At 35.6% G+C, this 72,089-nt stretch overlaps 2 protein-coding genes across 3 annotated transcripts; one reads left to right on the top strand and one right to left on the bottom strand.

Moving 5' to 3' along the window:
• The first annotated feature begins 27,324 nt into the window (after positions 1 to 27,324).
• Positions 27,325 to 36,215, top strand: LOC141642688 (wings apart-like protein 2). Its single transcript, XM_074451557.1, has 13 exons — positions 27,325 to 28,100; positions 29,725 to 29,824; positions 30,100 to 30,439; positions 31,032 to 31,144; positions 31,879 to 32,004; positions 32,107 to 32,197; positions 32,328 to 32,435; positions 32,686 to 33,368; positions 33,843 to 34,111; positions 34,960 to 35,101; positions 35,404 to 35,513; positions 35,619 to 35,700; positions 35,789 to 36,215. The coding sequence occupies exons 1-13, from the start codon at positions 27,547 to 27,549 to the stop codon at positions 35,870 to 35,872; spliced, it is 2,802 nt and encodes a 933-aa protein (XP_074307658.1). The 5' UTR covers positions 27,325 to 27,546; the 3' UTR covers positions 35,873 to 36,215.
• Positions 36,216 to 37,095: 880 nt separating this feature from the next.
• LOC141642689 (protein MOR1-like) lies at positions 37,096 to 63,941 on the bottom strand. 2 transcript variants are annotated; one of them, XM_074451559.1, is made up of 55 exons: positions 63,447 to 63,941; positions 63,187 to 63,292; positions 62,972 to 63,095; positions 60,673 to 60,752; positions 60,354 to 60,531; positions 60,181 to 60,245; positions 59,609 to 59,691; positions 57,759 to 57,844; positions 57,442 to 57,555; positions 57,221 to 57,340; positions 56,723 to 56,825; positions 54,121 to 54,257; positions 53,642 to 53,707; positions 52,567 to 52,684; positions 52,455 to 52,489; positions 51,555 to 51,626; positions 51,361 to 51,456; positions 51,178 to 51,283; positions 50,842 to 50,954; positions 50,209 to 50,296; positions 49,976 to 50,076; positions 49,352 to 49,459; positions 49,157 to 49,262; positions 49,005 to 49,084; positions 48,780 to 48,923; positions 48,580 to 48,655; positions 47,268 to 47,392; positions 47,054 to 47,164; positions 46,806 to 46,955; positions 46,301 to 46,375; positions 46,116 to 46,197; positions 45,908 to 46,035; positions 45,725 to 45,826; positions 45,570 to 45,644; positions 45,398 to 45,493; positions 45,223 to 45,324; positions 45,042 to 45,143; positions 44,547 to 44,729; positions 44,357 to 44,468; positions 43,524 to 43,600; positions 43,372 to 43,451; positions 41,307 to 41,369; positions 41,094 to 41,220; positions 40,671 to 40,793; positions 40,503 to 40,580; positions 40,230 to 40,388; positions 39,979 to 40,137; positions 39,531 to 39,628; positions 39,236 to 39,392; positions 39,024 to 39,140; positions 38,816 to 38,911; positions 38,610 to 38,681; positions 38,106 to 38,391; positions 37,715 to 37,777; positions 37,096 to 37,633 (listed from the first exon to the last, which is right to left on the bottom strand). In XM_074451559.1, exons 1-55 carry the CDS (start codon positions 63,607 to 63,609, stop codon positions 37,515 to 37,517), a joined length of 5,985 nt encoding a protein of 1,994 aa, XP_074307660.1. In that variant the 5' UTR covers positions 63,610 to 63,941; the 3' UTR covers positions 37,096 to 37,514. The 2 variants fall into 2 exon arrangements, with proteins under 2 accessions (XP_074307660.1, XP_074307659.1); XM_074451558.1 differs by having other exon boundaries at positions 37,096 to 37,777; positions 63,447 to 63,939.
• Between the last annotated feature and the right edge of the window lie 8,148 nt (positions 63,942 to 72,089).

Genomic DNA, 72,089 nt, shown 5'->3' with positions numbered 1-72,089 from the left:
AAGACTAATAAGCATAAATTAAACTAATAAGACTAGTAAGAAAAGTAGAAATAATTAATAAAGAAGAACAAAGGAAAAGAGGAATTAAAATTACCAAATGAATCCGAGTCTGAGCAATAGAGAAAAAGGGAGAAATTCTAGATCTAAAAGTTTGAGAAAGTTTCTACGTAGTAATGTTTCTAACTGTCTGCTTGCATAAAAAATAAGTGTAAAAGTGTAACCTAATTAAAAGATTACAAGAGCTTTTATACCAAGCCCAAATAAAAGAAATAAGCTAAACATAAGAAGTCTATCCGTATAGAGTTGGTCATTCGACATAGATAGGATTGTCGATCGACAGACTAGTAAATACTCCAAAAACAAAGCTCATGTGTCTAACGACATATGTGCTATTGTCGATCGACATAGGTAGAGTGTCGATCGACACCATGTATAGAAGTCGATCGACAAGGCAATGGGTGTCGATAGACTTAGCTGAAAGCTCTCCAACGCAATCTCCCTGTGTCGATTGACTATGTCTATCGACATATAGACCTCTGTCTATCGACAACTGACACTCTGTCTATAGACAGCGTGTATAAATCTTTAGTATTTGCTCTCCTAAGCTCGTCTAGACTTTTATTCTGTTCCTTTACCAAACGGATTTGGCTCCCAAATGCATAAATGAGTCTCAAAACCTGCAAGAGACATGAAACACACCCAAGTAGAAAATACGGGAGGAAATAGAATGAAATAATAAAATAAGCTCATAGAAATACGTGCCAAACATGTGAATAAACGCATACAAAAGGCATGCATCAAACCTCCCCAAACCAAACCCTTGCTTGTCCCCAAGCAAGAAATAGACATAAGACAAGTAATTGGAACTAATGGAGCGGCATATAACTCAGAGCTTGCTATACAAAAGACTGGTTAAACCAATTTAATGCAAGAGACCACCCATGCTAAGGAATGAATTCCAAAGCTATAAAGCACAAAAATCCAAATGCAAACGAGTTAAACTAATGACCGAAAACTACCAAACCGTCGACCTCGCAAGACCATCTATGTCGGACTCTCACGGGTCACTCATCTCTCATTCAAGAACATGGTGAAAACAATTTTTTTAAGAGAGAAGGAAAATAGCCACTCACCTAACTACGACCTACAAAAGCATGCATGCAATCTAACATGATAGATATCTATAGCTACCGTACACATACACTCCAACCAAACGAGGTCCAAAACACATGCCGAGGACTTACATATGAATGTGAGGTGAGGTAATTGGGTAAGAATGGGCAAAATGATTTGGATATGTGGAGGTAAAAGCCATGCTAGCACCAAACACAATCAAAAGTAAGGATATTCCACTTCTAATCCAACATCAAAAATTAAGCATAATGCCAAGTGTGGCATAAACTCACGCACAATATCAACAATACTCCTCAAATAATGAATATAATCAACATATGAGTAAAAAGAATGTCACTCCTTTTTTTTTTCTTTTTCAACTTCATTTCTTTTCCTTTTTTTCATTTTCATTTTTTCTTTCTTTGTCATATTTTTTTCACAAATTTTTTTTTTTTTTGGTTCTCTTTCTTCACCTTTCTTCCAACACAAAAGCATTCTTCAGAAAAGGACCACAACAAGGCTTCAAAAACTTACCAACAAGACTAGCTTGACAAGGGTAGGCCATATAGGAATGTAGTTGAATAAGTTGGTCAAAACAAGGCAAATTTGGCTAATGTGAGGCTAATAGGGGTGAAACATAAAGGAAGGGTCGCCTCTCCACACGTGTCACCGCCACAAACCCGAGTGTATGTAGGCAATAAGAGACAAATTTCATGCTTATGCAAATTGATGTTACATGCCATGTAAGGAGTACTACTCACATCTTAAATGAAACTGATCATGAATGTCACCGATTTATTAAGCTCTAAACCTTAGAATTTGTAAGTAGTTTGCCAACATATAAGTCAAGTCTATTTGTTTGGTAGAAATTATCAAAAACTCGTAGATTATGCAAATGAATTTCTCAAAATAGGGTGTCAAAAATACAAGGCTTAAACGAGTTAACAAGAGTATAAAAGCAATGTCATCATCGTTATGTAGCCACTCCGACTCAACCTAAGACTTTACCTAAATGCAAACATATTTTTGTATTTTTCTGAAATTTTTCAATTTTTTTGGTTTTTTGAAATAAATGCATGTGTAAATGAAAGAAATATGCATATGGATGCAACACAGACATATGTATACCCTCCCCAAACCAAATCATAGAATGCCCTCATTGTATTCAGCAAACAACAGCAGCATCAAACATATAGGGGAAAGGGATATACGAACAAGATGAATGCAAATGAAATAAAGCAGATGAAAGCAAACTTAAAGATTTATACAATACGGACCTCCCCAAACCAGCCAACAACAAGGGGAGGTCGTACAACCCGGGTTGCCTCCCGGTCAGCGCTGGTTTCAGATAGGTCCCGCACGACCTTGCTTAGCTTACCAAATAATTACCCACAAATGTGCATAATCAAAACAACTCAGAGCTCTCAAAAGTCGGTCGAAAATCTGCTCATGTGCTACAAAAAAGCATAAGTAGCACCAACATATAATAGGAGCATATAAAAACAAAGTTAAAAACTGTCTCAACTTGTTGAACTTTCTTTGACAGCTCTCGTAATAATCCACCAAATTATTCCACTCATTAGCTAAGGGTGGAACATCAAAGCTCAAATCATAGGTCAAAAAAGACAAACAATCAACTCCCACGTCGACAACCAACATATTAGTATTTTTCATCACTAATTCATATGGGTCGGGAGGTCTACCTCTACTACTGTCAAAGGAAGGCGTAGAATTAGGGAGCACAGAAGCATATAAAATTGAAGACACACAAGTAGAAATAACCTGCTAGACAGGTTTTCTATGTGAAATGGGGGAGTCAAGTGCAAAGTAGGAGAAGGTGGGTAATCATCCCAAATGCAAGGGGTGGTAAAGTCAATTGCGTCAACGGGGTCTCCCATGATAAGCTCATCTATTATATCATCATATGTGTCCCATTTGACCTCGAGACCTTCCAATAGCACATCCTCATTCTCCTTAACACAGGACTCATCACAAAAGGGGTTCTTTAGGGAGTCCGTTAAGTCTTCCTCTTGTGGCTCACTATCTGTAAAATTATCATAGAGGGGTTCTAGATTACCCCCAAAGAAGGGTTTATCAACTGAGCATATGGTCTCCTTCTCTATGTTCCCGTTAATATCTTTTTCATTCTTTAAAACAGTTTCTATGGTCTCTCCCACGCCCTCATGCATCCATGTCTGACTGAATTGAGAAAGTGGGTTTAATGCTCTCAGTGGCAAACCAGTCAAAGAATTCCAAAACCACATTGACAGGTTTCCCACTGAAGTCTCCCTTACCTATTGAATTGAGGTATGCTCATGTAGGGCCATTTATACCCTGGATAATAGACAAACAAATCTGAAAGGCAGACAAATTTTCATGATTTATTGTATCGAGCCAAAGAAATAACCTGTCTATATATGCACCAAAAGACTCATTCTCATCCTGCGAAGACCTGATGGTAAGTAGCATGAAAACGGTCTCAAGGAACTAAAGTTCCCTGAGACAAAAGACAAAATAAAATTAAACAAATAGAAAAAATGTGTCGCCTCCCCGGCAACGGCGCCAAAATTTGATACGGTTGTCGCAACCTATCAAAAATAACCAACTAGGTCTCTAACTAATATAGTCAGGGAAGCCGGGATCGTATCCACAGGGAGGCTAATTGTGATCTAATTGCTAATTCAAGTCTGTCTAATTAATCAAATGGGGTTTGTTTGATTTGTGTTCTAAACTAAAACAATAAAATTAAAGGTTTAAAGAGAGAAATTAAGTCGGGAAAAATATAAGAGAAAGGAGCTAGGACATCGGTTCACCATGGATTATTACGGGTCATAGGTAGGGTCAAAGGTCAGTCTCAATTAACGGTCTACAGGGCAGTGAAAAGGTCCTCTCGGTCCGTTATTCGCCCTATAATGCTTCTAGCGGGCTCTCGCAACTTACTAGGGCACTCTAATGTGTGTCACAGGTCTAACCCTTTCCAGGCTTTCGATCTTAGGTCGGGCCTTACCAGTATAATTAATCAATTATGTCGACTTAACTAATTAAAAGCAATTGAAAATGACAATTAACAACATAGACCAATTATATCGACCAATCTGATAACCAAACTAAGACCGTCTCAATCCATGGCTCCCCTAAATCCTAGCAAAAAGAGGTTTAGCTACTCATAATGGAATTTGCAATAACAATTTAATAAGACGATAAAGGGGAAGAATTCATTATGAAATTAATTGAAAGACTAATAAGCATAAATTAAACTAATAAGACTAGTAAGAAAAGTAGAAATAATTAATAAAGAAGAACAAAGGAAAGAGGAATTAAAATTACCAAATGAATCCGAGTCTGAGCAATAGAGAAAAAGGGAGAAATTCTAGATCTAAAAGTTTGAGAAAGTTTCTACGTAGTAATGTTTCTAACTGTCTGCTTGCATAAAAAATAAGTGTAAAAGTGTAACCTAATTAAAAGATTACAAGAGCTTTTATACCAAGCCCAAATAAAAGAAATAAGCTAAACATAAGAAGTCTATCCGTATAGAGTTGGTCGATCGACATAGATAGGATTGTCGTTCGACAGACTAGTAAATACTCCAAAAACAAAGCTCCTGTGTCTAACGACAATGTCTAACGACATATGTGCTATTGTCGATCGACATAGGTAGAGTATCGATCGACACCATGTATAGAAGTCGATCGACAAGGCAATGGGTGTCGATAGACTTAGCTGAAAGCTCTCCAACGCAACCTCCCTATGTCGATTGACTATGTCTATCGACATATAGACCTCTGTCTATCAACAACTGACACTCTGTCTATAGACAGCGTGTATAAATCTTTAGTATTTGCTCTCCTAAGCTCGTCTAGAATTTTATTCTGTTCCTTTACCAAACAGATTTGGCTCCCAAATGCATAAATGAGTCTCAAAACCTGCAAGAGACGTGAAACACACCCAAGTAGCAAATACGGGAGGAAATAGAATAAAATAATAAAATAAGCTCATAGAAATGCGTGTCAAATATGTGAATAAACGCATACAAAAGGCACGCATCAACTACACTAGTAATATGTTAGATTTATTACATTTGTGAACAATTTTGTCTAAAACTATTTTAGAGAGTTTAGAGAGAAGGCGAGAGGAAGTGAAAAAGAGATGAATGAATTTTACAAAATAAGAAAACCAATTTCCTTATTTTGTTAAGGGTGTGCCGGTTTGGGAAGCCACACAAGACCAATGCATAGCCTTCACCTTTTTTTTTTCTTCTTCTCTTACCAAAATGTATAGGGTGTAGTCTACACAAGGTTAGGTCATCATCATGTCTTTTAAACAATTTAAAAACATCTTATAATAACCATAACCCACCCATTATTTCGGTCCATCAATAATGTGTACACCTATTTTATTTTTGTCAATTGTCATTTTGTAATATTGTGTGACATATGACAATTCACATGTTATTAGTCTCACTAATTTACATTTTACAAATTAAATGTTATTCACAAAATGGACAAATCAAATTTAACTAATTAAAAGTTAATTCACAATTACATATCATATAATGGATCATGTTAATATAATCTACAACACTTTGTAATTAAGATTAACCATTCTCTCTTAATTGTTTCATAAACATTAATCAATTTTAGTAATATAACATATTAATTACTAAATTGAATCTTATTTATTCAAATTACATAAGATATAAAATTCTCTCTTATACATCAATTTGTTCAATTTAAGGATTTAATCAATCTGTATCGTCATACAATCGATTAACTTCACAATTGAGGGCATCGTCCTTTAGGTGTGACCTTAAGGGATCAACTGACCACCACCGTCAAACGATAGTAATGTCAAACTCTAGTTAGCCAATCATTACCGATTAATGTTGATCAGTTGACTATTTATATTAAATCATCCCTTACATATTCTTATTATGAGATTTGATTATGTGATCGCACTATTGTTGAGGACACATACTCCAACAATCTCCCACTTGTCCGAGACATGTGTGCGTCACCAATTCTCTTGTCCTATTACATCATCTCCCACTCAATGCAAGGTGTCTTGTAGGTCGTACTTGCATGTGATCATATCAAGAGTGGTTTCCTTGATCTGGAGAGTTATTATCTGACTGGAATTATCTGTCGTTGATACTTTCCAAGCATGGCCACGCATTTTCAGTTTACTACTCCTCGAGTGGCCCTGAGATTTTAGATAACCCTGACAAGGGGGTGGGCAACTTCTATCGCATTATTCCCTTCGTACACCCACAGTTCATCATGACCCAAAAGTTGCACACTCACCCTTTTTGATAGAATGGCTTGGGGCAAAATCAAAGTCAATCAGAAACTGTGTTGACTTGGGCGAACAGTCTCTAGTAAAAAAATCGACTCAAAAGAATACTATAGTAGCTTTTGCCACGACCAGGCTATATAAAATTTCCAGAACTTTATAAGCGGTCACTACCCGACAGAGTGTCTCATACAGTCTGCCTATGTGATCTATTAGTCATCTCTTATGACTCTATTGCACTTGAACTTGCCATAAATCGCATCACACTCTAGTCACTTGGAGACGTCACCTCATATAAGCAACTAGGGGCCAATACTATGTTAATCCAGTTCACTTTAATAGGGTTCGATATTGTCTCAACAACCTATTTGGATATAACAAGGTAATAAAAGAGTTTGTAATTAAACTCTAACGACGAATGTAATATCACATATGTAAAATTGATACAATATCAATTACTACATAATGTATAATCCATATTTAATTTTGTATATGGTTGTAAATTTCAACTGAATTGAAATGACATGACTTATCTTGTCACGTTAAGCCCTTGAGAAGGCTTTGGTTAGTAAGTCTCAGCAGCACTTTGCACTTAACTAACTTTACAATATACTTCTTCCCTTTATTATGTATAATCTTTATTATAAAACTTTTGAGTATGTGTATAGATCTAATCTAGACATAGACTCTCTTGCCTTAGAATAGCTCCCACTGTCCTCACAGTGAATGGGATAGGATCTTAGGTTATTGGAACGAACTACCATCGTTCCTCCAATTCACAAAACCGAATCCTAATATCATCCCTTCCTTCTTCCATATTTCATTATTGCAAGTGTACTCAATTTTCGTTGTGTATATCTTATTGTTCAACTGCCTAGGATGTTTCTAGCAGATATCCTCCTTAAATAATATAGCCAAGATGGTTCTCTAACCATCCTTATGTGTTTAGAATATGGTTTTTGTGTAACTCCTTGCACATAAATCCATCTCATTTCTAAATGCTTATCTTCATATCCTTAGTACTTTATGAGTACTAACTAATGAACTATGTGGCTATATAGAGACTTCTCTCAAAGATTCTATTTGTAACATCTCGTCATACTCCAAGTATACGAGGTTTTAAGAATGGTAATACATCTTAGCGTAATGAATTAATCCCGCAGCGGGAGCAAGTGGATTAAATTTTTATATGTTCAACACCTTTGAACTTGTCTAGACTCTTATCAACATAAGAATATTCATTTAACGCTAATATCCTCTTAGAACTTATCTTTATTGGTCTGGATACCTTAGAGATGTATTATTCTTCTCCTAATTATTTCATCACTCACAGTGATCAATATGTCATTCACATATAAGACTAGTAATAACACCGCACTCCCACTAAATTTCATGTATAAACAAAACTAGTCGACAACTCGAGAAACGTTTATTACATGACTGAACCATACCATTCAACTCCTTGACATTTACTTAAGATTTCTTCTTAAGTTCGTATCCTACCTTAGGATAGTTGCGATTTACAAAACTCATGCAAGATGTTTTTAAAATCCAACTACATCAAATCATATCCGAATACAATGAAGCGTTGTTGTTGCGTGCAAATTAAAGCCCTTTGCCACCAATCAACCAAGCTTAATAGACATTTTCATGTTTATGCTCATTTCGGAATTTTGCGGAGTTGAAACTAGATAAAGCATTTTAATAAGTTACAGGCTTGTTACCTTCAAAGAAATAACATGACTCCTGTCCACTTTAGATTTCGAAGAAATAATTACTGATTTTGACCAAGAAGGAACATCTTCCTACGTCTTATTCTCAATTTGTGGCTCTTGAACATTTTCTCCCACTCTGTCTTTAAGAAATACTCCTCATTTCTTTAATAGACAGCATTACGAGCCACAAACCCTTTGTTCTCGTGATCATGTAGGAAGAGAGAGCACATATTTACTATCAAAACAAGCTACAATTTAGGTACCATGCCTAACCATATCTCATATGAAAAGTAGATGATTGCTTTAATCATGTTTTATTTAGTGGAAAATTTAAATGCCAGACAAATTTTATAACAGAAACTACCTCCAACTATAATGTAAATATTCAATCATATCGTAATGAAAGTGAACTTGTGATACCATATCACACTCCTTCTGGTGCAGATAAAAGTCATCACTTTATAGTTTCCCATTTTAGCAAAGTACTAATACTTTGGTTTTTATACTTCATAAGAAGAATTCATTGAATTTATTCAAAGAATTTCTCTTCTTACCTTATTAAGTGGATATCAAGTATCTACCTAGTTCGTTGGTAAAAGAGATGAAGAAGTAATAACCTTTTCTGATTGAAATTGTATTCGACCATACACTTCAAAGTGTAGATTGGGTGAATATCTTGCTCTATTCATAATCCTTTTTCAGAAAAAGTCATGAATTAACTTGCTTTGAATACATGATTCGCATACACCAAAAGATTCCCAATCAAATGGTTTGGGAGACTAGTCAAAACTAGTTTCTTAATTTGATTTTCAATCGAAAATTGAGAAAGGATTGGGGTCACCAACTTGAGTCTTGTATATATGACATTTTATTTCTAGTTTGAATATAATTACCTTGATTTGTATGGTCCCACCATAAACTTAATCGTGGTATGTTAGGGCACAACGCTTGTTTTAATTTTATAATAGAGAAATCCTTTTGCAGTTTTCTACAAAAACCTGAATTATATTCTTATTTAGAGTTAGTGTACATCATAACAATTATTGAGGTACATTTCTAAATATGAAACTAAAATAAGTACGCTACAACATTCATATGTTCATGGATGAAATGGCAACTACCCTATTTCCTTTCATGCAAATTTCTGAACTTATTCTTGCTAGTCGTCATACGATTATTCAATATTAGGATTCTAAGGATTTACAAAACCCTCGGATTGTGTTATGAACACATGCTCATCTAAATACCCATTTAGAAAGGTGGTTTTAACATCATTTTGCCATATTTCATAATCATGAAATGTGGCAATACACAAATTTGTATCAAATACTCATCATGTGGTAATTAGCAAGAATGCAATGTCATAGATATTCAGGAAGGAATATGTTGGAGTCACACGACCAACTTCCTAGATCTTTACTTATTTAGAGTTTGTCTCTATTTTAGTGTCTAACACCTTCTCTTTCTTACCAAGTCTTATCCTTAACGATTAAGATAGGTGCTTCTTACTGCTCCCACTGACTTCAAGAATTTCTACTTAATGAAGACTTATCTTCATATAAATTCCTAGTTAATCCTTCACAAGGGTTAATTCTATTGTGGTTTTTGGTTAATCAAAATTTCTACCAAATTAATTTACCAATTTAACATTGTCATGTTCTTAACAACTTAAGTGTTTGATGACAAGTGTTTAGGTTGAGCAATAAGACTGTTGAACCATGAATGCATAGAAGAATTATCAAAACATATTTTGACTAATCATTACCTCTAGTCATATATATTTCTTCACAAGAAATCATACAAAGACATGTTAGGAATTTTAAGATGCTAATCATATATGACATAGGACAACTCCTATGGAGTTCTATGGAATAGAACGATTCCCATGGAAGTAGTCAATGCCCTATTAAAACGGTTCATTCGAGGATTTAGAAAGAGATTCTATTTGTCGTTAGTAATAGTGGTTTAGCGGAGACTCGTGTTACAATCGAATTGATATCATATATTAATAGGAGAAATGATAAAGAACAACATAAAATAACGAAATAATGGGAAAAGAAACATTCATCGTTAATATATGAAAACATTTTAGCATGTTTTAGCATTTATATAATGACCTCCACCCAATTATATAAATGATTCCGAGATCCAAATCCATATTTACTCGGGCACGGGGAAACCGATACATCCCTCACTAATATAACTTGATGGGTTAACTTTTTAACCGATTCTACAATTAGAACTCTCAGTCGATGAAATTACGTTAAATTCATCTCTAGCCCCGGAACATAAGACTAGTCTTCATGTCCCGTTGAGTCCAACCAAATTTCGCATGTAATTGTTATTACCCCACTTACCCAATGAAAAATGAAAGTACCCCGAAATCTACCCCAAATGTCAAAGGGATTTATGGGTCCTACTATTTCGGAAGGCTAATCTCAATTTTAAATATGTGAGAGGTCTTGTCGATTTATTATCTATAACTTTTAGGAAAATTTAACAAGAATAATCCAACCTATAGGCGGTCTTCTCATATTAATCCCAACTTCAGTTTAACCCACAATAAACCATACATTAGATGTATTATTCTCAAAATAGACTAAGGTAACCGGATACCTGTTTAACAGGTTAGTTTCCAAATTTCTGTATTTTCTTAATAATATAATACATTAATAATACATTAATACCCATATTAATTCATAATCCACTTGTTTATCCCTATCATTAGAAGTATTACTTATTACTACTTATTATCCATCACCCCCAGTCCCCCACCACACCTGACAGTCTGACACCCACCACCACCACCCCCATTCAACCACTCAAACTCGCGTGGAATCGACCTCCCTCGTAGAAACACCACCAGTTTGCCGGAAACGTCGCCTGGAATCAAAACTCACCCGCATAAACACCTTCAATCTCGACTCCAATTCTGTCATTGATCTCGACCCCAATTTTCCTGAAATCTCGTCTGCTATTGTTTGATTAAAGGGAGTGGTGGTTGTGCTTGAAGTGAGCGATGATTATGATGGTGTTTATGATTTGGTAAATTTGTTTGATTTTCTATATTCTAAGGTTTTGGTTTTGTGAATTTTGTTGATTTTAATGGTTTAGATCTAGTTTATTTGTTTTATAATGAGGAGAGCATTATTTTAGACCAAGCTTTCATAATGGAAAATCAGGGAAATAAATAAAAGAAGAGGAAGCTAATTAAGATGAGAGATTGGTAAGTGAAAAGGAAGGAATAATGAAGGGAAAATTGAAGGTTTGATAATGGAGGATAAAGAATTGAAGAAGAAGACTGATTAAATAAGACAGTGGGCCCTAAATTGGCACTTCACCGGAAATTTCAGGTAAAAAAAATGTCAAGTTTAGTGTGAGATAAGTGGGGTGGTTGTTAGGTTTATTGTGGGTTAAAGTGAGGTTGGGATTAATATGAGAAGACCGCCTATAGGTTGGATTATTCTTGTTAAATTTTCCTAACTTTTATGTGAACTATATTAGTGAACTGACAATAATTATAATCAACACGGTCGAAAAGACAATGTAAATGTATAAAAATACATGTGATACTAATGGCGATTTGGCAATGCATGTAACATATAAAGAAAAATGCAAAGCAATAAATAAATTTCCTAGTATGACCTTTCCTAAAATAGAAAATCTAATAATCATTACAAATTCGGAAACCAACTCCATTGGTCCGTTGAACTTCAAGTGACACGCTTCCCAAGGACTCCGTCTTGATCAGAACACCTTCCCGATTGGCACCGTCTTGAAGGAACTCCGGAATAACAAATATAATAAAATACATGGCTATTCCTATTATACATTTATAATATGAAAAACTAGTAAAAATAAAAGTGATACGAGATCACATTAAAATTACAACCGAATCGGTAATCCTTTACATTACGGGTACTACCGATTAAAACTAAGGCCATACTAAGATAAAATTACATAATTCAAAATTATATATAAATAAAATATGAAATTCATCAATAAAAATTGCAGCATAAATATATGTGTCTAACATACCAAATTAATGTGTCAAATCGCCCTACTAAAAACTTATAACGTATATAATCCGATTTTATGGAAATGCGTGATAATAACTTATTAAAATCACAAATCAATACCTAAATCAAATTTAAGCCCAAGTTAATTATCCTAACCTTCTTAGGGCTCAAAAATTAGTCTTCACTAAATATTTGACAATAATTCAACTTGGTTTTGTATTATTGCTTATTAAACTTCTCTTAATCATAATAATTATGAAATAATTCCCAATAAATCATAACAATTTGGAAAAATTTGAAATCATATTTTTGTAAATACTGGAATATTATAAATATTTCAAAAACTCAATAAAATTTGCCCACAAAATATTTACTATTTACTTGATTAATAAATCGTATAAATCATAACTTTTACCATTTAATTCCAAATTAAACATAAAAATTATGAAAAAAAATAAAAATAAAAATTTTAAACATTCTTGAATAATTTCCAGAATCTGAAAATGGCCAATAAAGTTGTTTTTTTATCGATTTTATCACATAAAAATCAATAAACATTCCAAATCAATCATAAATTAATTATGAAACTTTATATATGATGTCCATATCATATATACAACATTAAGGAAAATTTCATGCCATAAAATTCATTTTAGCTATTTTTGCTAAAAAAATAGTCACTATTTATATCATTTTAACCATTAAAATTATAAATCATGCATAATAAATCATATTTATCTCAAATTTTACATACAATCTATAAAATATACATGTAACATCATATTAAAATTTCATGGCCTGTTTCGAAGTTTAACTATTTTTAGTCATTTGACCTCCATTTATACCATTTTTCACATAAAAATCATAAAACATGCAAAACTAATCACAATGATCCGAATTTTATATACAATATGCAAAATATTCATGTGAGGTCATACTAAAATTTCATGGCCAGAGGTGAAGTTTAACTATTTTTAGTAAATAAAAGTTCATTTTACTTAATGAAATGTAATTATTTCATTAAAAATTATTGAAATAAGCAATAATCATCCATAAATCATCAAAATGACCTAAAAATATTTTAGAACCAGAATGTATAACATGCAAAAATTTTCGTGACTTTATTCTTATAAATCACAAATTTTAGTTTTTATTTTGTTATCAAATAACTCATAAAAAACAATAAAATGATATGCATGCAACACCAAAGCTCTTGATGCCAATTGAAAGTTTCTTAAGCCCCTATTAAACTTATTTAATAAACTTTATAAATTACTCATTAATTTATCTCATGGATCTAGTTGCATGCAAAATGAAATTATACAAAATAAGAAAATTAAGAAGGAATAACATTTCTCCTTACATTATTGTATGGTTCAAAATAGGGCACCACAAGAGACCCCTTCTCTTGTAGATCTTGAGCTATTAGTAAAAGGATGATCCTCCAAAAACCCAAGCTCCATATTAGGAACTCTCCTCTTAGTTGCACCAAGACTATCCCTCAATATTAATATTATCATTAACTAGATAATAATACTAATTACCTTAAATATAAATCTAATATTAGGATTATTACTACACTAGTAACATGTTAGGTTTATTAGATTTGTGAACAATTTTGTACTAAAATTATTTTAGAGAGTTTAAAGAGAAGGAGAGAGGAAGTGAAAAAGAGATGAATGAATTGTACAAAATTAGAAAACCAATTTCCTTATTTTGTTAAGGGTGTGCCGGTTTGGGAAGCCATACAAGGCCAATGCATGGCCTTCACCTTTTTTTTTTCTTTTTCTCTTACCAAAATGTATAGGGTGTAGTCTACACAAGGTTAGGTCATCATCATGTCTTTTAAACAATTTAAAAACATCTTATAATAACCATAACCCACCCATTATTTCGGTCCATCCATAATGTGTACACCCATTTTATTTTTGTCAATTGTCATTTTGTAATATTGTGTGACATGTGATAATTCACATGTTATTAGTCTCACTAATTTACATTTAACAAATTAAATGTTATTCACAAAATGGACAAATCAATTTTAACTAATTAAAAGGTAATTCACAATTACATATCATAAAATGGATCATATTAATATAATCTACAACACTTTGAAATTAAGATTAACCATTCTCTCTTAATTGTTTCATAAACATTAATCAATTTTAGTAATATAACATATTAATTACTAAATTGAATCTTATTTAATCAAATTACAATAAGATATAAAATTCTCTCTTATACATTAATTTATTCAATTTAAGGATTTAATCAATCTGTATCGTCATACAATCGATTAATTTTACAATTGAGGGAATCGTTCTTTAGGTGTGACCTTAAGGGATCAACTGACCACCACCGTCAAACAACAGTAACGTCAAACTCTAGTTATCCAATCATTACCGATTAATGTTGATCAGTTGACTATATATATTAAATCATCCCTTACGTATTCTTATTATGAGATTTGATTATGTGATCGCACTATTGTTGAGGACACATACTTCAACATTTTTGTGGCTTATTTTGGGCTTATTAAGGACCACCTCCTTATTTTATTCCAATTAAGCTCAAGACCAACAAAGGAAGGCGTCCTTGTTGTGCCCATATATATTGGCCATTTCTGCAATGTGAGGAAATGTTTTTTTCTCTACTAATTTCTAGCTTACCTTTTGCATGCATGTAATAAGACCATCTTAAGTTTGACCTAGATTCCGCGCCTATGGCAAGGAAATCTAACCTTCAACGACAGCGGGAGATGTCTCTACGAGGACGGAACATCCCTGCACAGCAAACTGAGACGTCCTGCAATGACTCTGAAACGGAATTAAGCAATGAGGAAAACCCTACTGAGATTCATAATGGCCCTGATGTTGATGAGGGAGGAAAGACGAGAAAGATTAATGAAGTTGTTGGAATCCCTGAATTGGTTGTTGAAACTGAAAGTGAGGACGAATCTATGCATGAGGACGGTGACTCTGTTCATGAAGAGGAGGAAACCATAGTGACTGAAACGCAGGAAACAGAGACACGGATGGAAGATGATGCAAAAATAGAGTGTGATGAGATGCTCCAAATTCAACCAGAAGATGTGGAGGAAGAGATTGAGTACTGGAATCAGGCGGTTATGTGCTTCATCCTGGGGGCTAACTCACCATGGGAGGTGGTGGAGGGCTTTATCAGGCGCATTTGGACAAAGTTCAACATCGATAAAATTTCCTTTCTGCCAAATGGTGTTTTTCTGGTCATGTTTAAATCTATGGAGATGAAGGAGAAAGTACTATCATCAGGGCACTACCTATTTGATAACAAGCCAATGATAGTCAAAGAATGGACAAAGGATTTGGAATTATCAAAAGCGGATGTAAAGTCTGTTCCAGCATGGATACGATTGCATAATTTGCCAATTAAATTTTGGGGTAAGAACCTGCCAAAGATATCTAGTTTGGTAGGCAATTATGTCAAAAGTGATCAAGCAACGGATGAGAGGACGAGGTTGGGGTTTGCAAGAGTGATGGTGGAGATGATGGTGGACCAGCACCTCCCAGCAAATGTTTCGTTCAAAGATAAGAAAGGAGATGTGGTTAAAGTGGAGGTAGAGTATGAGTGGAGGCCGGTTACATGCAACATTTGCCATGGGATGGGTCATAAAGGGATACATTGTAAACGAGGAGAGCAAAAGAAGAAGAAAACTTCTGATGAGCTGGTACAGGGAACTGCTGCTACAACAGTCCAGGTAGCACAAACAACAAGTAGGGCTCCAGTTAGAAGTATTCAAACCAAAACTCCCTCAGTCAAGAGATTGACTATATTGACTAGGAGGGGGGAAGAGACATGTGGCTACAGTAAGGAGGAATTTGGAGCACACTCCTATAAGGAGGTTTTATCTTCTCCACCTTCAAGTAAACAGTCTGTTGCAAATGGTAATGAATCTTCCCCTACACATTCACATAGGTAGTATAGGGTTCTCGAACATTAGGGGTATGAATATAGTAGGGAAACAGAAAAGTATCAATTATTTTTTACAGAATAAAGGCATAGGATTATTTGGTCTTTTGGAAACAAAAATTAAGAATAAAATTTTTTCAAAAGCTGTTAATAGTTTCAATAATGGGTGGTGTATATCTACAAATAATGGATATCATAGTGGGGGTCATATATGGATCTTATGGCAACCAAAGTTATTTAGAGTGCATTTTATTGAATACAATGCCCAATTTATCCACATGAAGATATAATCCCTGCTAGACAAAGGCATATGCTACTACTTAAATATGGTCTATGCATTTAATGGAATCCAAGAGAGAGCTCCCTTGTAGGATCATCTGAGGAAGCTTGCTGGCCAGCTACAAGGGCCATGGGCCATAGCAGGTGATTTTAACTGTGTTTTGGCTGCTAATGAGAGATATGGAGGTGCTTCTACTGCTGCAGAAATGGAGCCTTTTAGGAGGTGTGTAGAAGACTGTGAGGTGGTGGATATAGCTGCTACTGGATCTTTATATACCTGGAATAATAAGTAGAGGCCTGAGGAGAGAATTTATAGCAGGATTGATAAGTTTTTGGTGAATAAAGACTGGTGTGAATTATACCCTGATAAATATGCTCATTTCTTGCCAGAGGGATTATTTGATCATTCTCCATGTCTAGTAAGAAGTACTAATAGTGTGCATGGTAAGAGCAGCTTTAAATATCTGAATATGTGGGGCAGCTCTAAGGATTTTCTCATTATTGTTAAGAATAGCCGGGACAGGAGCATAGAGGGCACTCCTCTCTATAAACTGAACACAAATCTGAAGAGACTTAAGGCAGGACTGCTTCAGCTGAATAGGGATGCTTTTAGTGATATTGAGAAAGCAACTGCCAAACTGCAGCAGGAGGTTGAGGGTTTATAAAAGCAACTAGGCGTGGATCCTGATAATCAGCAGCTACAACAGCAGGAGTATGAGGCCTCCCTGGAGCTTAAAATTAAGAGTTTGGCTAGAGACAACTTCCTTTATCAAAAGGCAAAGAGTGTCTGGATTAAGGATGGTGACTCTAACAGTGCTTATTTTCATAATACAATCAAGCAGAGAAGGAATAAGAATATAGTGATTATGATAGAAGACATGGATGGCAACATGTGTGATACTCCTGGACTAATGCAAAATGCTTTTCTGGATTATTATAAGCATCTCTTAGGCTCTAACCAAAGGGTACAAAGAATTCACAAGAAGATCATTGATCAAGGCCCTAGGTGTTCTGAAGCTCATAATGTCCTACTACTCATACCTGTCACTGGTGAAGAGGTCAGGGACACTCTTTTTAGTATCCCTGATGTCAAATCCCCAAGACCAGATGGGTATAATAGTAGGTTTTTCAAAGATGCTTGGGGAGAGATATGCAAGGATGTTATCATAGCTGTTCTAGATTTCTTCCAACATGGTAAAATTTTGAATCAAATAAATGCTACTAATCTTACCATGGTACCTAAGTGTGATAGACCTCAGACTGTTATGGAATATCGTCCCATTGCTTGCTGCAATGTAATTTATAAGGTAATCTCAAAGACTTTGTCTGCTAGGTTGGCTGATGTCCTCCCTCATATAGTGGACCAAAACCAGGGAGCTTTTATCCAACACAGAAGTATTCAAGAGAACATTCTGATATGTCAGGATCTGATTAGACTGTATGAAAGACCTTCTTCTTCTCCCAGGTGTATGTTTAAAATTGATCTACAGAAAGCTTATGACACTGTAAAGTGGGAGTTTGTGGACAAGCTGCTGATCATGTTGAACTTTCCCTTAAGATTTAAGAATATGGTAATGCAATGCATTACTACAACTTCCTTTTCTATTTCTTTGAATGGTGAGATATTTGGTTTCTTTCCAGGGAAGAGGGGTCTGAGGCAGGGAGACCCTCTTTCACCCCTCATTTTTACTCTGTGTATGGAATACCTTACCAGAACCCTCAAATATGCAGCTGCTAAATATGAGTTTGGATTTTATCTAATGTGCAAAAAATTAGGGCTCACTAATCTGATGTTTGCTGATGATGTCCTTATGTTCATTAGAGGGGATGCAGAGTCAATGATGCTATTACCGAGGTCATTCTCTACTTTCTCAAAAGCTACTGGTCTAAAAGTAAGTGCTTCAAAATCCAATGCTTACTTCTGTGGGGTATCTGATCAACTCAAGCAGGAGATTCTAAGTGTTTCTGGGTTCAGGGAAGGGGAGCTTCCTTTCAAATACTTAGGCTTGCCTATCCAAACTACTAGATTGCAGAAGAGACATTGTGACTGTTTGGTAGAAAAAATTTGCTCTAAAATCCATAGCTTTGGGGCTAGGAAATTCTCATATGCAGGAAGAATGGTCTTGGTACAGGCTGTGTTAAAGAGTCTTTGTTCCTACTGGGCCTCATTGTTTATTCTTCCCAAAGGGATAATTCAAAGAGTAGAAGCTACTTGCAGGAACTTCTTATGGGATGGGGGTACTGATTATAGGAAAGCTTCTTTGGTGGCTTGGGACAAAGTGTGCAGACCTAAAGAGGAAGGGGGTATAGGGCTTAAGGAAATGGAGTTGTGGAATAAAGCTCTAGTAGGGAGACTTGTGGACTGGGTCTATGAGGGAAGGGACACTGTCTGGGTTCACTAGGTGGAATGTAATTATCTCAAAGGAAGGGCTTGGCCTGATTATAAGCCTACTACCAATTCCAGCTGGGTTTGGAGGCGTATATGCAGGGTCAAACAGGAGCTTGCAGCAGGCTATTCTACTGGCAGATGGCATGATCAACCAGAGGGATACTCTCCTGCTGGCTGCTACAGGTGGCTGGGAGGGATCAGGCCTCAAGTTTGTTGGATGAATGTGGTTTGGAATCCTTGGAACATACCTAAGAATAATTTTATGGGATGGTTATGGGCTCACTGTAGACTAAGAATAAGCTTCTGCAGTATGGGGTTGCCAGTGATGCAGACTGTCTTCTGTGTGGGCAAGACACTGAATCTCAGGAACATCTCTTTTTTTCATGTGTTTATAGCAGGAGAATTATACAGTCTGTGAATCAGATTATTGGGGGAGCTTTTACTACAAATGATCTGATGGATTGGTGTTTGCATAAAAATGGTACCAAAGTCCAGAAAAGGGTGTATTTTGTTGTGCTTATGTGCATGATCTATCAGGTCTGGCAGCAAAGGAATAAGAGTAGGGTGGAGCTGACTATTCTCAGGCCTGAAATGCTTAGTAAAGTGATAGAGCAGGAGGTGAAAGCTAGGATTAGGAGTAGGGATATTCAACATTTGAAACATGATGTTCTTGAATGGCTAGATAGCATGAATCTCTTGTAATTATTATATATGGCCCTTGTACTATGATATCCTTTTATTAATATATTCTTACATTTTACCCCAAAAAAAAAAATAAGACCATCTTAATCTAAGTTAAGAAGTAACTTGGCATCTAACTTCTCTTGGAAGCGCTCGGGGAGTGTGATCGTCATATGATGATGCGGTCAACTCCTGCACTGTGTGAGTACGGGTCTTCTCATGACGCATGCTATTATCCACCTCCATTGAAGTCTTGTCACTGAACAACTGTTTGGGAGTGATACGGGTTGGACTTTTCTCAACGTTCTCCTTTCTTGGAGGGGTTGAGAGAACAACATGGGCTTGTTGTAAAGCCGTGATCATTGTGGCTAACTCGTTTGGGCTCAGAGTTATGTTTTGATTAGCCGTGGCCTTGGGTGGTCTGGCGTGTCATCGTGAGTCGCTACCCCCTTAAGGCGGATGTCAGCGTCACGAAGGGTAGTGGCATCAGGCGTCACCGCTTGGATCTATAGCTGAGTGGTAGATCGGGCTGAATGAAATCTTGACGGTGCTAGGTTGTGAGAGTACTTAGAACGCTTGGAATGTCCTTCTCCGACGTTTTACGATCGAGACATTTTTAGGGTGATTCTTGTAAGACTTTTATGTAAAGTTCCCCACAGACGGCGCCATTGTTTCTTGTTGAAAATAATCAAGTTAGCGTCACCCAAGCTTGGGTTAGGTCAACGCGCTCTTTTCGAAAGTTGGATGAGATGGTGCCCCTCTACCTCAGGGAGGGTGTCTCGATGGGGACCTCTCCGATGCCTAAGTCAGTATGGTATCTTCAGATGTATAGCCGGGACCTTTGGCGTGAGGCTCGTTGTCTGTCTTTCTCTTAGATGTTTTAGCTAGTCTTACTTCTAGAGAGAGAATGAAGTTGTTGTTGTTGTTGTGATTGATTGACTGAATGTCGTTGTCTTTCCTTACAAGGATCTTTTGTCTCTATGTAAGTGTCTTCCCTCGGAAGGAATCCAAGGAAAGATATTTATGTGAGAGAGGATGCTCTTCCCTTCTCTCTCTTCTTTACCATTTGTACTACATAATGTAAATACAAAAAAAAGCTTGAAATGCATTATACACTCCCGTAATACATCACCCTATCCCTACCCGACTACCCCACCCAACCAATCACCAACCTCCAACACCCCTACCACCTGCATCTCCCATGAGGCCATGATGATGGAGCCACCACGGCTCATGAATCTCCAGCCCAGAAACAACCTCCCCAACCGTCTACTATGAGAAATTCGACCACTATTCTCGATATTGTGTTGACGTCTAAGCATTTATGCCCGGAAATTGCTTCACCATTTCAGACAACTCAAACCACTGATTCAGACTGCTCGGATCTTGCAAACCGTAAAATCTATCATCCCCTATCTACTAAAACAATAGAAATTCTCACTTTTTCGCTCCAAAAATCATCTTTTAAAATAAGGAAGGTAACTACAATTATGTGCATTCACTAAACAAGGAAATTAATAATTACATTTTTATTACATTAAACTAGTTGAAAAGCCCGTGCGATACACGGGGCTCCCATTAGGATCATCTGTATAAATATATTCTATAGTTGATAAAAGAAGTTCAATTATGTTTAAATCATTGATAAACAAAAGTTCGTGGTTGATATAGTTGATCAATGAACTATTAGTGCTTTTAGCATAGGAGTTGTCATTTAGTACTTATTATTTCAGTTGTAAAACATTAAGTAACATATGAAGAATATAGCGCAGCTCACCAAATGAACCGCCCTTAATAACTAAGACAGACCTTTATGAGTTTTGCAAATTATTTTAACCTATAAAAATTACGTAAACTAAATGATGTTACGTAAAGCAACAAGTATCATAATTATCTATATTTAGTGTGTTTAGAGAAAATGTTAGATCTCCTATAGCAAAAGTTTACCTTAACTATTTACAATCAAGAGACTGTTTTGCTCTTTATATACCTTCTCGTAAAATCAAATTTATACTGAATTCCAATAAAATTAGTAGTCACTAAACAACAGTACAAAAATATATTCTGTTAAATAGAATGCATGAAGCTCCCATTAGGATCATCTTTAACAATATGCATGTTGAATGTTCTAAGATTTTGGGGAACAACAGATTGCAAACGTTGGTTTACATTGTCATGGTTTGATAGTAGAAGTCAATTAAGTTGATTAAAAAAAAGTCCAACTATCTTGAAAATCGGAACATAGAAAACTTTTGGGTTGATTTAGTTGATTATTAATGGATCAGCAGTCCCTTTAACTTAAAATCTACTCCTTTTGGTATTAATTATATCAGTTGTATAGCATCCGAAGGCACCGTTGTATTATGTAATTACCTACTTTTATTGTTGTACGCACCACCAATTTTAGTTATTTAAAACGTCATTCCCAAAAATGTGGTTTAATTCTATAAAATGAACACGTGATAACTGAGGCCGATTTTATAAGATTCGTAAATTAGATTAACTTACAACATTACGAATATTCCATTTTGTAAGAATACGACCGTGTAAATGTTGAATGGTGGTACGCAAAACATGTATCTCAATTATATATGTAGCCTGTTTGAAGGATTTTTGTTAGATCTCTAAACAATAAAAATTTGTTTTTAACTATTAACCATTAAGATGGGTTGTTCCCTATGAACTTCATGTAAAATATATAATACGAAATTTAATTTTTTAGATGTGATATATGTTTTTAAGTGAATTGACGGTCAAATTTTTCAAAGTTTGACCACCGAAAAACAAATCAGGGGTTTTGTGTGGATTCGAGGGAGTAGGATATTATGATACTACTCTTAAAGTCGATTAGTTTTAGATTAGTTCTATTAAAATTATATTGTAAATCATTTTTGTTTATTTGAAATGTTATCTATTCACAAAATGATCAAGTCTCATTATCTTACATTGTTATTCTACTCTTTATTTATAATAACAAAATGAACAAATTTTCAGAAAGAGTTTCAATTTTAAGAAAATGTCTTCAAATTACTAAATATATACGTACAATCGTTTCACTTCTTAACCAATATATATGCAATTACCTTTTATATATGCAATTACCTAATTTATTACACAAAGGAGTACTTTATATTCAACTAAACCCTTATGTGATACCCCATAGTTAACTATTAACAAAAAAAATGATTATTTCCACTTTGATACCCTGAGGTTTAGCCCAATTTCATTTTAGTGTCATGAGGTTTGCATAATTCCATTTTGGTGCCTTCAGGTCTACTTCACACTTAAGTGACCTATACATAACATTCTTAATATTTTATACTCCCTCCATCATCTTTTATTCCCCCGCCACTTCTCTAATATATGTGAGAGAATTTTATTGAAATGAGAAGATAAAAGGTAATGGAGGGAGTACTAAAAAAATATTTTGAACATAACAAATCACTCATTTTTTGCAATATTACTATTTTGTATGCTGTTTAATATCCAATTTTGCACTGCATTTTACTGAAAATATAATTACTTAAGATTAAAGTTGACTATTAAATGTTTTAAGCCACCAAAATGAAATTTTTAAACTTAGGTTAGCAAAGTGGAATTTTTCCAAGAAGAAAAACACCTTTGAAAAGCTACCGTGAACTATTGCACTTTTAAATATACAATCAGTACATGACAAAGTAATAACCAGCCATTCGCAAACTGCGGTAAATAATTAAGTGAATAAAAACACATAGAAGAATTGGAATTTAGAAAGTAAAATTGGTGTAACCGCATAATTTTGTATATTTGGCAGTTCAATACATTTTTAACTTCTATTATGGATTTGATATGGATTTGAAAATAGTTTGAAAAAACAAATCGGTGATATAATAGTAGATTATATATAGTTCTCGCAATTTGTATATATATTTACACTGATTTATTCATAGTTAGCTGGTTCTTGAATTATTAGTCCGCATAAAATCGAAATTCTTGACTTTGTTCATTTGTATTTAATTTTTTGGCTCATTTGACAAAATCGATATGAGAATGATTTAATATTTTTAAATAGTAGCTCAATTTTTTTCAATCTTATGTGAATATTATTGGTAATCTAATCATACACATTTGATACGTTATAGAAAGTTAGAGTTAGAACTATTTCATGACATCGTTGAAGTTGTTTATTTCTAATATTGTCATTGCAGAAATTTGTCTCTGTCAAATGCTAAGTAAATGTCATTCTTTACCTCCTTTTCCAATTATAACATGTTACTTTTTCATGAAGTATTTTTTTTTTAAATAAAGTTCAGCATTGGTATTTGTAAGACAATTACAGGTTTGGTTATAATTACTAACTCGAATCTTTTGTAAATCTTTTAAATATTCAAAAAAGTTTCCAAATAAAATTATCTTTATTACTACACGAATTTCACCAAGTAGTTAAAATCGAACAACTTAGATTTTTGACAATATTTTATATTTGTAAGAAATTAGGATCTTTTTTTTTTCTCACAAAGATTAATTATATGTTTATAACATATACAATTTTAACACTTTTATACGTTTATTATATGACTTTTTTTTTGCTTTATAAATATTTCTAAAATAAATATGCTTTATAACATTATTTTTCTGTTATTATGTTATATAATCGATAAATTATAGATCCACTTCTATTAGTATTATTTTTCTTATAAATTATTAGATTTACTTCTATTAGGATTACTTTCTCATAAATTATTATATCTACTTTAATTAGGATAATTTTCTCATAAATTATTAAGAGGAAAAAGTTAGATCTACACTTAATAGGAATTCTAAAAACATTGGACTCTTTAATATCGCTCGAAAACTTTTTGCTTTATATATACTAGATTTAATGCCCGTGCGATGCACGGGCCACTTGTAATATTCGGTCTCTTGAACTATCGTTGAATGTCAAGTTATACTCTAACACAACTCCCTCACAAAAATATCCTTTTAAGTTTAAAGTGTGAATGCATTGCAATCCTCTCATACACATAGACTATTAATCATCCCATTTTTCGATTTTAAAAGACATGCATAAAAGTATACACTCGTTTACGGAATCCAAATACGTAGTATACCATGGATAGGGATTCATATCTTGGTATGTAGTACACCCAATAAACAAAAGTAAAGAAACGAGTTTTTATTATTTAGGTCCTGTTCTTTTGGACTTAATTTCAGCTTATTTCAATTCAGTTAATCTTATTCAGTTTAGTTTAGTTTAGATTATTTATCCTACCGCAAAACCAATTCTCGAACTGCACCTCCCGAATTTTGATAACATTCAAATTTTAGCCAATTAATCTCTTTTTATGATAGAACTTTATTGCCGTTAGACTATTGCTCAAAGCTTGTTTTAAGAGTTGAATTGCATATCCTTCATAAAAAAAACTTTAATTTATATAATAAATCAAGTCATGTATTTGCATTAGCAATTTAGCATGAAATTTGCAATAAGTACCATAAAGTTTCATATCAAGACTCACAATCTTAATGCTAAAATCGGTTATTATTGCTCCATCAATATATTTAGTATATTTTGTTAAATTACGTAGCAATATTTTACTATGGATAGCATCTATGCATTTTTTTTGGTAGATCATTATAGGATAGTTGGACACTCGTCAAATGCTTCATCCCAAAAAACAAACATTGATTTCAATGCAAGATACATTACATAATACCTAAACTTTTACAGAATAATATATATTATTAGTTTATTATTGTAACAAAATTAACCATACATAGTAGAGGATAACTAAAAAAAAAATCAGAGGAATGTGGCCATAAATATATTTTACAAATCAAGCTCGAAATAACGCAATACAATACCTTATGTAAATAAGCTGACGGGAGCATACTTTAGTAAATCTAACCCACGTCATCTCCATCTACGTGTTGGACTATTGGAGCACAAATACTACTATACAACCTGTTGTACAAGAGTATTGTACAACCATCATAAATTTAATTGAGCTTATTTGTATTTTTTTTGAGCTTTTATAACTTTTGATTTATATTTAAATTTTTTTTTTGTCAAAATTAAATTCTAGTTGAGCTTATATATACTATTCTTGAATTTCATTATAATTTTTTAAAATCAATATTTTTATAATGAAGCTCAAGTTTTTTCTAATAAAGCTCGTAATGTATAGGTTTAAGATCAAATAATTCATTATAAAGCTCGAATTATTTAATATACAACCAATATAACTGGTTGTATAGTCTACTCACTGCTATTGGAGAATATATTACTTGTAGTTGAAACATAATTGCAATACACACGGAGTACACAAAATTTGCTACACACAATTATACGGAGTATAACATAAGTATCATACCCCATGTTGATCATGTCATGAAATTGCTAATTTCCAATTGTAAGGTAAGAAACTTTTCTAATTATAAATAGACATTGTCTCTTACTGTAAGTAGATAGTGTATTAATGCCATCGTGTATATGTATGGTCTTCAATATATTCTTCCGAGATCTATTTATTCTTAACCTTCATCATAAATAAAATTAACGAATAATGTCAGTAAAATCATTGTATTCAATATTCTTGGCTAACTAATTAAATAAAAAAATATTAAAACATCATAGAAGGAAGGGGATTGTTTCAAACAGGGGTCTGTGTGATATGCAAGATGCAATATGATCAAATATATATATAGAGGAAGTGGTAGATACGATGAGATTTGGGAATTTTATTTCAATTAGGATGCAAATGACATCTTTATCTTTTGACTATTTGAGAATTTGAGTTCTTATTGTTATTAAAATTCATAGTCGAATTTCTTGTAGAAGGATAGAATTTTTTTATTTTTTTTAATATGGAGTGGTACGTAAAAGTTGGAGACTCTATAAACGCTCGAAAAAAGCTTCCTTTATTAATATAGATAGATGTATTGATTGATTGATTAATTGTTATCTTTTAATTAAAATTAATTTTTCATCAAATTATATTATTTTCACTAACTCTAAATTATAATCTCTTAATTAAACTATAAATACAATTTATATAAAATGATAAATTGCTAAATCTTTTATATACTATTATTTGAGAATGACTTCATACATACTACATATGAAACAAAATTGTAAATCATTATTATTACTTTCGTGACAAAAAAATTGAGAGAATTAAAAAATTGAAATTATTAGCTTTGTGGATAAAAAAATATTTTGTTTAAATTACATTTCAGCACATTACCCAATCCTCTTGATTAATTATCAACAAAGCAAAATACAATAACAAAAAAATATAGACGATTAATGAAATATCACTATTTTATAAATAATTTATTTATAAAAAAAAATTATATATACCGTGCATTTATTGCACAAGTCTAAACTAGTAAAACTACAAATTAAATAAAAAAAATGAAGGAGGACACTGGTTAGTTTAATACTCCCTTCAATCCAATCCAAACTACCCACTTGCTTTTGAAAAGTTTGACCGCTAATACACGGAAAAATATAAAACTTTGAACGATAAAATTTACATATTTAGTTGTATTATGAAAATATCTTTCATAAATTATATTTTTTGCAAAAAAAAATTATATACAAAGGAAGAAAAATGCGGTTAAAGTATCGTCTCGAAGACCACCCAAAAGCAAGTAGGTAGTTTAGATTGGATTGGAGGGAATTATTTACCATTAATGAATATTTAATTTACATTCAAATTAGGGTGTATGTTTGAATAACTTTGTTGAATTTGCGAGTTGAATTGCTAGGAAAGGAGAGGATAGGTTAATTAATTTCTTAGCGACATCATTGAAATAAAAAATATGTACGCAAAGATAAATTACGTAATTTAATACCCAAACAAAAATACATACGAAATGGAGGTGAATATATCTAGAAATTCAAACCAAACCAATGAAACAAAAATCAACTCACATTTCCCAAATTACAAATCTGACACACCCTCTCTCTTCCTCCTCTCTTTCAGCTCGAAGATCTTCTTCTTCCTCTTTCAACTTAAAACCCAGATATTCAAATTCAAATTCTATCCGTTCTTGAATTCAAATTCAATCTTACTTCCCCGTTCGTTGCCCTTTCTCCATGTAATTCAATTCCCCGTTGAATTCAAAAATGATTGTACGAACGTACGGACGTCGGAGCAGGGGTACTACCGGAAGGGCATTTTCGGAAACACCACCTTCTTCACTAAACGACGACGTTTACGACCCTTTTGCCTTCAAGGAAGACGACAACGACCAACAACAACTACCCTCTTCTTCTTCTTCCTATTATAATAATAATTCCTCTTTTTCTCAAGAAACCCTAGAATTCCGAAATAATTCCCAGGAAACCTTCAATTTCACGTTTTCTTCCCAAGATTCAACGCGATTTCTCGATTCGGCGGAAAATGATACTAATTTGGGGTCCCCGTTGCAGCTGTTGAAGCCCAGAAGGAGAGAGAAAGCTAGGAAATTGAACGATGGGAGGAGGGAGACGGCGAAAACGACGTCGTTGATGGAGACACAAGAGTGTGGGGAGATGATGGAGTGTGTGGATGAGGTTGAGTTTGCATTGGATGGGTTGAGGAAAGGGCAAAAAGGGGTTAAGGTTCGACGGGCCAGTTTATTGGCTTTGTTGAATGTTTGTTCTTCTTCTCAGCAGCGTCGCCTTCTCAAAGCTCAAGGGTACATTTCGATTTTTCAAGTTTCTTTTTAATGATGTTGGTATTCTTCATTGAAATGTTTGGGATTGTTTCTTTGGAAAGCATTATAGTGTGTATGATGTGCTTTTGTGATTATGGAAGTCATTCAAAGTAAAACAATGACTTCCTACTTCATTGGCATTTAGGGTGTGAATATTGACAATTAGGAACTTCCTAGTTAGCCACTTGTAAATCAAAGGCAAAAAATTTCGTATTTAGGGCTTGTTTGGATGGGGGGTTTTGGTGGAAAGGAAAGGGAGGGGAAGGGAGGGATTTAAAATTGCTTGTTTGGATAACATTTGGGGTAGGAGGGATTTGGAGGGATCTATTTTCCCTCCTTCAAGCCTAATCAAAATCCCCCCACCATAGCAAATATTTGGGGGGAAATTGTATCCAAACATCTACTCCCTATTCCCCCTTCCCTCCTTCCCCCTCCCCTCCCTTTCCCTCCTCTTTTGGTACAACAAAGCCTTAGGGTGTTTGGATTAAAGGATTTGAGGAAAAGGAAGGGGAGGGATTTGAAGGGATGAGAAATCCATTATTTGGTTAGCAAAATGGAGGTGGAGGGATTTGGAGCCCCTCCATTTCCCTCCTCCAAGTCAAATTATTTCTCCACCAACAAAGGAAAGATTTGAAGGGAAAATCACTCCATTCTCCCTCCCCTCCCCTTCCCTCCCTTCCCATTCCCTCCCTTTCCCCCCTATTTTGGTATTCAAACAAGGCCTTAAGGACTGCTTATCTAATAATCCTTAGTCATATGAGGTCAACTTAACTGGGATAATCGAAACCTCCCAGAATGTACGGAGTATTAATTTGGTTGGTGTTGGAATTTGTAAATGGGATATTTGCATGTCAAGGACCATTGTGTTGTTGGGTTTTAGTCGAAGTTGTGATACCATCCCAAGCTTTGTCATTGAGGTGATCATTGATGACATACTCATATACTTGTGCACTTTTATCTCGAGCACCAACAATGACAACATTACCCTGGTATTGTGGCAGGCGAGTAGGGTCCAACGTATGCAGATATTGTTGACTTACCATTGTGTTGAAAACACTATTAAAGACAGGGTGATATTAAAGCTTGGACTTATACTCCTTTTTAAGTAAATGTGGCTCTAAGTATGCTCATGACGTTATTATAGCCTAGTTCTTGTGGGTGATGTGGCAAAGTATGTTTGTGAATCTTCCATCTTAGAAACATAACTACATCTGTCATAACTTCCTCTGCCACGACTTCACTCTGTAGTCTGTACTGCTTTAATTTTTATTACTTTTGCGGTTTGTATCAAAGCTGTGTCCTATTGGCTCCAGTTTGTGTGAGTTGTGACGAAATTGGTCTACACACAGACTGCTCGAGTAACCAAGCTTCCTCCTTTCTAGTATGAATTAATCCAAGTGCTTGATTGTCTGATTTTTGGTTGTTTGATCCCACTCGAAATTATGTAGCTCCTGTTGATTGATTTTTCATCTTTGTACTGTCTATAACTGTTTGGCAATTTATTGACTTTTTCTTTATGGTCTAACCTTTATGAAATTTTTTCTCAAACTGCTTTCTCATGGAAATTTGTGTTGATTATGTCTATTAATGGTTGTTTTGTTTTCAGCATGGCAAAGACAATCATTGATGCAATTCTGGATCTTAGCCTTGACGATTCACCAAGTAACTTGGCTGCTGCCACTCTCTTCTACACTCTAGCGAATGATGTATGTAGTTGTGACTTTCCCTAGCCTCCATAATAGTAGTTGTATTTTTATTCACAAAAAGTCTGAACTCCAGAAGCTTGTTGTACTTTATTGAGCTACATTCCACTGTGTCCATATATTATAGTGCACCCCAGTGCACATGAGGTCACACCCTCACATGCACGCAATCGTTTAAGTACTAGTTTTTCACAGTGCTCATCAATGTTGTTAAATTGGATATATTGTTTTAGTCACCTCCATGTTCCTTTTCAAGAGTCGAATATTTTTTTTTTCAGAGTCAGGATAGTTATCTTGTGGATTCAACACCATCTATACGGTTTCTGCTGAAATTGCTGAAACCGGTAGTACCTGAAACCGTTGCTAACAAAGCGCCAAGCATCAGCCAGAAACTTCTTGGATTGCGAAAAGACATGCTTATTCCACATGATATACCCGGAAAGATCGATACAAGCTCTACTGCTATAGCTGAAAAGGTTCTGGAGTCCCTTGTTAGTTTCAAGGACTTGAAGGCAAGCATTGCAGAGAAGGGCAACATGTCCAGGCCCGAGTTAAATTCAAACTGGGTGTCCTTATTAACTATGGAAAAAGCATGCTTGTCAACAATTTCTATTGAAGGTAAGACATATGTTAAGGCTGTGTTTTCCTGATTAAAATTTAACTAGTATTTTTTAATGTTTAGTTCTGTTTCTAGCACATATATTAGGCATAGGGGACATTCAGAATCAATATATCATGAATTGGTACTTTCTTGTGTATTATGCCATGCCATAATGGCATAATAAAAATAATTGAAGTTACATATTGAAAGTCGAAGTTCATTAAACTATTGAATGCACAGAAGTTCATTTAACAATTGAAAATACAAATAGCAGTTGATTGGCATGCAACGAGCTCTTTGCAAACTTTATTTTGTGGTACTGATCGAATGCCTTTAGCTTTATTGAGAAGCATTCCGCCATTTAACCGTATTTAAATCTAGTTTTACCCCCGTTAATGTATTCAGCCATTTATCTTCACCCTTCATTTCTCTGCTATCCATTACAACAACATAACAGTGTGCCTCAAAGGTTCTTGCCTATCACGGAGTAAGAATGATAGTATGTATGGAGTCTTACCCCTAAGTGAAAGTACATCTCTGTGTTGTCTATTCTGTAGTTTCAAGTAATGTATGTTTATGTTGACCCTTTGCTCTTTGTATTTTTCTCAGACACCACTGGCACAGTAAGAAAAACAGGCGGTAACTTCAAGGATAAATTACGGGAGTTAGGAGGACTTGATGAAGTATTTGAGCTTGCAGTAAAGTTTCATTCCACTTTGGAGGTGTGACCTTGTAGTTTGTTTAGTAGTAGAGAATTTTTTTCCTCTTCTAATTTTATAGTTTATAACTGCTAGCATGCTAATGAAGTACCTTGAATGTTTTCTTTTCGAAACAACTGAGACATATGCATGTCATCACTGTTGAGTCTTGTTATTTTGAACAGCACAATGTCATGAGTGAGGATTGTATTTTAATTTTTGATGTGAGTGAGATGCATGTGATTACTGCTCTTTCATCTTTCTGCACATTATGTGGTAATTAGTACTATCTCTTAGTTACAAACCCCTTATAGTGTTGGTTATTCTCCCCTGGTTCTAGGTAGAGAGTTCAGAGTTGAAGATACTACGGAGTGTAAAGTGAATGAGATACGTTGAAACATCAATATTTTTCTATGCTAATTATTTTTTAGTAGTAACTGGAGAAGATATGGTGTGTTTGATGAAAGCAAAATTTAAAACTTTTGTCTGACATAAAATTTCCATGGTTCCGAGGCTATGTTTGACTACGCTTTTAAGTGTGTATATTGTGATCGAGCACTCTTGTATTAAAAAAACAAGCACTAATAGGAAATCTTGTCTATTAGCCGAAACAAGAAACTAATTGTGCAAGCTATCAGCATATGATGTATGCTTTTACTGGCATTGGTTGTTTAGTATCTTGATCATGATTATGCATGGTTTTCCACTATTTTGTTTCATTGTCTGTATAAAACCTGATCTACGGATGCCTCCCCCAGGGCTTAACTGAGCATGTTGCACGTGCAAGTAGCGTGTCCAAAGATGGCAAAGCGGAATGTCTGCCACTGCTGTTAAAGTGTTTGAAAATAATGGAGAACGCAACGTTTCTAAGCAAGGAAAACCAGGTAAATGAATTCAGATCTTTTGAATTATGAGGCTTGTCTTGACATGACGCAGTCGCTGTGTAGTTGACATTCTTGTTTATCGCTTCATCTTTCTAATCACAGAGGCATCTTCTTAGACTGAAAGGGAATGTGGCCGGTCTAGGATCTTTGTCCTTTGTAAAACTCATGGTCAATTTCATCAAGATTCTCTCAGGTACTTTCTTAAAATTTGCTGTTAGAAAATCTTTAATCGCAGATCACGGATCACCTATTTGGTGCACAAGTTGTTGAGAGTGTTTTTGTTGTTTCTCAAGTTACTACTCTTCTGCTCATTCCTCCTACAGAGCTCTCTTTGCTGAGAATTTCGTCTGCAACTTCCAGTCCTGAAGCGCCTGCAGTTCATTCAAATGGAGCAGTTCATTGTCCTGCAGCTGATTTTAGCTCAAAACAAGGTTAATACTTTGCACTCTAAATTCTAGGTTGTCTTTTTTCTCTTAACCATGATAGTAGTTGTTGTGGGAGCGAGCCACCTAAGGTGTTCATTGGCTTATTAGCGTTTAGCTATTAGTTAGTTGATAATAAAGTGGACGGATTTCCGATATTACATGAGAGATCTGCTGTTGGATACCATTGTGTTGTAATATAATCTATCAGTTGCCCTGGTTTCGGCATTGTGGCTTATATAATTTCTTATCTTTTCAGCGGACTGTGGTGTTTTCTCCCCGCACTTTTCTAAAGAGTGTGCTAGCATGGCTAGATATTCTTCACAGACAAGTCTGAGTACATCTCAGAGCAGTCAGCGGTCCTTTACATCCGAATCTAGATCATTACCTCAATCCTCTGGACCTACAGCAAGGTCTTGGCTGGGAAAATCATTGATAGAGATCAGTAGCTCAGTCGGATCTGGTTCATGCAGTCTCACATCGAGCAGTTACAATAGTGGGCTGCACACAAATGGCAATGGCTCAAACGCAATAATTGATCTTAGTAAGGGACCTTATGATAATGATAACATTGACGACATGGTTATAGATCTAGATGATAGTCAAGACCCGTTTGCCTTTGATGAAGATGATTACGCACCCTCAAAGTGGGACAATCTTCCTGGGGGAAAGAAAGGGCGGCGAAAACAAAAAAGAAGGCCCTTGTTAAGTGATGTTGACGATATGACTCTATCACATCTGATACTGAGCCAGGCAGACTGCTCATCTCAGCAAATATCGAGTCAGGAAAATTATCAAACTCTGCATCCAATGCCAAACGAAGATGGGCTTCACAACGATCAACAAAATGGGAGCAGTCATCTGTTGAGTGACAACTCATGCACAACTATTGACAAAGAGAATTGCAATTTGATGGCTGATTGTCTGATGACTGTAATCAAGGTAGATTTTGATTTGTTGACTTTCCATATAGTTCTGGAAGATATATCTTTGCTATAAATTTTTTTTTTGCTAACTTGCTTAAATTTGTAGAGTTGCATTTTCTGAGCATGCGATAACTTTCTTCCTTCACTTCATGGCCTGACATTTTATATTAGGAATCTCTTGTCACTTTTGTGTTACTTTTATGGATATGGCTGTGATGCCATTCTTATGATTTCAGTTTCTTACTCAAGAAATTTTGAAGCTTAATTCTGTTTATAGCTCGGAGAAACCTGATTTGCTGTCAGTTTGATTTTGCCTAAGCACTTTTGTTCCTTGTTGAATGTGGACTAGCTGACATGTAGGGATTCTTACTCTTATTTGAGTAGTGTTTATGTGAATCCTTCAGTGAGTGAAACATACATGTTGATTGGATTGTTACGATCTGGTAATATGTTGATGTTTTACAAGGCAGCAATATTGATTTTGCTGCAGGTACTCATGAACCTGACAAATGACAATTCCTTGGGTTGTCAACAAATTGCTGCCTGTGGCGGCCTCGAAACTCTGTCCTTTCTGATAGCAAGGCACTTTCCTGCGTTCAGTCTTTCTTCATCTGGTCAGAGGAAAGAAAATATGCCGTTGCCCAATATTTCAGGTCTCGGGAGCGAGAAAGATGGCCATTTCAGTGATCAAGAGCTAGATTTTCTTGTTAGTATTTTGGGCTTGCTGGTGAATTTGGTAGAGAATGATGGTGATAACAGGTGAGTTTGGTGAAGTTTTACTCTTAGCCTTCACTCTTTTATTTGTTCACGCCTGTCTTTATCCTAGAGATTTCTCTTTTTCTGTTTTAACTTATGGGAGTAATAAGTTACCTGGATGAATAATCACCCTCGTACCAAACTCACTAAAATAACCCAAAATTATTACTCCCTTATTTTTATCCACCCTTTTCCCCTCAATCCAAGTAACCCCACTCTGTTACTTTTTTTTTTCGGAAAAAGTTTGGCTCTTAATTTATATCACCTCGCCATCTCCAATTTGATAACTTGCTTTTAGAAAGGGAAAAAACATGCTCTAGCAACTTTTGCTTGAGAAACACTGCAATTTAGATTCTGAAAGTTGTTAATCTATTCAAGGGGGAGCACCATAAGATATTGACCCTCTGACCTCTTGTGATACCATTATGTAACATGATAGGACATTTGATTTTATCAATTATCAGGTTTGAAAAATAGGGGAGCTTATATGGCGATACACAACTAAAATTGCATTATCGATTATGGGCTCTTGCTGCTGAATTTGGGTGTAGGTTGCTGCCATGATGTGTTAGTGTTATGTCTAGCAATACAGTCAAATTGGTATATTAATGTTTAATGGTGGAATACTGGAATCATGCAAAACAGGAACAATTATTGCAGGTTATGTGTTATGTTTAATGGTGGAATACTGGAATCATGCACCGCTTTATTGGTTACCATTCAAATAATTAAACTTATATTTATGGCTTAACCCTATCTGTTCCTGCAAAAACAATTATTGCTGGTTTTGTGTAGCTAAGTGACTTGATTCTATCTTCAATCTTTAGACTTAAGCTTGATATTCCCTGCAGATCACGGCTTGCTGCTGCTAAAATATCATTTGTCTGCTCCGGTGAGCTAACTGAAGTTCAAACGGGGGTGATACCGCTACTGTGTTCCATCTTTTTGTCCAACAGTGGAGCTGGTGAGGCTGCAGAAGAAGTTCAGTCTTGTGTGAGTAGCGCTATTTTCTTTGTTTTTCTATAATTTCTTCCGATTCTCATATAAGACGATGACAGTTGTCGGGAATTGGGACGGGGTTGGTGGTGTACATTTATGAATGGTTTTGATAGAAGATTCTTATACGCCTCGACCAGTTAACTTGGCATCTTTCTATTTACTATATCTGCACATAATTTCTGTTTCTTATTCAATAAGCTGTTTATCTCTGGACAATGTGTTATCTACTTAAATAACACAAAGTCACAAGCTGCATTCTTAAGACACCAATGAAATGTTCCGGATATGATGAACAGGATGATGATGATGATGATGATGAGGCGGTCTTGCAAGGCGAGAAAGAAGCCGAGAAGATGATTGTAGAAGCCTACGCCGCTCTTTTGTTAGCATTTCTTTCCACTGAGAGGTTTATACTTATTTCTTTTTAGATTATTTCTCATTATCCTCATCCTGCCCCTCCCCCTCCCCAGTTTCCTTTCTAATTGAAATATTTTATTCCCGACATTATCAGTAAGAACACACGGAATGCTATTGCTAATTACCTCCCGGATCGGAACTTGAAAGCTCTGGTACCTGTGCTTGATAGATTTGTGGTGAGTAAACCCGATTTTCCTGATATTTTTTTTGTATTGCTGCCATGCCATGACGTTGATTGATTTTCTGAATTTTTTTTATTGCCAGACATTTCATCTGACATTGAACATGATCTCGCCTGAGACCCATAAAACGGTGAGTGAAGTAATCGAATCATGTAGGGTTCCGTGAAAGAACGAGGAACCAGAGCTGTCTGTACATATGATAAAAGTCTCCTGGACTTGGTATGTGCATGCCGGAGTCCTGGATTAGCTGGTTTAAGGATGGTCAACCGTGGTTGAATTGTAGCATATTTAGATTAGTAGCCTTGGTAGCTGCTTCCATTTCTCGGGCTCTTTTTTTTTTTTTTTTTTTTTTTTTTTTTTTTTTTCGCGTCTTGTTATTCTTTTGTTCATGTTTTTAATCTGTTATTTTTGTAATAGCACATTGAAAGTAAATAGCTCATATTGCATTCCAACTTCTTTGGGGATGAAAGTATACGAAACTGATAGCAGCAACTGTATTCCACTGTTCACTGCATCTCTTCTTTGTAACATGGGGATTCAACATAGCCTTTTCTTATTCACTATTTCATCAGTTGCTCTAAACATTTTAACATTCAGATGAACTCTTTCTGGTATCCTTGGGAGAGCCTGCCTTGCCTGAAAACTAATCCGGTCACAATTTACCTTGAATATGGTCATCAGAATATCCATGAGAATTCGTATGTAGAAAATTTTGCGTAAAAAGTCACATTACCTAAGCTGGTGTTTGGAGTTGTAGAAATCAAAATGTTTGATCTTAGTTTCAAATCCAATTCCAAATGTTTGTTTGGAAATTATGTGAAAGTCGATTCCAAATTTCAGCTTCTCAAATGGTGTTTGGAAAATCTTTGGAATTGGAATTAGATTAGCATGACAGGTATGGGTCGAGATGACGAATTTGTTTTTATAAAATTGGAAGTCCTTTGGTTATTTGCCGAGTCAAAATGTATCATAAAAATTCGATTACATTAAGAAGTCGCTTGGTTCACCATAGGAAGATAGAATTTCCGAGAAAATTAAATATCAAAATCATGTGAATTGTATAAAAATGTTGTTAGGTGGAATGTGGAAATTTCAATTCATGTGAAAACTCCCACTTACCTGGGTGGTAGATAAGTAACTTCCCATGAATTGTGCAACCAAACAAGGTTTCATTTAACTTCTTCCCATGATTTTCCAATCCCCATGAATTTAAAAGGCAATTAAACAACCCCTAAGATTATTGCGGTTATTTGCTCAGTCAAAATGTAGCATAAAAATTCGGATTAAATTCATTTCAACAAGGGTGATAATTAAGGATTTGTTGAGGTTTGTCATCTTTCCAAAGGAATTCATTTCAACTAGAGAACGTGGAAAGAAATACACCTGGTATTAAATACCAACATTACTCAATAAATGCTTATACTTGTTCAAAGCCAAGAACAAAAGATAATATGCAGCAAGAAGCCATGCTAACAAAATTTTCCCCAAATTACAGCCAAGGTTACATCTTGCAAACGAATACGCCGTCAATTACAGGTGACAAGATCAATGGCTTCAATAAATCAAGAGCAAACATACCTCTCCACGACAAGATTCTAATTTATCTCTCAAGTCATGAAATTGCCTTCCATGTGAATGAATATACCACAGCTAAGTACAACCTTCAGAAACAAGGTTTCCAAGATAACCTAAAGCTTTTCATTAACGATGTATCCCTATTTACACAATTTGAGCACTTCGAAATATATACCAATCCCTCGAATGCATGCTTGAGAAAATTGTCGGCATCATGACCCCAGTTCTCCAATCTAGGCTTGATCAAATGATCCACTCTTAAGTCTTTGCATCCGAGCTTGAAGACCAGATAGTGCTTTTTCATCCATGGGAAGAACCCCATTGTGAACGGGGTTCTCGACACCAGTATCATCTGGTACATGCTGAGCTTGGTTATGATCGATATTACCATTCATTGGCATTAGTGGCCTATTTCCAGAATCAGGGTTTGTACCTGATGCAGCTAACTGGATGCTCTTCATCCTTTCTCTAATGGCATCTAGTGTTCCCGTGGGTACTGCCGGCATACAAAAGCAAGGTCAAAATGGACTCATTTGAATGCTACGAGCACATGAAATAGAAGCAGAAAATATTAACCCAATGCCTCAAGGGCTCCCACCGGCGTATACAGCCTTACCACTACGTTAAAAAACAAATACAGTTCCCCCGTGATAAATGCATAGGTAGAGAATTGCATATGGCTCCTGCTACAAACTATAAGTTATGCCGTGCCACCAACAAGCAGTTAAACGAGGCATTTTTCATTATTTCATCACGTTCAAAAGGCAAACAGTATTTGGGTCTTCGGCTACAATGCAAAGGAAATATAAGCACAGAATAGTTACCTCCTGAAGTTAATCTCTCATTTCTTTGATCTCCTAGAACCTGTGGGTGGTCAAAAACTGGACCTCGGGATGCAGCATTCCTTGCTCTCTCATCGTCACCAAAGGATGGTAACGTAAAATTGGAAGGCTCGACTCTGCTATAATGTGATTTTGCATCATTTGGTTTGTTTGTATTTACAGGGGATAATGGTGCCAGTTTTGGTGAAGAAAGAGTCAGGGAAGCTGGAGGGGGCGTTGATAATGGGACACTAGACGGTGTCCTCCCAGCAGCAGCATTCTTTTCCATCTGAAAAAAAAATACAACGTTCAGTACATAGCTACACGCCACCTTTGAGCAGAGATAGATTGACTCGACCTGAATATGGCTTAACCTACGATGAATCATTTGTAGCAGAAACATCAATTCAACACCCAAAATAATACGAGAACTGGGGCACCAAAATGACCCATTTGCATAGTCTACTTTTGAGGAATGAAACGTCCAAGACATAGCCTACTACGTACCTGGGATAACCCATCTCTTATGTAAGTTCGAAATGCTTCACTTGCATTTTGGAGCTGAGCAAAGATATCAACCTGCATATGACAGTGCATTAAGAAGAATAAAGTTCACTTCACAGGCATTCATTACTAAAGGCCAACTGTAGCCTATTCAGAGACGGTCAAATATATCATCACAAAAGAGTGTTCCTAGGGATATGCGTAGTTACCTTAGGGTATAGTTGTGTGATACGATAAAGCTCGTAAAGACCAATACTGCATGTTTGCTTATCTCCAATTTTCTTAAAAATTGCAGCAAGTTCTTGCTGCAAGTGAATATAGCACAACAATAGTCAGGAAAAGATAATCTACTGGTGAAACATAGCCGACAAAAGAGTCAAAGACTGTTGGCCGTTAATTGCCCTAGTAACTGATAACCTTCAACTGAGCATCCGCAGAATGAGTGGTTGAGGATGGATTATTAGCTGTCGAATCACCCCAATGAGTTTGGCCCACAGGTCCAGTAGGAGTAAGCATTCTCGCTGCTGCCAATGTCTATGACGACAATAACATGATTAGATGAAATGACAGACTTAGATTCACATAATACAATTATAACCAGATAATTACACATTGTCATCCTCTGATACCTGAAGATTCAAATCAATGTATGCCAGAATAATGGGTTGAGGCTCTGCATCTATAGGAACCAGAGAAAGATGACCTTTAATAGCTGTACCCCGAAGCTTTACAAGTTCGTGAAGGACAGTTTTGACCATACGCAATGGTTTGTCATCTGCTCCAGCTCTTTAATTTGATTGATATTAAATGACAAGAGAACAAGAACAAAGTAAGTCTGGGTCAGTTAAAGAAATCAGCAAGTAATGACAAAAGATAGTGAGAGAATAAACCATCCACAATTCTGGCATTAAGCTCAAAAGGTACCTTCTCCTTATTTCTTCCATGCCCAATTCTTGCAGGTATACATGAATGCTTTGGAGAATTCGATCCAGGTCTACATCATAAATAGTGCTTTGAAGAACCTGCAATCACAGTAGATTGTCAAATTATTCAAAGGCCAGTTCTTCAGGCATATCATGTCAAACTTTGTCAATTCCCAACTTGGCTCATCTAGTGTACCAGTATCGTATAAAGATAAAAGCCAAATTATGTTAACAGTAATTTGGTAAATTACAACCTGCAGGTCTCAAACACCTCATTATCTATATTTTCTCCAGTTCACTCATATAGCCCTATTGGGGTTCAGCACAAAGTTTTAGGAAAAGAAAAAATGAAACTCCCCAAAATGGGAAATGGGCTGCCAAATGAATGAAACAGATGTAGTAGGGCTAAGATAGCCATGGATGAACAACCATGTCATATGAAGAATTACCTTTGTTAACTTAATCAGACATTTAACCACTAGATCAGAAAATTTCTGGCTTCTAACAGAAATGGCCTCATTTGATGCTGTAGCAGGCCATTTAGAGGGATCCAATGGGCGTAATAAATTGATAAGCACCACAAAGGACGACGTTCGATCGGCATTATCCTGTAATTAGCATTATTTCTTTTAAACAAGTTTGCACAGACGTCGCAGAAGTTGAGAGATAATAATAGTCACTCGAGGCCAGTTAGATTTACCAAGATCTTGAGCATCAACACGTTCAAAGCTTTCAATAGTTGGTCACCTTCAACCATGCGAGGGACCCGTTCATCCAAAAGCCAAAGCAGAAGCTCGGTAATTAGAATATCAAGTGTACTCTCTTTGACGGCATGAGCCAGAGTTCTATTTTGAAATATCTGTTAAACGTGTTCTACCATCAAAACTTACAAAAGTAACATAGGCTGAGAAGCTTATGGTTGCTGACTAAGACACACACCATAACAACTCACAAGATGACAAAGAGAAGATACCTGCATGAGTGTGTTCAAGACATATTTACAAGACCTAGAAGAAGCCCCAGTCAGGCTAAAATCAAAAGTCTTTGCTACCTGTGTAATCATGAAAATATTAGCATCATAGAAATTAATGAGATAACTAAATCAAGAAATGAAAAAAAAAAAAAAAAGCAAAATATGTGCCTTATTGGCTAAGACTGAGACGAGACGGTCAGCATCTTTGACAATGTCGTTCATCGCAATTCCTTCAGGATCGTTTGTTGCCTGAGCCACCTCATGGCACACAACCTTCATCCCTTCCACAGACTGAGTAAATTAAAATGAATCAGTTCAGAAAACTAGGATTCTTGGCCCAAGAATAAACAAAGTAAAACAGACAGACAGACAGGTAGGTTTTGGAAATTGTGGTAAGATCAGAATAGACGGGGAAAAAAAGAAAAGAAAATGCACTGCACTAAAACTCTAAGAAATCAGAGTGAAAAGGAAAAAAGGATAATAATACAATATTGGAGAGAGTATCCAAAGTATGAGAAAATGCTGATTCTTTATCAACGAACAAACATAGTAAGCACGCATTATCATTATTTACATAGTATAAACCTATACCTGCTCAGGAGCACCATATGTGATGACATCGATAGCTTCATTCCAGTCTGTTGGACCGCTAACACCCACATTTACCCTGGGTAATGGATTTCTCTCAATGTGGAGCTCAGGATGGGCATAGTGTTCCCTGGATATTACATTTCACACAATTGTATTACAAGGAACTGAAATCGAGATAAACTGACAGTGAAGAACGAAAGGACAGAAAAATACCTAGCAAAAACAGGACCAGCCATTGATCTTGACAGATCTCCACTCTGTTCTGCAACTTCCGTCCTGTGTATTTACAAAGAAACAGAAGATGGTGTCAAACTGTTCAACTAATTTTTTAAAAATGAAATTAAACATATTTAACAACTATGACAGATAAGTTACCAGGATTGAAGCTAGAAAATCTTTTTTTTTTTTCTTATACTAAATGAGAAGCCGCTGACATCATCCTTGCTGATGTATCATGCTAGTTCTATTTCCTACTAAGACTTTCTAATATTCATTTAGCCATATATAATATTCTGTCTCTGACTTAATAATATTTTGTAAGCCATAATCTATAATCAGTGTTGGTCTTAAATTCTTAACTTGACTACTAGGCCATGGGGCATTTTGAGGTCAGCAGCCCAGGCCATGGACATGCAATGCCTAGCCCATGGGCGCCCTTGTGCATGCCATGCGTAGACCAATATTAGGTAACAAGATATATTTTCCTTGAAAAATTGATCATTTCCTAAAACTGCTTACTGCCTCTTATGAACATAAGAATAAAAAAAATAAAACTTTAATTTAAGAAACCTAATGTATATGGGAAATCTAAACCACAACAACATTACCCCAGTGCCTCAATGGCTAAAAGAGAAGGGGGGGTCGTCACGGATGCATGCAGCCTTACCCTTGTGTTAGCAACACAAAGAGGCTGTTTCCGAATGACCCAAGATGAAAATTGCGTTGAGAACTGCATCGAATGACCACTACTTCACAAGAGAAAGAAGCGTAGCCGCTTTAGTGAGCCATTTTGCTTTATTCCATCATAATCCAGAACCAAAGAGTAATGAATCTTTGGCTCCATCGGAAATCTAAACCACAAAGTTACTTAATTCAACAAGAAAAAAAGGAAAAAAACACAAAAAATTGGTACATTAGCAAACTGCAACCGAATGGAGGGAATACTTCATACTCCTTCCGTACCAATTATTTGTTTATCTTTTTTATATTCTCTGTGTGGTATTTTAATCTAAGGTAAACAATTGCACATTACTTTCTACATTTGATCTAGTGCGTAGCACATTTATCAACTAAGCATCTTATATTAAATTGAAATGCATTTTGTTAAAAATATATTTTCTTTTCTGAAATTCTCTTTTAGCCTGCTTTATACCATGAGATGGTTTTATAAGAGAGTTAATATACGTTTTAATAAGAAACTATAACTCCGTGTAATATATGATAATATGAAAAAGAGTTTAATTTCATTATAAATAATTTAGTAGCCGATATGACTTTGAAACTTACCTTATTGGTAAATGTATTTTATATTAGTTCTTGAGATTATAACATATTTTCTTTAAGAAAATAAATTAGATATTTAATTACTTATCAACATTCGGTTAAAAATGATCTTTACAAAAAGTAATTATTATTTACATTAACTGTTTCTATCCAATGAACTCCAAATACAGTGCTGGCACGGGTGCTAAAGTAGTGACCAGTAAAAGACAAGCTACAGTTAATAGCAATTAAACAAACTAAAAAAAGAAACAAAAATCTTAAGCACTGCTCTTAATTTGTGTGACCATAATGATAATAATGAAAGAGTCCATTTTAAACGGTTAATGGGCAAACTGAAGCTTATATCTTCAAAGATGTAACAAAGCGAGCAGGTAGCACAAAGTTACACGAAAGACAAAACTGACTAGTATTGCCTGTCCTGAAATAAAGGTCAGATTGCCACTCCTTTAAAATATATATACTGTAGAATTAGGCCAAACACATACCAACTCCATAGTAGTAATAAGTGGAACAATTTCAACCTATGTTGCTCGGACTCGGTTAGAAGTATCCGACACAGATGCGTGTTCAAGTGAAAAAAAATCCACGTTTTTGGTATAAAATGAGATGTCCGGAGTGTCCTACCCATGTCCGACACTAGAGTGTCCGAGACACGGGTATGTGAGGTAATTTTGACTAGTCCGAGCATTCAACACGGGACAGAAATACTATAAGCAACAAAACAATCAAATAACTTTTTTTGAGACGGTGAACAATTAACTAGATAGGCACGCACCCATTATCCCTAATTGGACGTCGTAAAGCTCCCCATATATCTCCAGGTCGTCCCTCTCTTCTCCTGTCCATTTCGCGGGCCTACAAAGAGGTAGCATTTGATAAGTTCAAACAAAAAGCAGAAGCAATACATATATGGGTAACAGACAATACCTTTGATTTAAATTTTTCATCAATCATACTTCTCTGCGCATCTGTGAGCTTCCCAACAAATCTCCAAATATCCTCACCTGTAAATATGATAAACAAAGTCAAGAAAAAACTCATCCTGCTTCGACCTATGAATCAATACCAAAAAAAAAAAAAAAAACAGTCCGCCAATTTATAAGTTCTCTCCTGTGTCCTAGTAACAAAATTGTCCAACTTTTTCAATGATGAATCCACAATCCCCTATATCCCCTATATACAAAGAGATTAAGTCTCCTTGGAAATTTTCCCTCCAAAGTGCCAAGTTTAAATAAGGAAATAATACTACTCCCTCCTATTCAGGGTTTTCTTCCCTATTTCCTTATTCGGTTATTCGGGTTTTCTTCCCTATTTCCTTTTTTTGGGTTGATTTGTGTGGTCAAAATTCAATGGCATGTGGGGTAGTGTATTTTGTGTGGTCCAAATTCACTTCCTTATTTCTTGGGTAAAAAGTAAAGGGGAAGAATATAGTGAATACGAGGGAGTACTACCTATTGTTTTTTTGGTGTCAAATGCATATTATGATGTCCACAAATAATAATGTTTTGCATTAATTTGGATAAGTAAATGCCAACACCCCCTATATTTCCATCAGTTATCAACGCGGTAAGAGAAATTTGGGTTAGGAAATAAAAATATGCGTGTGTTCCCAGTAGAGATAATTTCTAAGGACAGAGTCAGTAGTTTGTTTTTGCACCACCATGCACATTAACTAGGATTTCAACCAAACAACAAAGAACATAAGAGTAACAAGAAAGGATAAAACTTAAAAGGCAGAAAGCAAAGTAATTATTACATACCTAAAATCTTGTAACCGGTAGCTAGAGTGTTCAAAGCAGCTTTTCGAATTTCACCATCTCGTTCAGCTGTTAGACTAGCAACAATCTGTAAGCTTTTCAACTGTCCACTTATCTGAGTAAAAAGGTATACAAAAGTGTCAGTATAGTTCAGAATGTTATTATTACAGCGATGCAGATCTCTCTAACTAACCTCTGATCCATGATGTTCAAGAAGAAAACCGACAAGATCTGCGCATTCTATCCGTGTTCGGTTATTTTTGGAACGTAAACCCTCCACAACAAAAGGAAAAAGTTTTGCAGCTGAATATACATTAATAATCCGTTTGGTCAGCTCCCGCATCTTTTCTCGTAGTTTCTCAATGTTATGCCCAGACTACAACATCATACAAATTCAAAGTATTAACGACAAAAATGCTGTGCTTTGAAGTTAGCAACTGCAGGCCACGCCACATATACATTGTTTAATTTAATAGACACACAGGTAGATTTAGTTTTCTTTCGATTTTCTGTAGGGGATGATTCACATTTCTGGCTGATACAGTAACAGCCAGCAAACTAAAAGGACAACTCAGTCACACCGCAAATAAAGCTTGCATATTTCTCAATGGTTCCTGTACAGACAACATCAAACTGGATGGCTTTTACCGTATTTAAGCATCTTGGATGTGAAAAAGAAAATTCAAACCTTCTCTACGAAGCACGGTAGAAAGATGGCAGCCTCTGCTTCAGTAAGTGCATAGCCCTCACTTCTCAAAGCCTCAAAAAGCTCAGGAAGAAATTCCAAGACCTTCAACAAAACAAAAATTATATATATGACACAGTGCTACATGCTAAAGTAAAAATCTTCAATGGAAAAAGAAAAGTACCTTCAATAAACATGTTGTGTTGGATTCACAAATCCGCAATACAAACCACCTTAGAAGTATGTCCATAACTTCAATAATATCTTTTCCGAGAGAAGGAAGTGCCTGTTAAACATATTAAAAACATGATAGCGCGCCCCAAGAAACATGCAGGGAAATATATCAGACCAAAAATTACCTTATGTAGCATTTCTATTCCTTCCACCTGCCTTTTAAAGTCTGCAGTCAGGAGCCTCTTGCTCAAATCTTCCCTAAAATATCTCATAATCCAGCTCTGTGAAAACCAAAAAGATTAAAGAATGCCAAGACACAGGTGTCATGCTCTATATACAAGAATAACCATTTCAAACCTCAAGATCTTGAATTTGTTCCAAGCGAGGCTCTTCGAACTTAAAACGGCGTACGACCAACCTCTCTCGATCTTCCTGGAAATGCAAAGAGAGCCACCCGAAGCATTACACTTCTCTGGTAATTGAAAAGCATATTTAAATAGTGCAAATAATACCTTATTCGAATCCTTAACATTAAGTACTGGCTGAGTCTGAATAGCAATATCATGAACAGATAGGATGGACTCTGCCCTCGAGCTCCTCGTTGAATTAGCTCTCTGTTAACATCACAATTCAATTTCATCCAGCTACAGTGAATAATAATCTAATGAAAATAAATCTCAAAAAAAGAAACACACCGAGGATAGAGATTTTGCTCCTTGTTTCGGAGGTCGATCACCAGGAGCGCTTGAAGTAGTTCTGACGACCTTGGTGCTGCTCTTGGCGAGTAATGCGGCAGTTGATGTCTGACTTGAATCATATAAATCTACCAGACATATCCAAATAAGTACAGCATGTCTCAAAGGTGACGATACTCAATAAGTGCCAAAAACAAAAATGACGTACCAGGCACAGGGCCATAATTTTTCAGTTTCTCAGCAACTAAAGCCAAAGCAGGGCCTTGAATATCTTTCAGGTTTTTGGTCACCTAAGGACAGGAAATGGACAACGTTAGCTACGTAGAAGGGCATATGTGTAATTTTTGATGACTCTAATTCATAAAATGATCGGGATAAAGCTCGGAAACGCACTATTTCTGCACCACAAGCCTTCACAATTTCAGCAAGACATGTTTCAGCTGCTTTCCGGACATCTGCTGACTTATCCTGCAAACAATGGAACACCCAGAACGAGAAGGACACAATTGTATCAAGGACTTCTGTTAGGATTTAGGGTGTGTTTGGATAGCAAAAGCGGAGGGAAAGAGAGGGGAGGGGGAAGGAGGGAAGAGAAAGGGAGGGAAGGGAATGCGAGGGGGAATGGAGTGTGGGTGATTTGATACAATTTCCCTCCAAATCTTGCCTATTGTTGAGAGATTTTCATTAGGCTTGGAGGAGGGAAATTGGATCCCTCCAAATCTCTCCCCTTCCATTTCCCTTCACCCTCATTTGCTATCCAAACAAGGGATTTTAAATCCCCTACTCCCCCTCCCTTTCTTTTACCTCCAAATCAATCAATCCAAACACACCCTTAGAAAGAAATAAGAGAAAGCAGATTTTTTTAACAGAAAAGGGGATCAAGCTAATTGAAGAATACCGTCATGGCAACAGAAGTTGGTTTCAGCAGATGCACTGCATCAGAAAAGTCATTTAACCTGGAAAGTTGCCTAGACAACCACTCAAACATATCTTTACGGCCTTCTGCGCCAAGCTTTGGTTCGGAGAGAGCAGCAGTGATATAGGGAATCTACATAAACGTAACAATAAAATAACAGCAATGAGCACAACATACACATCCTTAACTTATTAATTCAACAATGACAAGAAGCTCAAATGAGGACGAACCATTTTATCAAGATGAACAGCAGCGTGCCACAAGTCTATAGTTGCCAAAACACATTCTCTCATTTGTTTTTTATTATCACCAAGGCATTTCAAGACATCAGTAAGAATACCCTGAAACATTACCTCCAACATAAATTCATTCAAAGTAATAGGATAGGGGGAAGTGATAAACAAATTCGATGGAAGAGTATAGCAAGTTAGGAATCAACAATACCTTGCTCGCCTTCTCAACTGCGGGGCCCATGGCAGAAGCGAAGCCACCTATGGTCAATAAAGATTCCATCACGAGCTTCTTATTACTGTCGCACAAACGCCCTCGAAGAGCACCAAACAACTCCGCTGATTTTGAAACAGATGAGAGAGATTTGATGAGGCGAACAAGCAACAAAAGAACAAGAATTCAAGAAGCGGCTAGAATCTTATGTGTGAGTAAAAAAAGAAGGGTTTTTCCCTTTTGTACCCCTGTGTTTTAGCATTTTCTTAGTTGCCTCCCTGTTTTATTCTTATCCCCAGCTGTACCCCGTACTTTCCCACTTACTCCGAAACAACCATTTTTCGTCACTTAAATCCATTACTTGCTTCCCTCCACTATAACACGACCATCATCAACTTATCACCATCCTCACCAAATCTCACCATTTTAATTCATCTCCATCAACCGCATTTCCAAGATCACCATCTAAATCACATAACCCAATTAGAAACATCCCACAACCAAATTCCCACACATTCACCATATCCTAAATTCCTATACATCACTTAAAACCAGACCCAATTTCCAAATCTTAGAACCACCACACCATAGCTCCATCCCACCACTAAACTACCATCACCGATCTCATCATTACCATTTCGACATCATCATCAATCTTCAAACACCACAAGCTACTCTCAAAAAGATTTGCACAGCCGTGGCAACTCCTTCTCCAGCAGCCCAATTCGACTCGCCGTTGTCGACAACCCATCACGACCCTCTTGGCTGCGAACGGTGGTGCTAACCAGCAGGTGGTTCCTTAAGTGGAATCAGTCTTAGCAAAACTGGCATGATGGAGAAGGGCCGTTTCTAGTGGTCTCCGACTGCAGCTCGGTTGATTCGAACTAGGGGTTTGGTTATGGTGGTGTATGAAGTGAGTGGAAGCAAGGGTGTTCTAGATTTTAGATGGCGGTAATGAGCAACACTTAAGTTGTGCAAGGGTGGCTCATGTTTGTAAGTTGTTACCAGGATGGTTCGGGTTGGTGATGGAGAAGGGGGCTATGGATGTTGTTCTTTGATGGGTGAGGACAGTTGTTGAAGGTGAAGGGAAGGATGGTGTTGGTTGTGCTATAGTTGATTGAAGAGTTCATGTTTTTCCATGGTGAAGAGTAAGTCATGGAGGTTGATGAGGTTAACTTAGGTTGGTCATGGTAGAGGAAAGCAACTAACAGACTTGAGTGGTAGACAAAAGGTAAAAATGTCACGTTTGAGATTAAATGAGAAAACGTAAAAACACAAGGGTACAAATGGGGAAAACCCAAAAAAGATATACCAGTTCCTGTGGGTTGGATACGCTTATTGGCATCCTCCAATATCTTTTGTACAGCTTCAATGGACTCCAGACGAGTCTAAATAACAACGCAACTGAGTCAGCATATTTTATTTATACACGATCAAAATTGTGATACAGTTCTCTTTCAATTCCTTTGTTAAGACTATAGTTTTAAGTTCACATTTTAGAAAAATAACTACCTTCCAATCAGGGCTTTCGAAATTCTTTAGCAGCGCGGGTGTAATCTTGCTACTGATATCTTCACGTGGCAGGCCATCAGTGCCACCAGCAGGCATAGCTGATGAATCAGATGCTTTGACTGTTTTCTTAGGTGCTGCGGGACCCTGCAGGATCCAAAGTAATAATCTAAATAATGAGAAACCAAGAACAACCTATCAGCATCATGTAGAGTTAGATTCCAGAACCTCGTATGGATTTTTATCATACTCCGCATCAAGTGCACTAAGAAGGGCAGGTTTAACATCCATAAGAAATCCCTTGATGTCTGCGAGAAAAAGGATTAATACCATTCCATAAAGATAAAATCTTATTACAGAAGCACATAAATTTGTTTCACCTGGCCCAACAAATTTATGTAAGATGCCAATTAACTTGATTGTGGCATTTCTAGTGGCAGCTGCACTTGACTGAAGTCCAGTCTCCTTGCAGAAATCAATTAGATCCTTCAAAAGAAAAGGGAAATGATAGTTGATATGGTATTTTCAGACAACAAAGATAGGGGCTCAAATGTTCATGGACAAACTACTATTACCTTCATGTTCAAGTAGGAAACACCAAAGTCTTCCACCGCTGAAACCATCCATGTAATGCCTTCGCTTAAGACCTTGGGATTCTTGTGCTCTTTCATGATCTTGTATAGCTGCAGCAAATGATAGTCACTAATGTACAATGCTAAACCAGAAGAATTGCAAAAACTTATTTAGATTTTATCTTTAAATAAAAACTTGAATGATTTTTTTCTTTAATGAGATTTGTTTTATTCTTCACACTTGGTATTTTCATTCATTTATTTATTATTCTAAATATAAATATTTTTATTATGATAAGTCATTAATGTACAATGCTAAATCCAGAAGAATTGCAAAAACTGAAGTTAAATTTTCTCTTTCTAAAAGGGAAAAAAAACTTGAACTCATCATATTCCTCTTATCTTTTTCCTCCCTTTTTCCTCATTTATTGTATCTATGTAAACAGGACGTTGATAGTTTCAAAAGATGACTCATATTAGCGAACCCAAACCATTTCGGGAAAGTGCTCTGATGTAGTTATTGTACTTGGGTAACTTGATTCACTAGGAAAACACAAGCAGATCGAGAAAGTACGGGGAAAGAGAACATGAAAGAAGAAAAACAAAATAAATAAATAAATAAATTACCCTCTCAAAAATGAACCCTGGTCCCACTGCTTCTGAAAATGTAGTAAGGCATTTCATAGCCTGGACTCTGGTTTTAATATCTGCTACCCTTTCACTTAAGCCTGAGAAACACGGGACCACACTATACGGCATAAGTAGGAAACGAGAGTAATGAATCAAGCTTTCCTCTAACTAAAGAAGCGACAGTTTAAAAATCTATAAGCCAAAACCAAACAAATAGAAAAGATACCCACCAAGAAGACAGAGGACAACACACTTTTTGGGAAACTTTGTTGCAGTAGTTGCTATATAAGAGATAACTTCAATTGTTTGCTGCTGGACCTGCAAAATTAAAAAAACAACTCATTAGTTCCACTGCAATATGGCAGTGGACAAGGACAAAATTCAAAACAACTTTCGAAAAGTTATTTGGACAAGGAATTCCTCCAGCTTCAGTCACTTCAACAAAATAGGTTCTTTTTCTGCAATAAATAACTATTCGCTGAATAAAGAATTATAGGAATTGACCGACTACACCTTGTGAACTACCTATAAACACCTATCCTAAACAGTTTAGTTCACAAGAAGTCCAGAACATCTTGCTCTCTTTTCACTCCCCTCCCTTTCTATTCCAACATTTTCCATCCTTTCCCTTTCCTTCCAAATTGGGTATCCAATCAGTAAAAGACCAACAGATACCAGTGGCATTCACCAAAGTTTGATTCTAGGCTTGTCATCAGTCAGAGGCACATGCACTGATGCACACATGTAATGCAAGCTTGGCATATTTCAAGAACCCAAAAAAAGTCCTGAATTTGCCAAAATCTTAAATGAAACACTGAAAGCCATCCAAGTAGCCACCCCAGAAAAGAAAAACGAAAGCACACCTGAACATTTTTATCACTCCATCCAGGGATAGCGCATAACAAACGTACTAAAATCTCAACTGACTTGTCAAGTTCCTTGATACCCTCCACTTGCTCTTTCAATGAAGAAATTGCTGCATGAATATAAAAAAAAAATATGACAAAATTTACTGACTCATGCCTATATAAGCAGAGATCCAATATAAGAATGATTCAAAAACATGACAGACTGAGAGCATGAGGCCCTGAACAACGTTTCACTTACATTTGTCTAACTTGAAAGAAAAACAATTCAACGAAAGGCATACGAGAGTGTAACTAATATATGGCACCAAAGAAAACGGAAATCACTTAAACCTTCAAGACGTTCTTTCCATGCCGTACTCTTCAGCTGAGATATAGTTTCCCCTTGAATAAGGGAGCTTATTCTGCTCTCAATTTCATCAAGACTCATGTCTGAAGGCTGTTTCAAAAGGTAACATAAGACCCAATACAAAGGAAACTTCGCCATCATAACATGAAAAGGCCACGTGAAATTACCTCGACATCTTCATGCTCGACAGTTTTCATGGCTTTTTGCTGATCTCCTTTTTTGCTAGGTGCAGGCTTCGCTGACGTACCTTTCTTGTTAGAAGGCTGACAGATGAAAAGACCAGGCACGAAAAAATTAGAATAAAGAAAATAGTAACAGCTTCACGGATTTCAAAACTCAATCTTGAGAGAAACAAACTTACGATTGCCTGGACAGGCTTTTTACCACTTAGCATACTTGCAGCAGATTTCTTTACAAACACACTGCCTGAGGACTGTGAACACCACAATCAAATATTAACTCAGCCAGATTACAGGAGATCAAAGTAAAGTACACACCTCCAACATGCATAAACTTCACAGGGATCCAACGATATATACTTTAGAAAAATTGGAAAGATCTAATAAAGGCGCATCTACCGTTAACAGCGAGCAGAAAAACATTTTATTAGGTAACAAAAAGAATAAATAAAAAGCAATCGAGTCTTTACACTAGCATAAAATATCACATCTACATAATCTGCAAATGACAAGCGCCAATCTACATGTAATAATTACATCAATAGATCAACATTAACTCCAACAGGATGAGTGAATATCTTTCCCTTGAAGATATCATTGGTTTCTTCATCTTAGAGAACAAGGAAAGCCAACTATGAAACTTAAACACATGAGAGAATCAACTTAGTCATACCAACACAACAGATACCCCATTGATTGGCAATGAGATGTAGTGCTAAACAGAGTAAAGGTTGAAAGATTTGTTGAAAGGAGTCCATTAATTGCTTAGATAGGCATAAGATGAACCGCACATACAAGAAAGATTATGACATACAAGGGATTCATCATGAAAAAAGCAACAGTCAAACAGAGAATGATTTATCGCCAATGTGCTTTTTTGCATGTTAATACATTTCCCTCTTGACTTAGGCTTTACAGTAAAGCAGCAGAGGAAACTCATACTGTCGCATAAGTCACAAATTATTAGTAAAATTTTAAGGACAGCAGCTTTTTTGAGAAGTCAGACGAATATTGACAACTGAGAAGCAATACCATAATTGCACAAGCTACGACATAGCAATCATAATAACAATAAGATGTACCTCCGACGCAGCTCCAGTAGATGTTTGCACAATAACTGACACAATAATGATAGTATTAGAACATGCATAGAATCAGCTTTCAAAAACTCCAAATTTGAAAGTAGATATAAACCTGAGCTTCCACCACCAGGTGCGCCACTCCCTGAACTACCAATCATATCATTCAGCTTTTTTCTCCGAACATCATCAAGTTTCTCTAACGACCTCTCTAGTGGCCTCATTCCAACAGACTGAAATATAGAAAAAAAAAAATTTAGTCTGCCACTCCAATATAGTTCCTAGAGGTCAGAAGTTTCTTGTAAAGTTCTTCTGCATATATGTCATATCCAAGGTTACATGGTTCGGGGTTCGATTCGGTTCGAGTTCGAGTTCGAGTTCGTAATTCGTGATTCGCTATGTCTACTGAACTGGGTTCGAGGTGCAAATAAATAGTCTATAATTTAATTCGTAAAACTAAACTTTTTTTTATACAAGTTAAGCTTTTTTTTTTTTTTTAAAATTAAATACATTCAAAGAATTACCGTATTGAAAATAGGAAGTCTTATATTTCTGTCTTTGGAAGTTGTGTAAAATAAAGTAACACTATCATAAATACTCCGTATTACACTTTGGAAGAGTCTTAAAAGTAAGTGTTGCAAAAGACCAAACCACCCTTCTAAAAAGTAACCTAGTAGTCAGCTGCCCCCACTCTTTTAAGGGAGTAAAGATGTATTTTAATAAAATCTTACCTACCAATTATTCCCCATCTACTTTTTACAATCACTCAATAAAATATTAAGCGCGTTCCCTCCCTTCACCTCCAGCCACCAAACCCACCGTGGTAAGTCCTTCTCCGGTGAAGCTATATGGTCTTAACTCTCTCTGTCAACACAGTTCGTGGCTCTGACCGGCCTGGGTCGCGAACTCCGGCGACCTGGTTCGCGAACGACCCCGGTTCGGGTACGACGAACCTGGTTCGGGAATCGGGGGTGCGAACTCCGAATCATGTAACCATGGTCATATCTCCCAGAAAAAGGTTGAGTGAACCTATCACTGAACGTACACTATTTGTTTAATCTTAACATTTTAATTTATCTTCATTTTCTGAATTATTTTAATTTACAAGGAATTAAGATAATGGGAAGTAATAATAAACCAACCAAATATTTATAAATACTTAAGAGAACTTATAAACTTTAGATTATTGCCTTGGCTATGGCTGTCAAAGCAGAAAAGGCTGCATCTCTCACATCTGGAGTTCCATCTTGAAGGCACTACATAGTGAAAACACAGTCATTTAGTTTGCCCAAATCGCCACACATGCAATTTGTTAGAATTAGAAATGGGCCTGGCCATGCCAGAGAGAGAGAGAGAGAGAGAGAGAGAGAGAGAGAGAGACTAATTCACAAGCCCAATAGAACTCCATCTTTCCTAAAACCAATTGGCAATAGGAAGAGAACCCCTAGGCCTTATAAACTGATAAACTCTCTACTTACCACCAATGTGGGACTTTGTGGGTTAACTTATATTACAACACAATTAAGCACTGAGAAATGACTTGATCAATCTATCACACAAGAGATCAGAATGAAGATAATAGGAATAAATATGATAGATGAACCATCTCAACCAAAACCTTAAGGTGATGGTTAAGGTTCAGAAGAGTAGCTAAAAGAAACTTACAAACCTCCATACAAATAGGGACGTATTCCTTGTGAACTTTTTGAATAACGGTTTTATTACTCGTCTCGAGACAAAATGTGAGCCAAGTCAGAGTCAACGACCTCACCAGTGGCACTTTATTTTTAACGGCTGTCTTAATATCTGAAGAAAGAAATCAAGCAAGGAGTATAAGTCCATGACATGACAGCAAAGTAGCAAACCAACTATTAGGAGTATTAACCGCAATTCTATAAGAAAAAATTCAGAGCAAAATAACGGAACCTTCAACAGAACAGCTCAACAATTATAATTGTTCTCGACTTCTCTAATAAGGATAGTAGACAGGCTACTATTGATGCTACCATGGTAAACGAAAAATCTACTTGCATTGACATAACAACACAATCAAAGAAGAAACAGAAGGGAGGCAAATTACCATTAAAAATGGTCCTCCAATATAACCAGCAACTATACATAAATAATCACATCAGCATGGAGGCAATCTATCACAATAAATCCGCTAGATTTAAGAAAGATTTTACCCATATCTTACACCCCAATGACAAGGCGTCATGTTGAAATGAATACTCTCTCCAGACTTCTTTTTTCTTCTCATTTAGCTCAACACAGTTTTTAAGAGAAGTAAGAAAATGACCACATCACCCCTCAGGGGCCGTCACTAACCCTGTCTAACCAACCTCACTTCTTTCGTCTCCTACTCTCCTCTGATATCCCATGCCAGCTCCTCTTCTAACAACTCCACTTCCCTTTCTTGACAACCCATGCCCCACCACTCGACCAAGAGACCATTACACATAATCCCACGACCACCATACAACCCAACCAACCACCATAAAACACCCCCACGACCACCATACAACTCGATCAACCGCTGTATGAAGGTGTCAAGTGGGTCAGAGAGAGTGGAGGGATGGCTGGTCAGGCCGTGAAAGAGGGTGGCCATTTCATGGGGTGGATGGTGAGTGGTCGGGAGGTTGCTGGGTTAAAAAGGGATGATGGAGAGAATTGTAGCATTTACTTTTATGCAATTAGTAGGTTGTAATAAGCACAACTTCAGCAAAAGTCTTTGGAAACTTCTCTAAAGTAACGTGGGAAGATAAAAGAAGTATGGACTATGGAGGAAGTATAACTCAAAAAGATAAAACTTTGTTACAATAGCAGATGCTAAACAAACAGATACACAAATTAACAAAAATCTCAACAAAGAGTACGATAAATAGGAAAAAGGAGGAAAAACAAAATATAGAGATTGATTGGAACAGCTGATAAATTTTAAACGGCTTATGAAGTTTAATGCATACAATAATAACAAGGCACAACATAAGCTTCGCACAAGCATAATAATGCAGACATTCACACAGGTAATAAATCCCCAATGTAAGAAAATACACCAGTCCAAATTCCAATGAATAGTTTACATTATCAAAATATGTGACGGGTATTTTGAAAAGTGAACAATCTATTGGTATGGAGGGAGCAAGATGTAATACTCCCTCTGTTTTTTAATTTATAGCTTTCTCACATTTCGAGACAATCACTTCTCTCTTTAATATCTCTTAAACTATAAGACTAAATACCATGATATGTAAACTCATATGAAAGAGCTTTTCGTAAGGAATTTAATGATAACATTTTATAATTTCTGGAAAAATATATTTTTGTAAATATATCAGTCAATTTGTCTCGAAAATGAAAAACGTCACATATAAAAAACAGAGGGAGTAGCACTTTGTTAGTCTAATGGCTAGTTTAAAAAGGCGCAAGGCGCACCGAGGCGTTACGGGACCATGGCGCAAAGTGAAGGCATGCGCCTTTTGGACGAGAAGCGCCCTAAGTTTTATATATTTTCCAAATAAAAATTTTGGGTAACAATACCCTTTTTAAGAGTTTTCAAGTTGGCTAACACGTGAAGGAGTAAAAGTTAACAATAGTGGGGAAGAAATAGCATAATTAAGGTCTAGAAGAAAAAGATATGGAAAGTTCGTACTAGTTAGCCTTGTTAGGTGAGCCTTGTCTAAAAGGCGCACCTAAAATGCACCAAGGCGTTTTGACTAGTGCCCCATCCAAGGCGGTGCTTAGGCGCACTCAGAGCGTGCTTTTTTAAACTAAGAATGTCAGGTCTAACATATGCTGATCACCAAATCTGTCTCTTGGTTCTAACATTCAAGACGCGATAGAAACAACCACCATATTAATCAGTCAAATATCCTATGTAGGTTACAAAAATTTTCTTTTTTCCCCTCATGTTGATCACCTCATCTAGCACCGAAATGGAACTTGCAAACCTCCATACAAAAACCATATTCAGGCACTCAGTATGATCGGATATTATGTGACATCGAATATGAAAATCATGGTCCACCCATCCATGAATTAAATGCAAAAAAAAAAGTCATGGAACGAATCCCAAGATAACAACTCTCTGCAATCAACATGGAACAGAATAAACAACACTTCACAGCCACGTCGGAGAGCAAATACTCACTTTTGCATGTGATGTGCCAAGTTCCAACTTCCAAGTAGCTATGATAATTAAAGTTTCAAACTTAAAGGACACATGAACTAGCATGTGACATAAAAGTAAGCTAGAAGAGAAACACATTTACCTTCCACTATATCAATAAGATTTATACAACCAGACTTGTACATGGCCTGAAGAGTTTGAGTTAAGGCATCTGTCAAAGTAGGCTTTTTCTCTTTGAGTTTTTCCTGTAGGATACAAACAAGTTACTATATTAACACAAGATAAGAAAATAATGTCAACAATTTATTTCAAAAGATAAGCATTGAAAGTGCAAGATTAGTCATTTAGCAGAGAAAAAAATGTTTTAATTTAACGACAATTGGTATTTGAGATTTTGAGTTTACTTCAAGAGATAGAGAGAGCATAATTTTTTTAAAAAAAAGGGAGCACACAGAAGCACAGAAGCATAATAACAACATATTATGTGTAAAGGACTAATGGTTTGTTTGCTTTGTCAAAAGGGGTCTTTCAAATTTCAAGTTCTGTTCATTCTTTAGAGACAGATAAGAGGGATAAAATACAGATAAAGGAGACAACATATTACATTCACAACTTTTTAAAAAGCATGGTAATAACTTACAAGTAAAACAGGGAGCAAAAAGCGTGAGCTTCCAGAAAAGTGAGCACGTAGGCCACAAGCAAGATTCCCAATAGCCTGTATGGCTTCAACTGAAACTGCGATGTTTACATCTGTGACAAGCTGCAATCACATAGAACAATCAGCTATTATGAAAGAAGCACAAGGAAAAGTAAAATCAAATAAGAGAGTTCCACAATTGAAAACAGCACGATAAAAGTTACCTTTTTAAGGGTTCGACAAACTTCAGTAAAGTCACCTGGTGCGATTTTCTTTGTGGAAGCAAGTTTAGTCAGTTCAGCAACACCCTCCTTTCGCTCAGACCACTTGGTGGCTTTCTAATAATAGAATAGAAAAATCAGGAGGAAAAATGAATGAACAGCCTCCATCACGAAGAGAAGCGCAAGTAAACCGCTTCGCATGATTTGGAGTATATATTAATATGTTTTCAACTTGCAAAGAGACAAAAGCAAATTCTATCACTGAAACAACATAAATATGTTTTAAAAGGTAAATAAAGTGGTCAAAGGTGGTAACTAACCACTCCGGCCCAAAATCCTGACTTCTCCAATGGTGTTAATATGTCAACTGGATCAACCAGCTCGTATTCATCTACTTCCAGTGGAGCTGAAACAAAACCATAACTTTCAGCTCATAATAGAATCAAATAAATATGGCAGGACATTTAAAAAGAACCGAGAAAATTACCCAATTATTCTATACTACATGACACCAAATAATGTTGAATCAAGTATACTAAGGGGATAACTGGCTCAACTAAGGAAAAGGGAAGGAACCAAGAAAGGGTAAAGTCAGGAACGCAGAGGAAACATCCTAAATTTCCTAACAGTGTCTGGAAACCATCATTTTATCTGAAAAGCTCCATTTAAAATATGTATTGTCAAATGCAAAATTTCAAATTCAAATCCGGTGTTTGGGTAGGATTAGAATTGTACTTCATTCATTAGCTCCATATATTGTTTCTTGAGAAAAAGTTTTAGAAACTTCAGATTTAAATATCATTAAAAATTAGCCCCTAAATAAACATGGACCCTAAAAAATCAGAATTTAGGTGAAATTGAATACAATGATGGAGCTCCATAATATAAAAAAGTCATCAAACAACTGCTTTTCACAATTTATATATCACACTCCCAGCTCCCTCGTAACTCCTGTTTCCTCTTTTTTTTAAAAAAAAAATCACCTCCATTCTTTTCCTTCATCATTATCAAAATCAATACCTAATCTATTGAGAAAAATTCTTGAAAAATTCTAAGTACTAAAATGTGGTAGAAAATGCCATAAAAATGTCCAGTGAATATTGTAAAAATGGTGGAGAGAAGAAATTGAATGGATGAAGATAAGACAATGAATAAAGCATAAGCAGAGTATTGGAGAGGAGAGAGAATAGAGAAGTTGCTGATTGAAAAATTCCGGAATACCTAGGTTTAAGAAGTCATTTGAAATGAGCTTGTTTTATGAACAATTGTATTTGGTTGGATTTGGGTGAAATCCAAATCCAAATTTTAACATTTGCCAAATATGAATTTGTAAGTGAAATGCGTGTTCCCAAACAGGCTATTAATTTTTTTATTCAATATCTAGAGGAAAGGGAAAGATCTCTTATCCTCTTGAGTCTTGCCACACCAGACAATCATATTTCGGACTGACCCACACACACTAATCTTTTTGTTTTTTTATCTAGCCAACCCGTAAAATATTAAAACTCACTGTAGCAGTGACAGACCACTACTATGTGTCATCTACACTTGATATGGTATAGCGATGATGTTAAAATTTGATAGAACTTCCAGATCTGGATGTTTAGTGGCCAAGAATCCCAAGATCAGCCTTCAGAGAGCTGAATCTAAGTCTTGCACAACGCTTAGGTGAGCCGCGACTGCTTCGTCCTCTTATTATTCTATGTTAAGGAATGGATGGTTGATGGCAGTGAAGAAAGCGGATGACTGAAAGAGATGGGATAGCTGAACACTGGGACTCCATTTCTACGGAGGTGTTGACGGAAGAGAGTCCCAAACATGTTAATTATGGAGGTATGGAATAAATGGTGCAAGTTAATTGTAGCACATATTTTTGACAAAATGAAATCCCAAATTGGGGAATCTTCAGAACCAGAGTGTAAGTGAGTGAGGAAGAGAGGTTTAAAGGCAGAAAAAAAATATGACCAAAAACACAAAGGGAATAGTGGGGGTCTGAGTTCCCTTTTCCTAACTCAAAATCTTCCAACTAAACAGTCCCTGAAAGAGAACTAGGAAATCAAACAAACGCCACCATTCCAGGACTTTTAGATATCACGCTATTATTTGTGCTCTTCTAATAGAGCAATGCATACAGAAACAACTGTTAAGTTTTGCTTCTCGAGTTACATACCATCAGAAGTAGATTCTTCTGCAGGATTGTCGCCTGTTGTTTCCGTCACAACCTCTGGTTCTGGTTCTTTATCTTGTTCCGATCTAATTCAGTAGTCAAAATGTAAAATACCACAGGACTATAAGATTACAGATAGGGTACCCAAAAAATGGTGTCTATAAATTAAACTTTGATCCTGAATCCCTTAATTTTGGAAGGTGTGCAATGCACTGCCAACTGTCAAGGCAACGGGGAGCAAAGCAAAACCCACGCCGCATGGAATCATGGATACAAGCTCAAACCATATTTCTTATAAATCAATTAATATTATATAAAGCGCATGTTAAGCTTTTACAGAGCACCAGGCTTAGGAATGGCATCAAATATAGATCAAAATTACGAAAACAATGAAAAAATTGGCAAGTTCTACCAAACACTGCTATCAATCTACCGGATGCTTTAAGTAATGAAAAAATTGAATCATACTTGAAACAAGGTCATTCGTATACTTAAAAGATCGTTACTTCTATTTAACAGAACCCCAGCCCACCCCTGACCAAAAAATAAGTCAAAATATTAAACCTGAAAATTACCTTATTTTTCGAGTGGGCTTGGCTGTTCCAGAAACATTGGCAAGTTCTGCCTCTAGCTCTTTTTTCTTGAAAACAGAAAATTAAATCTCATATCATCAACATATTAGGCGAGCAGCAATATTATATGCTAAGAAGACTGAAATAAAATAAAATAAAATAAATTACTAACATACCATTGTATCCCTCATCTTCTCAAACAAAATTGATTTCACTGGGTCCTTCCCAATCCAGCGACATAATTCAAGAGTCAACCCTTTAGAGGAGGCACGGACATTTTGGTCTTGATGATCAAAAAGTTCAGGTAACATCTTGAGAATTCTTTTAGGAGGTACAACCTTAGCCCCAAACTCGCTATACACATCAAGAAGGAAAAGACAGAAAAAAAAAAGAAAAGGCAAAGCACATATAAGTACAAGTAACATCAGCAACAAGCTGAAAGAATATTTAAGTAAAATACTCAAGCAACAGAAGCATGAAAAATGGACATCAAACCTAAGTGCTTGAAACATGACATCAATCGCAGGTACAACAGCTTTTGCTACTTTATTTTTGATAGCTTTCTCCATAGCATCCTAGAAGAGTGAGAAATTTTGCGTATCAATTAAAAGACTACTAAATGTGTAAGAAATAGAGCAAAGCGGTCAGTATTAGCAGAATGTACAGATATAGGGAAAAGTATGATATTGCAGGAGCATAGCTATGCTTTGGTCCAACACATATCTGAAGCTAGATTCTTATCATTCTGAAGTTTAAGATTTTGTTTAGCCACTGTTCAACCGTTTCTAGTATCCATCTCAAAGGCCAAAACAACGGATCACTCTACACATGACTACATGAGAATTTTTACAGAAGCAATCTCAAAGACTTGTATTATAAATTATTATGATTCTTATACAAAGGAAATATCTATCAAAAGGATTCGAGTGCCCAAATTCCTATCACAGTTCAACCTTCAAAATCACTTTCCATTAGACAAAAAACAATACTCCCTATGTAATTTTTTCTTTAATCCAACTACTTGTGTGGTGCAAAGATCAAAAAGAGCGTATAATATACCAAAAGAAGACACAAGTAGGAGCAAAATTAAAAGAAACCGCAGGTACTTGAAAGTAATCCATTTGAGAAAAAGAATACTCCCTCCGTAACTCATTGTCCGCCCCACTTCTTGTTGGCAAAAAGATTGGGTATTATATAACCAACAAATAAAAAGAGAGAAGTGGGATATTAAAAAGAAATTGGATTACTCCGTACCTTCTAACACCTAAATCGCCACCAACCACTCCCATCACAACTCCAACAATCCACAGTAACAATCCTCAGATTCCTCACCACCCACCAACCCACTCACGGCTGCTACCAACCACTTGCTCACTACTCGGGCCCGTGACTTTGAATACAGTAACAATCCTCTGATCAACGCTTGAGGAACGGCAAAAAAAGAGAAGCAAAAATATGCCCATCACGAGGGAACGTGCTTGGAGAAGAGCAGTCATATCACTAATGGGAGAAGGGTCGGCCGGAGGTCGTGTTGCGAACTGGTCACATCAATCAGTAGGAGGACAGGTTGTGGCCAGCGGCTAAGGAAGGTCGAGAAACAAGAGGTGTCAAAGGTGTGTGCCCGTGGGCTGAAAGTAGTGGTTGGCCATCGATGGCACAGTTGATGAAGGAGGAGAAAATGTATTGATGGTTGGTTAGGGGCAAAGGAGGCTTATGGGGTTTATGATTTAGGTATTAAGATTAGTAAATAAGATATTCTAGTTAGTTGATCAAGATACTAATGTGTTTGATTGGGCATCTAATCTAACTAATTAGTCAGCGCAATCCTGTAAATATGGGCGAGATACCAGGACACTACAGTATATTTGTATCTAAGAGCTTTCCAAAAAGGAAAAAAACAAGTGGGAAGAACAAAGCATCACAACAAGAGTAAATAAATCTTGAATAGATTTCATCAGTTGTATTTTGAAGAAAGTACGAAATTGCGTGATTACCAGATTCGCTTAGTCACCTACTAAATCGTGAATCGAGTAGCACGAATTATGTATTTGGATTATGGTGTTTAGTTAACTATTTTGATTTATGCTCTAATTTAAGCGAATTGCATTTTGTATTACAAATTCGAATTTCTTGTATTACAATTTTGGTAACACTTGATCTGCCCTCTCTAGCAGTCTAACTCAAGTTACCACTTATCACTAGCTAAAAAGTATCTCCATGACATTTAGCTTTACTGAAAATCCCTACTTCCTTAACTGTTAAGGGCTTAAGGCTATATGAATGGAATAGATGAAAATGAAAAAAGATGGAGGGCATATAGTAAGATGCTTCAAAAATACCCAACAAGCTCCTTGATTGTTCTGCAATCTAGTGATAAGTCTTCAGCACCCCGTTATGCAAAGGATTCCATCTTGAAAAATTCTAGGGTAAGAGTGAACATATCTTACCCTATAAGACCATTTAATGATTCCACGACACTAACAATATCTTTCATCCTTCCATTATTTTATTTTCTCTCCTTAAAACACAACCCCAATTACCTATATTTCTGCAACCACCCCTGCCGCCACCACCAGCCCCATCATGGTGCCACCAGCACACCCACGGCCCACCATCTTTAAAATGTAACTGTGTCATTAACCAACTTCAGCAACAAGTTTCAAAGTGCGATTACAAATACCTTTCCACAAGCATAATGGACAAAGTTCCTGAGTCCTATTTTCTAGCTCAAAATGCAACTAACATAACTTAAACAGCCATATACATGATTAAAAACAAATTTAATTCTAATTACCAGGAATGCATCAACAGCCTCCAACTCAATCCACAGCATGAACACCGCTTGCGCCTTCTCCACTGTCTTCGGCCTCCCCGTAAGACATTTCGCCACAATTGCATCACACACTTCTTTGCCATACCTATTTGCACATAACCACACACATACATGACACCATAATAACATACTGAATGCAATTTTAACAGACTTAACAACTTCACTAAAACCACTACCTTCCGACATCAGAATCAGCGGCTTTTAAATACGCTATCAGCGCGTCCAACGCCTTATCTTGCACGGGCGCATTAGAATCCGCCACCGTCTTCCTAAAGTAATGCCCTACCACAACATTATTCTAACATCAGATCCCTCTATACATCAAAAAAACAAAATGCAGTACAATAATACACAATATAACACAAATAAAGCAGATCTAAACCAATAAAATCAACAAAATCAAAACCCTAGAATCTAACAAATCAAACAAAATTACCAAATTCACGAAGGCGAGGGTCCTTAGGATCAGTAATGGAGTCACATAAGGAAGCAAGGTCGATGTTGGCGTCATTGCGAACCTTCCAATTCTTATGCGACAATCGATCTTCCCATGGAAGTTTCTTCGCTTCCTTCAATAATTTCTCATCTTCTGTCGACATTACTATCAATCAATTTTTACCGTTAAAATAAAATAACCTAGAATTTGTAATTATTGGAAATAAAATTAGAGCTTGATATGAGGAAAGGGGAGAATTCAATTCAAAATTCCGATGAGGGAGAATGTGGAAACTTTTGGGGAAATTTTGAAAATGAAGAGAGAGAAATGGGGAAAAAACTGGTAATATTATTAAAATTAAAATTAGTGAGGAATGAAAATGAATTTTGAAATATTTAATTAATGGTTAAAAATAGAGAGCGGCTTTCTTTTTGAAAAAAGGTTCACGAAAAGAAGAAAGGAGAGAGGGATGGGAGGAGGTGGTTTGTGTTCTACGCTTGGAAGCTTTGGATTATTACGGTTAAGTCCCGCTGTCAGTCTTTCTCACTCCCCCACTCCCGGTTGTGAAATTTATTTTTTTAAATCAGCTCAATTTTTTTTTTCCGGTAAGAAAATTAGGATGATCTTAGGAGTAGGATCAATATATCTCATTTTTTTGAATGAGGGAAAGTTGAAGCACAAATAGGATTATACATCCAGTTGTACTATAAGCATTGTACAACCAAGGTATAAGAATCCGAACTTATATGTATTTTTTCTGAGCTAATTCAAAGTTTATGTTTTTAACTAGTTTAATACCCGTGCAAAATGCACGGGCATATATAATAGCCATTTAATATTGTATAGATATAATAATAACTAACGTCTAAATGTACAAGTAAATTAACCTCTGTCACGGAATAATCTTGTGTTCATTCCATTTTGTTTTGGACGGAGCATTGAATATGGTTGTCAAGATAGGTTCCGGTCATAATCTAGCCAAAAGTTTTTACGTATTCTAATGTAGAAAAATGTTCTAACTTAATGAAAGTTATGGATCTAAAGCTATAAATTATACTCTAGTAATTAGACGTAACCCCAGTACTACATAGTGTATATTGGAAAAACTATATTCCAGACTCATTAAAATTCACTTGGCAGCAATCTAGCCATATTCTGGTATTATAATCTTGTAACGAACTCCCTTATTAACCCGTCATTAACAATCTGCACACAAAGGAGAAAAAAGTCGTTGCTTTAGATTAATCTCAACAGTTGAAAAAAAGGGATGAATTATATAAGAGAAAACAGGCCAAAATTGCGTAGAGAGATAAGTATATTACACTCTTAAAGCTGGACTCGTATAAACTTATTATATTCCGCAATATCAAAATACACTTTAAGTGGAGTTGTATTTAGACCTAGTTACTCAACTATTTAGCATATTGCATATCAATTTACATATTCCTTATGGTCCTAAAAATGGGTGCACCTGCTAATTTCTAACATTTGTTTACGACCATCTATACTCTTTGGCCTCTGATCATTCCCTCAAGGTTGAATACCTGGTCCAAGAAATCGATGTGCTTTGTTTACGGAATTACGACCATCTATACTCTTTGGCAAGAAAGAAATTTCCGTGTTTTTAGGAGGTAGCTCCTCTAATCAACTTGTAACCAATGTGTAGAGTATGTAGACTTGCAATTAGGATACTCTCTATTTGCTTTCTCTCCATTTCGTCTCACAGACCCATTTAATAATATTATTATCTCCATACTCTATTAACCCTTTATTTCTATGCATAAATCGTGAACCATTCGATGTTGATAGAATCCAATCTCGTCCGTTGATAGGAAATGGACTCTCCATTTCTTTTTAGGAAATGGACCTAAGAAGCTCACCCATATTAGCAATGACGTTGTTATACCATGACAAAATGACATTTGACAAAACTGACGGTAAAATAAAAAAAAATCCATGGAAAACCTATATTTGCAATGACTGTTGTATCATGTAAGGCACGACGGTCTTAGAGTTTATTTTTGTAGTTTGAGTCTTTGAGAGAGTATTGCAAACTTCCTTTAAAACAAAAACAGTATGACTGAAAATGGCATTGCTCCCATTTACCAACCCCCCCCCCCCCCCCAGTCTCTTCTCCTGCCTTCCTTTTTCATTTTAATTTGTTTCGAAACAATGGTTTAATATTGTAAATGCTTCTTCTATTCCACCGGTACACAATGCTAACACTATTGTAATTTCAACATTTATATAAAATCAACAAAAGAATATACTTGCCTAGATAAGGTCTATATGTAGGATTGTAAGCAAACCGACAATATATACATGATTTGAAAGCTGCAATTTCTCACTTTCAATTTAAAACCAAACAAATAAGCTTTATTTTTAGGCAAACCACAAATTCATAAATGCATCAGATACACCATGATTCAAATTGTCGATAACAAAACGAATAGAAAGAATAGTCACCTTATGGAGAAATTTGTCTCTCCTATGTCAAAGTATCTATTACTCCTTAAAAGCTAACATATCTGCAAAATATGAATCACAAAATTTAGATTAAAGCAAACATCAATTAAAATTATCGAATATCGAGTAATCTGCATTTCAATTCAAGAGATAGAATACAGAATTCGACATCAAATCAAACTGAAAGTTGAGTGATTTGAGAGATGCTATAGTATCATAAATTGGGGATAAAAAATACTAAAGAGAATAGGTTCATGTTTGATTCCTTGTAAATAGAAATATAATCAATAATCCATGATCATTATGTCAAGATTAAGTCTTGTAATAATTGCGAGTTTGTGGCTATATGAGGTACTGTGAATAACAAACCTCAAATTAAAAACGATCTGAAAACTAAAGATATAATTAACAAAAAGAAAAACAATTGTATAATTTTATTTGCATAAATTTGAAAGAATATAATTAAGAAATCCACAGCACATCCTTAAAGCGATAATCTAATCACCTCATGACAGCAATATGGAGTACTAATTGTAATTATACCGCACTTAATCGATAATTATGTTCTGTAAATTAGACTTGCATATTCATAAGGAGAACCAAACGCTATTAATCTAGATGATCAGTGAAACGCGTAAATCGATTCGGAATTGATTTAAGCGGCAGTATGTTGGTTGGTGAAATCAGAAATGTATGCGAGACTGATTCTAGGGTTGATGAAAAATTTATAATGCTTTTGATGAAGATACTGATTTAATAAAGATGAGATGATGATGGGAAGAAGATGAATGACGGCTATTTGAAAAGTAAAAATTCAATAGGACCTTATGTAATTTAAGGCTGGAGTAGGGTTTGTAAAAGTAGGCGGGAAAAAAGTTAATGAGAAGATGACACGTGTCTAGTAGAGTCATTAGTGGTTCTTCTATTATATACTTATAATATAGATAATATAGATGTGTAAATGGATTAACTCAATATCAATACTATATATTAAATCCAGAAACCAAGGGACTTTAATGTAATTAAAGAAAGTTATACAAATTAATTATACTATATAGTTTTAAATTAATAGCACCGTGTGGTGGACCCGATTAAGGGATCTCAATGCAAATATTACATAGTTTGGATTTAAATTAAATTATATAGAAGCTTGAAAACTTTCCTAAACATGGTCAATTTCAATTAAATAAGATTGTCAATTTCCTTAAAATAAAATATTTAATTAAGATGGTCAATTTCAAGGAAACTAAAAGAAAAAAGATGCCTGTAATTTTCCTAAATAATAGAAGACTAGAAGATGGTCAATTTCCTTAAAATAAAATAATTAATTAGTATAAGCATGCACACTTATGGTATTAATTATTATCATCATAAAATTATATATTAAATTTAAAATCTATGTAATTTTATTAAACTTTATAGTTTATTAGATGTATAGAGATATTAATTATTTAACATAAAAAAATACAATAAGTAGATTATAAATAATTCAAGTTAGAATTCATAATCCATAATATATAATATTCCACAATTCTTTCGATTTGATTTATATAAATATATAATTCTCTTAAAATTGCATGCCTAAATAGTAAAAGTAATTTCGTCGGTAAATAAAAAAATTGTAGTAACATTGGATAAAGTTATCAACGAGATTAGTGAGAATGGTAGAAACAACAACGGGAGTAGTGAAATAATCAATATTAATGCCACAATTGTGAAAGTAACAATAATTACGGCGAGAGTAGTGAAATTATCAATATTAATGCGACAGTAACAATAATTACGGCGGGAGTAGTGAAAGTAACAATGATTACGGGCAAGTAATGAAATGTTATTACTATTATTTCATTAATAGGAGTAAAATTTTAATAGCGAGAGTAGTGAATTTATGTCAAAATTTATTTCATCGTAATTTTATTTAGAATACGTTATAAAAATATATTAATGATAAATTTATGGGTTATGCAACTTTAAGTAATTTTATTTAATGAAAAAAAAATAATGGTAAGTAGAGGTAGCCCGGGCGAAGCCGGGCACCAATACTAGTTTTCTAATAAAGCTCATATTCTTTAACATAAAGCCCATATACTTTATCACAAAACTCAGATTCTACACCGTACAACATGTACAACTGGTTGTATAGTCCATAAATTGAAGTTGAAGTCACTGACTATCAAATTACCTCGAAAGAGTTGGACATGAATGTCCAATAGAAGTCATAGAGTCAACAACCTTGTTGGTTTCACGAAAACAATGTTTAATTATCACTTCATCTAAATAATGAATGTCTAATTTTACATCCTTAATAATACTAGAAATTTCCCAAATAATTTGTCAAGTACCTCGAATTGAGTTAATAACGCATAAATTATCACTCTCCACAATTAACTTTGAGATTCCTAAGTATTTAACTGCTAAAATACCTTCATTTAAAGCGAGAGCTTCCGCAAAAAAGATATTATTGGATCTACACTTTTTTGCTCCTAACAAAATGACTTTACCATTGTGATCTCTTATAGAATATCCTAACGCGGCTCTATTACCTTCTATTCTCGATCCGTCAAAATTTAGCTTTAGGAAACCGTTTCTAGGTTTTTCCCACCAGATTTCTTCCATACTAGAGTTGTTTCTAGCTGACTTTTCTATCTCGGGATTGTTGAGATCCTTAAATCTAGTCATATTTCAGGTCGTAATGCTATTATTACATAAAGTAATAAGTTTGTTGATATTGAAATGAACATTATTAAAGATAATGTCATTTCTATGAAAGCATGCATTCCACCAAATAAAAATAATCTTAATGAACTCATCTTTGAAATTAAGTCTTTGAGATAATTAAGTTTCATTAGAAAATTTTGACTTGTAATATTATCATAACTTGACAAAAACTCGCTGAAACCAATAATGTTCAGGTCTTGGATAACAGACCCAATCAAGAGACATTCGAAAAAAATGATCTTTGTTTTCAATAGAATTGTTGCACAGAACACAATGAGGTGAGACATCAATATGACTCTTGAGAAGTCTACCTTTCGTTGGAAGGTCGTCAACACAGGTTTCCAAAGAAAAAAATTCAATTTTGAAGGAATATTCAATTTCCAAATCCACTGAAATTCACACTTGTCAAGAGCTTGATCGAACAAACCTTGCGCTAGCCAAGTTGCTGTTTTGGTAGAGAAATTTCTATCCACGGACAGCCCCCAGATGAGAGTATCTGGAATATCATTATGTGGCAGTGAGATGTTAGTAATCTGATTCACAATATCGTCATTCACTAAATTAGATAATTTACTGATGAGTCATAACTATATATATATTTATGCCTCCCCTTAATTACTTTTGATACGATTTCGTGCTAAATTATATTAATTACATGTCTTTTATGTTAAAATGTCGATACTTTCGCTATTTGATGTTTATTGCAGGAATGATTCATTTGAGGAGTAAAGGAATGAAATGGGCATCACGGAGTAAGCATGAAGGAATACATGAAGCATGGTACGAGAATCCATAAGAATGAAGGAAGAGAAGTTAAGAAGACAACACGAAGAAAAGAGCAGAAACAGAGTGATTCCTCGATCAACTAAGCTCGGCTCGATCGAGGAAGTTGGTGACTTGATCGAGTAAGACAAGGCTCGATCGAGGAACCACTTATTTCCGGATTTTCCGCAAATTTCCTTAAGTCGGTTATGTTTTATAATAAATACCTAAATCGTACACTAGTTTATTACACGCTTTATTTTACATAGTTTTGTATAGCTACTCTAAAAACTCTCTTAAAATACTTTTAGATTAGTTTACATTAGTTTAGCATCGGATATATTGTTCTTCATTACGATATTGTTCTAATCTTTACTCAATTATTAATTCAATTGCTTGTTCATCTTTTATACTTTTAATCATGTTGTTCATTAATTTTATTATTGTTATTCCCTTTATCATGAATAGCTAAATCATTTATCTAGGGTGAAAGGGGATCTATGTGGTTATAGAAGGGTTAACTTATTAATTGATTGTTAAATTACTTTGGATTGTTGTTCAATTATTGTCTTACTTATAATTAGTTAATTACTAATCAGAATTGATTAATTAGTCTTGCATAAATTAGGATTTTCACCGACCGGGTTAAGACTAGTATAGGTCACGATAATTGAACTAGACTGACTTAATAATAGCGATTCCATGTTAAGTTTAGACCTAAAAAGACATATTAGAATCAACCGATTATATGACTTTCAACTATATAAATTGCTCAATCAATTAATTAGACCTTACCCTTGAATGACTACCTAGTGAACCTGATCCCTAAACTTTTTTAATATATTTGAATTCATCTTTTATTTACATTGCAATTAGTTGTTAGATATCAAAAAACAAAATCCCCATAAAATTGGTTACTTTAAGACAATCTAAATATAAACAAACTAGATTAATTACCTCGACTCCCTGTGAATACGATACCTTACTTACTTTTTTTTTGATGACGAGGGGGTTGAATCCCCCCGGGTCCATGCATTCCCGCACCACCACATGGACCATGTAAGCCACCCCCTTCGGGGGTTGCAGTGGCCAAGTAATCATCACCCCAGCTGGTAGTCGAACCCGAGACCTCTCAACTCCTGCATTTCTGCAAGTTTCAAGGTTTATGTGACACCCCCATATACCAATGAGCCTTAACAAGTCCTTCCCTAGTATGTAAGAGCATCACCATCTCGGTTGCCCGAGGATAGTAATCATCAAAAGTCGATAAAAGAACAATTACAGTTTATTACAAGTGATTCGCCAAACTACTGATACAAAAGATACAACTCAAACCCTTACGTGAACTAATTCTTTCTGTCGTGACTCGTGAAGGGCTCATCCCGCCAAGACTCCAACTACCATCCAAGACATCAGCTGCTAAGACTGACTGCTCACCATAAGGGTGATAGGGCTAGTCGTATCACCTTAATCAAAATAAATCCTATACTACTACTAACAAAATAGCTAGCGGTAAGTCAGGGTCGAATCCACAGGGAGGCGGTGATTATCTAGTTTGTTTATATTTAAATCCGTCTTAAGGTAACCAATTTTGGGGGTTTTTTTTGTTTGTTATCTAATCAACTAATAACGAGTAAATAAAGACGAATAACAATAATATTAAAGAGTCTAGGATTTCCGGTTCACTAGGTCAATTATATGGGGTCTATTAATCAATTGCTAGATCTACCAAGTTGTCTAAGGTCATAAGATCGGTCGACTCTATTATGCCCTTTAGATCGATTCTAACATGTGGTCGCTATGATTAGATACTTTCTATTTGATTATCGCAGCCTATATCAATTCTAACCCGGTCGGCGATAGGATCGATTCGCTACACTAATTAATAACTCAGGCCTCAAGTGATTAACTAGAAGAATTACAACAATCAAACAACAACTTTAATGATATATCAATAGCAACTAATTGATTTTCCCTTCTTGATTAACCTAGATCCCCTTCATCCTAGATGAGGGGATTAGCTACTCATGATTATAATAACAACAACAAACATGATTAAAGATGAAAACATAATTGCAAGATGAAAACAATAGTTGAAGAACATAAAACAATGATTTAATTAAAGAGGAAAGATTAGTACCATACAAAAGGAAGATTAGGGTTCTTAAGAGAGTTTTCCAGCAATACTTAGCAAAATATAACGTAGGTTTACAATAAAACCCGAGTCTTTAATTTATAACAAAAGATTAACGTTTTAGGAAATTCCGGAAATAAACCCGCCAAAAAGGATCCTCGATCGAGTCGAGGTGACTCGATCGAGGATTTGCTCGATCGAGTCAGCAGTGACTCGATCGAGGAACTAGCTCACAGGTTCCTTCTTCTCTTCTTTGACTTCTAGTCTTCATGATTCCTCGTTTCCCGTGCCATGCTTCGTGTATTCTTCTATGCTGTCTCCGCCACGCTAATCTTAGCTTTATCATACTCATAACGAGTCATTTCTGCATCAAAACACAAAATAGCGGCAAGATTCGACAATTTATTGAAATAAAGCATATAAATGATATAATAGGCACGAAACGGTATGTAAAACGGTATAAAGGAGCTATAAAAGTATATATGAAAGTGATACATCAAACTCCCCCAAACCAAACCTTTGCTTGTCCTCAAGCAAAGCAATGTCAGACAAACAAAGAACAA

Source organism: Silene latifolia, chromosome 2 (genome assembly GCF_048544455.1).
Source record: "Silene latifolia isolate original U9 population chromosome 2, ASM4854445v1, whole genome shotgun sequence".
Classification (NCBI taxonomy): domain Eukaryota; kingdom Viridiplantae; phylum Streptophyta; class Magnoliopsida; order Caryophyllales; family Caryophyllaceae; genus Silene; species Silene latifolia.
The sequence above is the reverse complement of the archived record's forward strand: the minus strand, read 5'-3'. Positions and strand labels throughout refer to the sequence as shown.

Bases quoted from the DNA above. Each gene is read 5' to 3' on its own strand.
- LOC141642689 (XM_074451558.1), bottom strand. From the start codon at position 63,609: ATGTCGACAGAAGATGAGAAATTATTGAAGGAAGCGAAGAAACTTCCA. The intron at 63,096-63,186 runs GTAGTGGTTTTA...ATGTGCAAATAG, and splicing joins GCTGATTCTGATGTCGGAAG to GTATGGCAAAGAAGTGTGTG. The intron at 51,457-51,554 runs GTAAGTTTGTTT...TTCATCTGTCAG, and splicing joins AAAAGCCTGTCCAGGCAATC to CCTTCTAACAAGAAAGGTAC.
- LOC141642688 (XM_074451557.1), top strand. From the start codon at position 27,547: ATGATTGTACGAACGTACGGACGTCGGAGCAGGGGTACTACCGGAAGG. The intron at 28,101-29,724 runs GTACATTTCGAT...TTTTGTTTTCAG, and splicing joins CGCCTTCTCAAAGCTCAAGG to CATGGCAAAGACAATCATTG. The intron at 31,145-31,878 runs GTGTGACCTTGT...TGCCTCCCCCAG, and splicing joins AGTTTCATTCCACTTTGGAG to GGCTTAACTGAGCATGTTGC.